Source organism: Ruditapes philippinarum, unplaced genomic scaffold (assembly GCF_026571515.1).
Source record: "Ruditapes philippinarum isolate M1 unplaced genomic scaffold, ASM2657151v2 ctg502_1_1_1_1, whole genome shotgun sequence".
NCBI classification, from domain to species: Eukaryota; Metazoa; Mollusca; class Bivalvia; order Venerida; family Veneridae; genus Ruditapes; species Ruditapes philippinarum.
Genome location: NW_026852806.1, coordinates 194150 through 251813, shown reverse-complemented (window position 1 = coordinate 251813; position 57664 = coordinate 194150). Strand labels below are relative to the sequence as shown.

The following is a 57664-nucleotide window of genomic DNA, read 5'->3' as shown; positions in this document are numbered from 1 at the left end:
ACGGCAAGATATAAAAATATGGAGTACAAATATCATGATTTAGAAAAAGTCACAATCTTCAGAACTCAAATAAAATGTATATACACGTCATAAGGTAATATCATACTAAAATCAGATCTAGAAAATATATACAGTATTTAGTATTCATGATGCGAAAAGATTTACTAGCATCAACAAAATACAAACAAAGAAAACAGAAATGAATAATATGTAATATAAGTTCTACCCTGAAGCATTCAATTAACACAATATGTCTAAATCTGACTTTAAGGAACTTAACGGGAATATTGCAATTTTTTACAAAGTTTAAGTAGGCAATATTACTCCCAGGGGCAGACAACTCAAATAACTAGAATAGTGACCCAAAAATTGTTGTTGTTTTTTTTAAAATTTGTTTCAATAATGATTCTTTTAAATCGTGCAATGTTTTTTAAAAAAATTCACGGCTGGTGGTGACAGATTCTACCCATGTGACCAGTGCAGACCATTATCAGCAGGCTAAGGGTTGATACTGATGAATAAACTTGTTTCTGCTCATTAATTCTGCTAACAATTTTATATTTTCATTGTTACTCAATACAGAATTGCATTTTGAATACTAATGAAAAAAATTCTCTTTACAAAAACAAGTAACAAGTACTCCAATTTCACCTTATTGTATAGCAACAGAAGACAGATAAAAGTTTTACAAAAAATTCAATGACTAGAGTCATTAACGGAAACTCTGTAACATTTCATTTATAATTTTAACATTTCATTTAAAACTTTAACATTTCATTCATCACTTTAACATACATTTAAAACTTTAACATACATGTACATTTATTTCATCCATACAAATGTCATCATTTTGATAACATACTATAAATTCTCAATATTTAATCAATTCTTTTTCTAAATTGTCAACAAAATTAAAATCAAATATATATAAAACAAAGTCAAATTCAACAATCATTAATTTACCCTTCACCCCAATATATTAAATAACTATTTCTACACTTATTCAGATATCTATCACATAAAAATGACAGAAATATAAAAGAAACACCATGCCCTTCTTCATTATAAAGTAATTTTCTATTTTCTTCATACAAACTTAAATAATGAAGAAGCAAATAAAAATAAACACTCTGAGATCATATTTACGAGAATAATAAATTTTTTTCCCCAAAAAATTTCAATTTACGTCATCTTCAATACTTTAACAACAAAAACTAGAAGAGAAAAAATCACATAAACTGATCAAGTTTTTCATATACATTTTGTATTTCACAATGAAAGTACATTATTACTGAGATGTTAACAATAGGAATGAGAAGCCTCAGATGTTTAAGGCGTCAAAATTAATTGCTTTGAAAATTATGCTGACATGTTTGCTGACAAAATCAACATGTTTTTCAAACAAACACACACAAAACAAGAGCCAATGTGACTACTGTAAAATCATTATTATTCGTGGGGCACGAATTTTCGTGGTTTTCGTGGGTAGGTCAATCCACGAATTTAAGATCCGACGAACATTTATCCCAACAAATACTTCTTACCCTGTCTCTGTTCTGTATATTACATATGCGTCGGATCTTTTCCGGCCGATATTTCGTGAAATGGATGTAAATACAGACAGATAATCAGGTTAGTGACAAATTAAATCCGTTTGCAATATTTAAGAAACTTGAAAGAAAACTCGATTATATGTCCTCAATTTACTGTCACAAATGTCGCATATACATACTTGATCGTTGTACACATAATCTACTAGGACTTGATTGTGTTAACAAGAATACTTGACATAATCGAGTAAATATGGGAACACAGGCAATGCAATAATTAGCGCTATTAAAAATTGTCAGTTTAAAAATAGTCTTTGATATTAATTGCATTAGGTTACTGAATTTTATTCTATTTTTAACAGGAAAACGAGAATCCACGAATTTAAGAACCCACGAAAAGGCCTGTTTTGATAAAACCACGAAATTTCATGCCAAACAAATATAAGTGAATTCGCAGTATTTAAGGCTGAAAAACTAAATAATGAATATTTAGTAGATTTAATAGGTAAAAACAGTTTGAATGTACATCTAATGAATACAGGAAAATAAGCAGTATAAAAAACATTCACCTTAAGCTTTAATTGACATTAGAAATACAATATTTAAATAATATTGATAATAATAACAAGAGCTGTCACAGGAGACAGGGAAGCTCGACTAATAAAATACTGGACGCAGTAAGGAAGACAAAACTATGAAAGAAAAATCAATTATGTATGATTATGTATTAAATTATAGTAAAAAAATAACATTTGTTAACATAAATTTCAAGTTCAAGGGGGAATAATTCTGCAAATAGTCACACTAGAGTTATGAACCCCTTATCACACAACATGAGTGTAATAACAAGAAATATATATTTGAAGTTGATACCTTAACTAGAACTCCGCAAGTCGGATGTGTCGCCTTGTGAACAATGTAGTTTAGGAGAAATGGCCAGGACAAAAATGAAATATGAAAAAGAACAAAGGGCAATAACTAAAAAAATAATAAGTGCAGAGCAGCAGTTTCTGTGCACTGCACTTCTTATCAATAAGATCTATCATTCTATGACGTTTCAAGTCCATAGCTTTCATACTTGAGGAGAAATGACCAGGACAAAAATAGTAAGAAAATCAACAAAGGGCAATAACTCAAAAAAAAAAGAAATGCAGAGTATCAGTTCTTATGCACTGCACTTTCTCTTAATGAGATCTATCATGCTATGAAGTTTCAAGTCCATAACTTTTATACTTTCGGAGAAATGGCCTGGACAAAAATTAAGTATGAAAATTAACAAAGGGCCATAACTCAAAAAATAAGAAATGCAGAGTACTGATTCTTGTGCACTGCACTTCTTCTTAATAAGATCTATCATCCTATGAAGTTTCAAGTCCATAGCTTTTATACTTAAGGAGAAATGGCCCAGACAAAATTAAAGTATGAAAATAAACAAAGGGCAATAACTCAAAAAATAAGAAATGCAGAGTACCTGTTCTTGTGCACTGCACTTCTTCTTAATGAGACCTATCATCCTATGAAGTTTCAAGTCCATGGCTTTTATACATTAGGAGAAATGGCCCGGACAAAAATAAAGTATGAAAATTAACAAAGGGCAATAACTCAAAAATTAGGAAGTGCAGAGTACCGGTTCTTATGCACTGCACTTCTTCTTAATGAGATCTATCATCCTATGAAGTTTCAAGTCCATAGCTTTTTTAGCTGAAGAGAAAAGGCCCGGACAAAATTAAAGTATGAAAGTTAACAAAGGGCAATAACTCAAAAAATAAGAACTGCAGAGTACTGTCCTTGTGCACTGCACTTCGGGTTATTGAAAGAAGCATGCATACCAAGTTTGAAGTCAATCAGACTTATAGTGACTGAGTTATGCTCCGGACAAGCTTTAGGGGACGCCGACAACGCCGCCGCCGACACTGACGCCGCCGACAAAAGTAACCCCTATATGTCACCTTTTCAAGGCGACACAAAAAGTAAAAAAGTTATTTCTTAAAGGAAATCCCAAGTTCAATGAGAGATAAATTTGAAAATATTGCTTCAAGAGTTATGAACATTGTCACATAAAATGTAATTGATGATAAGGAATAAGTATTTGAAGTTTTGAGGTAGATACCTTTACAACTAAAGAAGTTCGAGTAAAAAGTAACATTTTTCAAGTAAAGAAATCTAAGTTTATGGGGAGATAATTTTTGCAATATTGGTGCTAGAGTTATGACCTTTGTCACATAAGATGTGGTTGATGATAAGGAACATATATTTGAAGTATGAAGTTGATCCCTTAAGAAATAAAGAAGTAACAGTAAAAAATTGTATTTTTTAAGTTCAAGAGGAGATAAATCTGAAAATATTGGTGCTAGAGTTATGAACCTTGTCACATAAGATGTGGTTGAAGATATGGAACATATATTTGAAGTTTGAAGTTGATACCTTAAGAAATGAAAAAGTTATAATGAAAAATATTTTACTGCACCAAAACTTTAATCCTAAATCTGGACGTGGACGCGGACACCGGGGCAAGTAGGACAGCTCCATATACTTTGTATAGTCAAGCTAAAAAAACAATAAGGAAAGGATTGCAAGCATTATTAAATAAATATAATTGGCAGCAGTAGTAAAAACAAAAAACAAATATTATAAATGTATAGAAAATACTATAAAAATGTTCATATACCGGTAAATATTTAAGAATATTTCTATGGTAAAAATACATTAAATATAATTCCTCCTCCATTTTTATCAACATCTTTCCACAATCCAATGTCAACCATTATATCCATCCAACTCTCAGTCTTCTCCCTCACCCTCGATTTCTGACCCTCGCAAAACTTGCCCTCAGCAACACTCGACCCTAATTATCAAATCATTTTGTGCTCCTCCGTTGGATTATGTTCTATTTCATAATCAAGGTGGACAAATGCCCGTTCCACTAACTTGAACTTTTCTAACTTCTGTTGCAGAGATTCACCAATATTGTGCGCTTCTTTCAACGACATCTCCTCTGGAAGAACAATGTCAACCTCCACAAGGAAGTTGTTACCGAAATGGAACGCTCTCACTGTGTCTATGTATATAATTTCATGATGATGATTTAAACAAATCCACGTTATCATGCTAAGAAAATTCGGATCTGCCGTGTGACCCGTCAGAAGCTTGATCTGATCTGTAAACAAAAACAAGGATAATAAATACAAGTATAAACTTGCTGGCCGTCTGGGTTCAAATGCCATCATGAACAAGCTGCTGTTCCCTTTAGCAAGAAACTTTACTCTCATTGCTAAATAATGACTGGTTTAAGAGTGGGCCTGTAAGCTTATAGCTTTATACACAAATGAAACTAAAATAAATTCTGTACAAACTAAATATCAACCCTTCCCCCAATGAATCTGTGTAACAAACTTGTCCTTTCTCAAATTGGAACAACCCAGTAGTAAAACCCTGCTTAATTTATTTAAATGGACTTGTCCAACTTTCATTTTTGGAACTGTCCAATATCAATTTCGGGGATATCATGGTAATTTGAATGTTCAACATTCAATCTGAAATTAAGGCCTAGTAATAAGGAAAGGTGTCAACCTCCAACCTAGGGACTGTGGGTTTGAACCCTCCTGCAAGAACTACCATGTTTTTTTCATGGTTAATCTCTTACCAGTAAATGTCCGAATTTGTTCCAGGAAGTAGACTAAAGTGTGGTTCAATATAGCAACCAGATTTCTTCACAATTGAATGCATATTACATTATTATCTTAATCTAAAATCAATATAGTAATAAATAGAAAATATTGAATGAGTGTAAGTTCAATACTGAATTTATTGAACAAGTAGAATAAAACTATATTATGTGAGCCTACATGAATACTTTATTCTATATCACATACCAAAATGAAGACTGTTTAAAGTGAAAAAGAATCTTTTTTTCATTAATGCGCAGTATAATGCTATCATTTAGCACATCTTTACACTATGTTTGCATCACGTGAATGACGTCACATCAAAATATATGCACGGCCCTGCAATAACATTTTTACAGGGTCACAAAAGTGGCATGGGTGTGTGATAAATATGCTTCCCTCAATCATTATATAATGTAGATAAATTATTACCATAACCAGTTCTCCACCAGTTGACCAATATATATACACTAATTAGGATAGCACCGATTGGATCAATGTACTTCACATCTTCTGTATCAACTTCACTGATAAACTCTTTTGATCCTGAAACAATAAAATGACTTATTATTTACACTATACAGGAAAGGAAATTTTGTCAAGTACATGCATATTATACACAGTTATACATATACAGTTTTATGCACAAGGCATGCCCACCGACTTTTGATTTTTACGCTGAACAATTGGGTTACTAAAATCAATCTGTCTTTTTCGATGCCAAATTATATTAGGTACCAGATTACACCAACGTAAAGTAAGCAGAAGTGAACACTGACACCAATGTGAAGATAATATAAACAACAAGGTAAAGTGAACATTTACATCTAGGTGAAGTAAATATCTACAAGCTGGTGAACAATGTATAGCAAATTGTCCTTGATAGGACTCAAGCTTAGAACCCCTTGAAACAGAAGTGTGTGTGTTTTTATATTTGTTAGGTTTAACAGGGATGCTTTCAAGAAGTGTTATCAAATATTGTTTGGGTACTTAGGCTTAACAACACGATTTTCTCATTATCCGGTGCTGGAAACTCTCAGGTACTTATTATTTCAGGTATTTGTAGACAGGCACCTGAGGAGAATCAAAGACCTTCTGCAAGCAAGCTCGGCCATAAATCAAGTCATATACGGACTTTACAGCTAAACTGAAGGGTAATATTTAGTCCCCAATTTTATGCATTATGTTCATTAATTTAAATTATTTCCACACTCTCGTAACTAGGACACATGATCATAATTCCGCTTTACTGAGAGTGACAAGACATCTTATATATTTCAGGTATGATCTAACAGTTATAAATTCTCTAAATTTAAATATCAGTTCAGATAAAGGGAGATTAATCAATAAATGTTTCCTACTAAAAATGACAGCATAATCTCCCTTTTGCCAACTTTAACTTTTGCATCACAATGGAACTTGAAAATTATTTCTTTGAAATCATATTCCTTACAAATGATACAAGCATAAATGTTTTGAAATACCATTGTCTCTTTAAATCTTCTAAATATTTGAGGTTTCTAAACTTAATCTGTAATTGGTTGAACTGTGTTAAAGCAACAGATTTCAAACACTCCGTATAATTATAATATTTCAGATTTTAATTACTATATTGTGAGTATAATTAATATTTGAGATTATCTCTCTTAAGAACTGTGACTCCTCCCGCAACAATAGTAACACCTTCTTTAACAATTATGACCCCTCCTTCAATAACTGTTAACTCCTCCTTTTTTACACAAGCATGAAGCACAACAATGTTTCACTAACAATTCAATCAATTAGCAATAAAAGAGTAAGGTGCATAACAAAATTAATGAAATTTTAAGTTAAATGAAATAAAATGGTTACCTAGGTAACCACAGACTATGGCTACAATGTTTGATAAGACATCATTCCTGTGGTCTTGAGCCAGCGCCTGCACTGAACTACTGTGTTTACCCCAACAATAACACAACATAAACAATATAAACTTTGACACTGAAATACAGAAAAAATATATATATGCACATTGTTACATACATAAAGGTTATGATTTTTTATATATAGAGTTTTAAAGTGACATCAACACTGTACAGATCACATGGCGACTTTTAAGTTTTACTAGTGGCTGCGGTTGCCTCTCTTTGGATTATTACAGGCATGAGCAGGTGATAAGTAGAACCACCGATATTCCATAACCTAGTTGGATATCAGTTTAATACTGTGAGTTATTATCATTCATTACAAGACCTCTAGTATGTCACCAGAACATCTGTGAAAATTACATTTGCTTATTCAGAATTCAGGGCAGTCTGACAAGACTTGGTACTGCTGGCAGTTACTTTGATTACTAGCTTATGGTACAGATATTCTTGTAGCTATTGTTAGTCACGTTTATTTATTTATTTTTAAGCACTAAAGAAAACAAGGTGTACACTACTATCAGTTAAAAGCTAAGCCAAACTGCACACCAATACAGTCTACACCATTTCAACACTGCTGGTTACTTAATCTTAGCTTTGGGATTTATTAGATTTTAACAGTGAGCAGCAAACTTTGGTAACAGTTTGCATGTAGTCGTTAAAATATAACAACATCATAACAATGCATGCACCAAATAACAGGTGCTCTCTATTTCTGTTGAATGAGTATTTATAAAATTGCATTTTTTTTTTAAATTTAACACACATTTTGTGCTTATGCTAGCTAATATTCGAACCTGTGTATGCTTAATCTTAGCTTTTTAGTACTAAAGTATGATACTGAAATTTTACCTTTCACAGTGAATAGTTTCAAAGTTACAGCAGAACAAACTGATTTCACAATTTTAGCAATTTAAAGATTATAGCTACGAAACCAATAGTACTTACCAATAGTACTAACTGCAATGAGAATAACGGGTAGCTGTACTGACGGAAGATTTCCTTTCCCCGATGAATACCCGACAATAATCTGTACAGATTCAACGATCAGTTGAAATGACGCCAGAGACATGATGACAGACAGTATAACAATAGCGATAGGTTCCAGTCTTGATCTCCCTGAAATTATATACATGTATACGTATAAATATTAGTCATGTACTCAATACAGGACACCTCAGTGACCTCAAAAGCCCTGGCAGCAAGTGAAATAGCTGACTACTGTAGAATTTACTGCCACACTCCTTTGCCAAACAAAGATAAAAACACAAATGCTATAAAATTTTAATAATTCTCAGCTTAACTGCCAACCTCTACAAAATTTTCAAAGAATATTTTAAAGTTGAAAAAGAGCACATTACGATGTGAAAAATGATGAAGTTCTTGGTTTTTTTAAACTTACGAAATTCAAACTTATCTTTCTCTTGGTTATCACTGTCATAAATTACAATCAATGTTTCTAAATATTTAACAAACTTACAATAATTAAATGAAATATAAAACTGTGGTTGACTTATTCTAAACTAGTTTGCTATGGATGTCATTGAAATAATTTACTTTTCATCTAGACTTACAAAACTGTTACTTTATCATTATGATTTTGACCTTATGACATTTAACCTTGAACCTGCTGTATTTATGCAATAGATTTGTCCTGCTTGGACTTTGGAACAGTCTATTTAAACATTAAGGGATTTCAATATCCAAATACAAAGATTGAATTGCCAACAAACCATATGAAGCCAGTCAGATTGCATAGAAACAATGTATGTAAGATGGCCTGGCTCTTCAATGTTGGCAAAGGCTAATCACATTTAGTTCCAGCAAGTAAAGGTTTCAAGCTGCATGCCTTTTTTGGTAATTTACATGGGTTGTAAAATTAATGCTGTTTGCAGTGTGTGAAAATTATTTTCTTTGTTCACTTCACAATATTTTTCTTTTTAATTAAATACATTTTCAAAGTTTTCATGAAAGTTAGCATGAATCTGGAGGCATGCTGCTTTAAGACATTTGTTATGAGATATCTACATATCAAAACTATAAAATTATAGCGGTCACTAGAAAGTGAAAAATTCACTACTTCATGTACACACTGTAGAAAAAAAAAACAACACTAAGGTAAAATAATCTTTAACTTCTAATAATCTAAATAAACATTCAAGAATATAAGAAATCTATTTGAAACACATGCTTTAAAAGCAATATTTTAATAATATCATTTGTGTTTAAGTATTTTTTTAAAAAATTTATAAATCTGCAAAATTATGCATTATTAAATACTAGAACTTTGTTCTGTTATTTGATCTGTCTGACTGTAGCTAAAGGAACAGTGATAATTGAAAACAAAACCTGTTTACTTTGTATTCAAAACATATAAACTAAAATATTCATTAGAGTTAGTAAGCTGACCAAATAACTTCCTTGCATCAGAGAAGTTGGGAGTCCCGGGCAGAATTCCTACCCCTAGCAATCAGAATTCCTACCCCCAGCAGTCAGAATTCCTAACCCCAGCGGGCAGAATTCCTACCCCCAGCAGTCAGAATCAAGCAATTCAATGTCAGTAACCTAAACCATTCCCCTAAGTAACTTTCCTAATATCAGAAAATGTGGTTTGTAAATTAATCTCCAACACATTCTACAATACCAGCTGAGGAAGGAATAAATGCACACTTGTTTAATAGTTTATACATAAAGCCCTTAAAACTTTGCCCCATTCCAATCAAACAGGAAATCAAAACACAAAGGCAATATTAATATTATCCATACACAGATATACATGTATTAAAATTGAAAATGAAAGAGAAACAAATAAAGAAAAAAACCTAAGTAAAAGGAAATAACTCTTAATAGATAAAGCAAAAAATAACTAAATAAAGGGAAATAACTCTTACAGAATATCCATGCAAGTTTTTCAAAAATTCATAAATTTGTTATTATTGAATATTGATTTAACTTAAAGATTTTTTTTTAATATTGATATTACCTACACAGAAAACAATATCTTAAATATGAGAAGAACAATATTGACATGAAACTTAATGCAATATTAATCAGTTAACCAAATACAGTTTTCATTATAGGTAAAACTGTATTATGGAAGTTTACATATCCCATAAAATGTAATTGAAGCTACATAAATGATTAAGGCAGAAACAAACATCTCATAAGCAATTCCATAAACATATCTATCCCATAATATTTATACCAAAAGCTTACTATCAAATGACACATTAATTAATGCCCAAAGCTTTTCTAGTTTTTATACAAGATAACAACACATAGTTCCCAGGCCACTAGCGCTATCTCCCAGTTACACATAGTCTAGGTAGGAACATTATCAGGCAAACTGCTTTACAGACAAAACAAACACGTATCATAGTTTGGAGACTTTTCTTTTGAAAATGTGTCAGAATTAAATCGTATACACATACATGCACAGTGTGTTAACTGGAGAGCAGGTATTAGTTATTCGCACTCAAGAGCATGCTCGTTGTTTGGCTCATTTTTTCTGGGGGTTACTTATTGTTACGCAAGGGAAAGGGATAACAATAGAAAGTCTTATTCAGATGCTTGTTCATTGGTTACTTTTTATTTAGGTTTCACAATATGATAACAGGGAACGTGTTTTTATTTTTGCCTGGGATACAAAAGAGAAAGATCATCAAAACATTTGGCAATCTGATTTATACTCAGGGGCTACACCCCCTCATACAAATTAGATAGCCTTGTGTTTCCATGCTCTTTAACATGCATCTGAAATCAAGAGTCTTTTATGATACTCCCTAACTAAACAAGAGCCGGTTGAACCGGGTGATGCTCCCCGAATAGGTTTTGGACAAAGGAAGGTATACCTCTTGTAGTGTCAGAGTTATGTCACAGACAAAGTTCAAAGTGTAAAAACAACCCAAATGTTGTGCACGACACATTGTCTCAATATGGTGATCATTTCTGTGAAATAGTTGTAAAATCAGACTTCAAATAAGGAAGTTATGGGCTAGACACGATTTTGCTGCAAGGTCATGCTGTGACCTTGACCTTCAAGGTAGCACCCCAAATGTTGCATGTGACACGTCGATTCAATATGGTGATCATCCCTGTGAAATAGTTGTTAAATCCGACTTCAAGGAACGAAGTTACTGGCCGAACGCGATTTTGCTGCAAGGTCATGCTGTGACCTTGACCTTCAAGATAGCAACCCAAATGTTGCGCGCGACACATCATCTCAATATTGTGATCATTTCTGTAAAATATTTTTAAAATCTGACTTCAAATAACAAAGTTATGGGCCGGACAAGATTTTGCTGCAAGGTCATGCTGTGACCTTGACCTTCAAGGTAGCGACCCAAATGTTGCGTGCGACACGAAGTCTTAATATGGTGATTATTTCTGTGAAATAGTTTTAAAATCTGACTTCAAATAATGAAGTTTTGGGCTGGACAGGATTTTGCTGCAAGGTCATGCTGTGACCTTGACCTTCAAGGTAGCGACCCAAATGTTGGGTGCAACACGTCGTCTCAATATGGTGATCATCAACCCAAATGTTGCGCGCGACACATCACCTCAATATTGTGATCATTTCTGTGAAATAGTTTTAAAATCCGACTTCAAATAAAGAAGTTATGGACCGGACACTATTTTGATGCAAGGTCATGCTGTGACCTTGACCTTCAAGGTAGCGACCCAAATGTTGCGCGCGACACGTCGTCTCAATATGGTGATCATTTCTGTGAAATAGTTTTAAAATCCGACTTCAAATAACTAAGTTATGGGCCGGACACGAATTGGGACAGACGGACGGACAACCAGACGACTATATGCTCCCCCGAAATTTTTCGGGGAGCATAAAAATAGAAAGACTATGATGCTAATATTCCTAACTTCCTTATTTTAAAGTTCCTAATTTCCTATTTTTTAGATGCTCATGGTCACAATGAGTTGCCTAGACAAATCTTAGCCCAACAAATTATGCACCAGGACTTCTTATGATGGTCGCCGTTTGTAGAGACAGGCATCTATGAAATATCACTATGTAAAATTAGCCGGTCTCTTAGTGGAAATATTGAGACTTAGTTAATTTATACAGTTTGACCAGGGTTGATTGTGAAATGGTAAAACCTACTATATGTACTTTATTTCTCTTAAAAGTACTTTTAATAAGATAATCATGTGACAGTATAATATTTTTTCATATGAATACGCCTACATTTCTTGCTTATGATGAAACAGGAACCAGTAATTTTAAATTATCATAAACAGCATCCAGTAATTTTAATTCACTGTAAAGAGGAAACAGTAATTCTAATTTATCATAAACAAGAACCAGTAACTTGAATTATCTTGTTAATAAAAGTCAGGAAAACAAAAATTTCTAAAAGCAGTTTGCCTGAGAAATAAACATATTATAACACCATGCATGTATTACCCCCTGGATACTGGTATATATTTCTGTTCTTCATGGCCCGTGATGTCCACCAGATTATAATACCAGAAAACAGGTCAACGGCAGAATCCACCAAACTTGAAATTATTGACACTGAACTGGATAACCCGACGGCGACAGCTTTCGCTATGAGTAGGATCTGTAAACATTTAATTATGTTCATTTTCAGGAAAAATTTACCCTTGAAAAACTGTATAAACTAGTCTAAGGAAAGGGAGGTAGAAATGATGCAAAAAAGTTTTGTTCCCGCAAATGTTACCTTCAGGATAATGGTAAATGTTGCGACTCTTCATGGCGTGTGACGTCCACCAAATTATCACACCGGACATAAGATCTACGACAGAATCTACCAGACTTGATATAATTGATAGTGACCCAGATAAAGCTACTGCTATAGCTTTTATAATCAATAAAACCTGAAATTGAAATTAGTTATGATGGACGTGTTAGTCAACAGGTTATTACAGGTCAAAAGATTAAATGACATATACATAAGGATGTGATACGTAAAAAAGCAAGTGTCCAAGGTTTTCTGCATAAAAATCATATATTAACTTGACGGATGAGGTTCAACTAATCTTTCTCATGTTGAAATATCAGTCGACATTATTTCTGTCCAAATTTGAAATTAGATTCACATGTTATCAAAATGACAATAATCTGTCTGAAAAATGTTTTCACATTCATTTATTGGACAGCAATAGTAATGGTACTGCATGCAAATAAGTAAGATTATTGTCTTATTTTATTTAGATATTAAGTTTAGGAAATGGACGGGTAGATGTGTTAGAAAATGATGTCAATTGGCAAATAAAGAGTTGTATTTGTCTTTTTTGAGGCAATCAATTTTTTTTCTGCTTAATAACAAAACTTAACAGACATGGTCAGACATTGGGAAAAATAGAAAAGCCTCTTGAAATGTAATAATAAATGTTACGTCATATTTGTTATCTGAAACAAGCAAAATAAATAAGAACAATTGTACAAAATTAACAAAAACAGATGGTGTATGATGGTGTAAGAATTGTTCATTGTTAAAGGAAACATAACTTTAAAAGTGTTCACGAGAACAGTGATTAATCTAGAAATCAATGACAATGGGTTTTTGGATTCACATGTTTCAAAACAATGAGTCATATAGCCAAACTTAAGTGTCATAACAGGAAAACAATGAGTCATTTAAAAAAACAACAAGAGCTGTTGGTAGGACAGCAATGCTTAACTATTCTTAGTGCTTGATAGTAAAAAAGCCTTGATAGTGTAAAATTTTCTTTGTAAACAAAAGGGATTTTTTTTTCTTTAAATCCATATTACAGTTATAGGCCTTGGAGAGCGTCCTATTATGCTCTCAAGGAAGAGTATAAAATTTAAATTTGTTTCAAAGCCCTATGTCAATGGACTTAAATCTTTGAAAATATTTGAGGTAAAACTTTATCGTAAATTCTATGTCGAAAAAGGGGCATAATTCTGTCAAAGCGCTTGATAGAGTTACCTCCTCCTGTCTACAGGTTGGGGTCAAAATGGTGAACAAGTGTGCAAAGTTTCAAGTCCATATGTCAATGGACTATGAAAATATTTGAGGTATTACAAAACTTTAATGTAAATTCTTAGTCAAAAAAGGGGCATAATTCTGTCAAAATGCCTGATACAGTTACCTCCTCCTGTCTACAGGTTAGGGTCATAAAGGTGAACAAGTGTGCAAAGTTTCAAAGCCATTTGTCAATGGACTTTGAAAAAAAATTGAGGTTTTACAAAAACTCTAATGTAAATTCTAAGTCGAAAAAGGGGCATAATTCTGTCAAAATGCTTGATACAGCTACCTCTTCCAGTCTACAGGTTAGGGTCATAATGGTGAACAAGTGTGCAAAGTTTCAAAGCCATTTGTCAATGGACTTTGAAAAAAAATTGAGGTTTTACAAAAACTCTAATGTAAATTCTAAGTCGAAAAAGGGGCATAATTCTGTCAAAATGCTTGATACAGTTACCTATTCCAGTCTACAGGTTAGGGTCATAATGGTGAACAAGTGTGCAAAGTTTCAAAGCCATTTGTCAATGGACTTTGAAAAAAAATTGAGGTTTTACAAAAACTCTAATGTAAATTCTAAGTCGAAAAAGGGGCATAATTCTGTCAAAATGCTTGATACAGTTACCTCTTCCAGTCTACAGGTTAGGGTCATAATGGTGAACAAGTGTGCAAAGTTCAAATGAAATAAGTTTGCTTTGTATTATCACACTTATGTGATACCTTCATTTTATTACAAACAAAAGTATTTGATTACTCATCTAAATATTTCATATTTGCATAGGTTTTGTTATCCAAATATTTTCCAAATTTGTTAATAAAACACAAAATAGCTAGGTCTTTGCAATTTTAAAATGAAACAATAGAAAGTAATCATAATTGCGCACGTAAAAATAATGTTATCCGGTCAATCTCTGGAGAAAAAGTTAACCATTCTTATTGTTGTAAAAGATTAAGAAATAATTGTGACTTAATCACTTACCTTTTAAAGTAATTTGCCCCAGGTCTGATTATGGCTACTACAGCCTTTAAGGCGTGTAAAATTTGAGTTATTTGTTTCTAAAGGTAATGATTTTCTTGCAGTTATCCTGACTGAGAACATTACTAAATGGTCAGAGGCTGAGCCATTCTTAAACTACTCTTCCCCCACCATTACTCACTGGGACATTCCTATAACTACAATTACCACCACTATCACAAAACGTAAGTCCCCAAGACACTCAGCATCATTGGTAACATTATTTAATCTGAGAGCGAGCTTCCCATATAAAAGTTGTAGGAGGCTTATCAGAAGACAAGTATGACTGTATGAATACTTATCAGTTCTTACCACCACTACTCCACCACTAGTCCCTAACCACCATACATTTGCTACAGTTACCCTTAAAAATATGGACAAAAAGTCCTTTTGGTATTTACAGACCGATGAGTTGGCTTCATGGATAGTGTTGGGATCACTAATGTTAATTTTAAGCCACCCGTAATAGTTCACTTGTCCTAATAGACTTGTTTTAAAACAAGCCACACTTTTAAATGCTAACAATTTTCTCAGCCTAAGCATATAACCTATTTGCCAAAAACTTTAAACATTCACCAGGTTCTCAATTGCATTTCAGCTGATGCTTGTGGGATTTGAAAATGAAAGCGTTACAGTTGCGTTTGCCAAATTACCGGATAGGATAGCCTTGGTCAACCTAGGTTCAAAGTCAAATGAGATCATGGCATGATACGCTCATAACCTTATTGTTTTGCAGTGGAATCCATAAAAACCCTAAAATCAAACAGAATGTCTCCTAAGGAATCTCTAACTCAGTCAACCCTAATTTTCTTACAAGTCACTGATTTACATTACCTTACCTAGATGTTTTGTTATTGTTGCTGTTCCTGGATGGCGACATATAATATTAACAAGATTTAACCATTTCTCCCTGAACAACACCTGCCATAAGCCATTCAAAATGCATAATCAAATGCCACATGATAACAAATCAAAAGACAAAAAAACTCAAAAAGGGACCCCTACTGTGCACGCCATTCGCCATGTTTTTGTCGTGTTAGCTTTATATAGAATTAAACTACTTTCTTTATGTGCAAACCTTGAATGTGTGGGGACTTCTAATGGGTAAACAATATATGGAATATTTCTCTTAAGAGAACAAACATTAGCTCTTTTGTTCAGGAATGAGGTTTTTTCACGATTTGTTTTTTCGAAAACCTGGCTGAACGGCGATTTCTAGCATTTTTGGAAATGCTAATAATTAAATTTATTTGAATCTGCCCGCTAATCGTTTTTATTTTTAAGACCGACATAGCCTTTGTCACATTCTTGAGCAGTAAACAAAAATCAGAAAACAACATATTGAAAGACTAAACGACTTATCAAAGCCAATGCTTCAGACTGTGATGTGTACATATAAACAAAAGGGCATTCAATTCATGAGTATAATTTGAAATATACATATGAAACCATATTGAGAGCTTTATTACATTACACAGTAAAGTTCTTTCAAAGCTTCAGTATCAAATTCATTTAGTAGATTCTTAAATATGATATTAGTTTAATAATAAAATATAGTTTTACCTCACATGATAATAATAATCATGCTTTGCGAAATAAAAATATATATGACCTTTATGACCTTGTTTTGGGGTGATTTTTTACGCGTTTACCTTATATATTACTAGAAATTTGTAATTAATTAACTTAATAATTGTATAAACTTAACGAATATTGAATAATCATTTGATTTTGACAAGAATAATTAATTGCATCAAATTGTATCTTAGTTTTAATGACCTATTTTAGTATTTTTAAGCGGCCATTTTGAATTGACCTTTTGAAGGTCAAGGTCAATTTTATTTTCTTGGTATCCACCCTCATCGTCTTCAGCATACCCGTATTAGGTTAAAACACTCTATATATTACTTGTACTATAAAATGCCTCTAGCATTCATATTTCCTTAAAATCAGTCCTGTCTATTTCACCGAGTGAGCACCAAAAGGTATATTTCACGAGTGGCGCAGCCACGAGTGAAATATGAACTTTTGGTGTTCACAAGGTGAAATATATTTCGATCTTACACTAAACTAAACAAATTTTCTTTTTATTATATGCAAAGAAACGTTTTAAAAAGACATTAAACCTAATACTGAATGAAAAGCGCGCCAAATAATAATTCAACGTGACGTCATTTTCACGTCATTAAGTTGGTACCAATTTCTGTGCACGCTGGTATTTCACTGAAACAACGTAAGGGGCTTAAATTCAAAACAGTGAAATTATCAAAGTGGTAATTTCACTGTTTCAAACAGTGAAATTACCAGTTTTAAATCACTGATATATTTCTATAAACCACCGAAAAGCATGTAATAAATCATAAAATTGTGAAAAAAATGACATATTACTTGGCATTTTGCGACATTTTGAAAGATTATAATTCTGATCTGTGTAAAGCTTCAAGTAACATGCCCAAAAACCATTTAACTTGAATAAACTATTTCTGTGTTATTGCAATTGGCGTAAATTAAGTTTTACCGGAAGGTAAACAATGTATTTGAAAGACAAAGTCCCTATATTTTGTAAAATCCCTTTTGAGGTTGTGATTTTTTCTGCCGCTTTGTGAAAAAAAAGTGCAATTTTGAATTGTGAAGGGGCCTTATACCTGTCCCTGTTATAGAAGGAAAAATAGCCCTGACATATACAAGTAGACCTACAACTTCATACATCAATTAAGTATAAACATTTACACGGACAAGGTCATTGCAGCAGCTCCTGGTGACTTGAATTTCATTTATCTCAATACAGAATGTCAGGTCCCTTGAAATTCTAGATATTGGCAGTCAACTGTTTCTATTTGCCTTGTATCGATCTCTATTTGTATAAAATTTTATTTTGTGTCAGAGTCTGTATTGGTTTCATTACTCTCTCTATTTTTAGGGACATAATTAAATGGGACAAGCAACTAGAGATTAGCTCTGGGTTATCTTTTCGTATAATCAGACGCACACACCGCCATTTTGTCATCTTGCTCACTGTGTAAGCGTATTTTTTGACTATGGTAAACAGTGCAAATAAGACAAAGTTTAGCTAATCGGCGTGGGATTTAAACAATTCTATAGTTCTCCTCACAATGTTATAAATATCAATCAATGAATTTATATTTTTATAAAAACAACATGAATATATATGCTTAGCAATTGACTGATTGCTAATTGGATGACAACATAAGACTGTTTACCAAGTCCTGTTATGTTGTCCCAGATATTTTAAATCAAGATCAAGTACACTGGTAACAACAAACTTTACAGTAATATACAAAATATAAGCACGTATTTCATTCTCACCAGATTGACAGCGAATGAAGCTTTAGCAAGATTGCTTGATCTTTTCTGCATCTGTATATTTTGTTCCTCTTCATCTTCTGCACACATCTGATCCAGCTGAATATCTTCAAACGCCTTTATCAACTGATCTTGTTCCTTGTAGTATGATCTAAAATTACAACTTTGTCCTTAAAACTTAGTAAAAATTCAATGTCTTAGCATTGTTTGTGTCTGATATAACATGCATTTCTGATATAATCCCTTCAACGAATTGAATATGTTTTTTGATTGAAAGATCCAAATATGCGTTTTGTGACTAAAAGTTACAAATTAGTATTTGTATTTTTCAAATATATCATACTTCTAAAGATAAAGTGCCTCAATAAACTAGGTTTATTTTAACCTGAACATCTATGATAACAAATTATTTAATGTGTTTTTAACATTAAACATTGCCTGATAAACAATGCTTACAGTGCATAAAGAAATGCAATTGTAAAGAATGTAATAGAAAACTTAGGGGGAAAAAAAAGAGATAAATAAATGAAGTTGCACATATTATTATTCACACATTGTGAATATGAACATTTGATATGACAAAACAAACAAATTTTTATTAATAGACTTTCAAAAACATTTTAAGCAATGGCAGTGTGGTTGAAGTAACGGCTCCTACTGCATGTTATTGCCTCACATAACTATGAATACAAATCTAACCAAGAACATAACATTGAAATATATTCATAGACGCTATACATCTTGTTTGCAGAAGGTTGGAACTTCAGTTATAATACCATAACCAATAAAAGCTGAAAAATTCTCAAATTAGAGTAGCAAACTTAAAACTATGCAAGAAAAAATGTTCTTTACCATAATTGATCAACTATAATGTTAAATTAACACCCTAAATCAATATGAATTACCTTATCCTCCTTGACAGTTTCTTATCTGCCTTAGATTTTCCTCGTCTTTTGTCACTAAACACTTTCACTGGTGTCTTCCAATTCTCAGAGTCCTCGGAATTGTGACCTGTAAAAGTCAATACATACAATAAATGTATTTTTACCTGTTATCTTTCTAAATTTTTAAATGGACTTGTCCAGCTTCTATTTTTGGTACTGTCCATTACCAATTTTGGGGATATCAAGATGAACTTAGTTAGCCAGCCAACAGCACAGGGCCCTCAGCCTGGATATAGACTGTGTGAGCAAAGAGGTTTTATTTTAAATATAAAAATACAAGAGCACCGCATACAGTATTAAAGTCTGTCTGTTAAAAAGGGGCAAATCTCAAAAAATATTGCTTTCAGAATTATGCCCCTTGTCTAATAACTTCATTTTGCCATTAAAAGGAAATATTCCCAAGTTTTATGTTATTACCTTTAAAATGTTTGAATAAAGGGGTAAATTAAAGTTTTTGCATGACGGCAACGGCTTTTAGCTAAAAACTGGTTAGGAAACTGAATAACCAGTAAGTATTAGACAAAGTGCTGATTTAAAAAAAAATATACTCTAAACATTACAATGTACCTTAGCTTTCTATGACAAGATATGACATTCTATATGTACATGTTGTATTTCACTTGTTTTCTTTTATTGCATGCTATCTGATCGTGTACAGTACTGTCCTAACTTTATAACCTGACTTCTATTGTAATCATTGTTGAGCACAACAAAATACGAACAAAATGTCATATCTTGTTATGAGAAAACAAAGTGAATGTTGAAAATATAAGAATTTTATTACTATGGTCGGATAAACGTTTAACACAGTTATTAGGTCGCAGTTTATGGTTAACGTTTATGATTGATCACTTTTGCTAAATGTAACACCCCTAGATATAACAAACAGTCCTTATAGTCTATGTAGGTGTAGACATTTGTTAATGAGAAGTTAACTAGTATTACAAATATACTTACCAGAAACTAGGGCACTATTCACAGGAACAACTTCTGTTATCCTAACATGTGAATGCTCCCTACTGCGCAGGTTACATAACGAGAATTCACGGCGACCAATCAGAAAGTTCTCATTGTGCGCCAAATCCTAAAATAGATTTGAATGTTTTACAGAAAATGCTAATTTAAATGGGATGTTAAAATACTCATAGACGTTTTCTAGGTTCAGGAAATATTTTCATTGTACTGAAATTACTATATACGAGTACACAAGATTTCTGAAGATGTGAAAAAAATACACAAACAACACTCTTTAAAAATTTTGTTCCTTTAAAAATCAGTCTTAAAATTTTGGCGGTCTTAATTCTGGGGTAGCCTGAAGAAGTATTTCTACTGTATAGGTATAAGAAACTGCATTAATTTGCTTATAAATAAAATTTAACATTGGCTGGAGATAATAATTCTGGTGACATTGGTCATAAACAAAATATGTCAATAACCATGTACATGTATACTGTTATACATGTACTCATTATTTAGCAAACAGACATTTTGCAATAATAGATTCTGCCAATATAACTCATAAAATACCGGGTAATCCCCTTTACTTTTGTCGACATTTCACTTATACTTTTGCAAATTTTGACAATATTTTACTTTTTCTCCTTGCCTATAAATCTGTAAACACATTTTCATCAATTTACCTATACATTAATACTCTCATTATCATCAATTTACCTATAAATTCGTAAACGCGTTATCATCAATTAACCTATAAATTCCTAAAAAACATTTTCATCATTTTATTAATAAATTCATAAACACATTTTCACCAATTTACCTATAAATTCATAAACACATTTTTATTGATTTACTTATAAATTCATTAACACATTTTCACCAATATACCTATTAATTCATAAACACATTTTCATCAATTAACTTATAAATTCATAAAAAATAAGATATGTTTGTAAAACATGTATGCCCCCCTATCGGCAGCCAATTAGTCATGTGATCAGGTTATTATGCATGACTTTTGACCCAATGAACAAACAATTAATAAAGGTTTTCAGTTATCTAGTATCTACTGGCCATGACTAGTCTCAAGGTAATAATAATTGTGACCCCATAGGTTGTGTGAAGCAATTTAAGTTATTATAAATCTTACCAAATAATATATGCATAAATTTTATGAATCATGTAGGCCTCATTAATGACAGCCAAGTTGTTATATTACATAAGACCTTCAAATGTGTATACCAAAAGCATTTTTAGTTTAATATAAAAATATCAACCAAGGCAACTTGAGTTGTTGAGTTATTGGTCAGAAACCGTCATTAAGTACAAGGTCAATATGACATTGACCCCAAAATCAATAGGGGTCATCTACTGGTCATGACCAATCATCATACCAAGTTTGAAGTTCCTAGGCCTAAGCATTCTTTAGTTATTGATCGGAAACCATTTTTACCAACAAGGTCAATGTTACCTTGACCTTGGACCCCTTGACCCCAAAATCAATAGGGGTCATCTGCTGGCCATGACTAATCATCATACCAAGTTTGAAGTTTCTAGGCCTAAGCGTTCTTAAGTTATTGATTGGAAACCGTTTTTACCTACAAGGTCAATGTGACCTTGACCTTTGACACTTTGACCCAAAAATCAATAGGAGTCATCTGCTGGTCATGACAAATCATCATACCAAGTTTAAAGTTTCTAGGCCTAAGCGTTCTTTAGTTATTGATCGGAAACTGTTTTTACCTACAAGGTCAATGTGACCTTGACCTTTGACCCCTTGACCTGAAAATCAATAGGGGGTCATCTGCTGGTCATGACCAATCACCATACCAAGTTTGAAGTTCCTAGGCCGAAGCGTTCTTTAGTTATTGATCAGAAACCGTTTTTACTTACAAGGTCAATGTGACCTTGACCTTTGACCCTTTAATCCCAAAATCAATAGGGGTCATCTGCTGGTCATGACCAATCACCATACCAAGTTTGAAGTTCCTAGGCCTAAGCGTTCTTTAGTAATTGAACAGAAACTTTTTTACTGACAAGGTCAATATGACCTTGACCTTTGACCCCTTGACCCAAAATTCAATAGGGGTCATCTGCTGGTCACGACCAATCATCATACAAAGTTTGAAGTTCCTAGGCCTAAGCGTTTTTAGTTAATTGATCGGAAACCGTTTTTACCTACAAGATTAATGTGACCTTGACCTTTGACCCCTTGACCCCAAAATCAAAAGGGGTCATCTGCTGGTCATGACCAATCACCATACCAAGTTTGAAGTTCCTAGGCCTAAGGGTTCTTAAGTTATTGATCGGAAACCGTTTTTACCTACAAGGTCAATGTGACCTTGACCTTTGACCCCTTAACCCCAAAATCAATATGGGTCATCTCCTGGTCATGACCAATCACCATACCAAGTTTGAAGTTCCTAGGCCTAAGGGTCCTTTACTTATTGATCAGAAACAGTTTTTACCTAAGAGGTCAATGTGACATTGACCTCTGACTCATTGACCCCAAAATCAATAGGGGTCATCTACTGGTCAAGACCAATCACCATACCAAGTTTGAAGTTCCTAGGCCAAAGCATTCTTTAGTTATCACTCGGAAACCATTTGGTCTACGGACAGACGGACCGACAGACCAACGGACCGACAAGTGCAAAGCAATATACCCCCTCTTCTTCGAAGTGGGGGCATAACAATTCATCAATTTACCAGTAAATTCATACACACATTTCATAAATTTACATGTACTTAAAAATTCATACAAATTATATTTTCATCAATTAAGCTATAAATTCACATAAACATTTTCATCAATATACCTTTAAATTCATACACAACTTTTCACAAATCAACCTAAAAATTCATAAACACATTTTAATCAATTCATCTGTAAATCATTATCAACATAATTCATTAACTAACCTGAAAATTCTTGCCTACATTACTCATTGACTGACTTTTCCGTACACTACTCTGTCTCTCGTACAGTGGCATTTTACTGTCATCCTGGCAATGTTCAAATGAATATTTCTTCTTCACAACATTATCTCCTGGTGCTAATCTACCATTTTTAGTGGCACTTGAACTTTCCATATTTGTTGAGCAAGCTTCGGTATCCATGGCTTGAACACAATTCAACTTAAGTAAAAAGTCTGGTTAATGTAATGCAATCTACTTCAGAAAATGACATCAGCTTCATGTAAAATCTTCAACTTCATGAAAATGACAGTTTCATGTAAATAAGAATTCTACTTCATCCGATGACTTCAGCTTCATGTAAAACTTCAACTTCAGGAGAATATTGCTACTTCATGTAGAAAGTCAGTTTCATGTAAAAACTTTCAAACTTCATGAATTCTTTAACCCTTTCCCCCATGAGCATATTGTGAAAAATGGCCATTTTCACTGAAAAGCCTCCTGTTACATGTTCAAACTGCTATGAGACTATGAAAAATGCTTCAATACTAATCAAACTTGGCACAAATGTTGACTGGACCATTGCCTTTGTAACGACATGCTCAGTCTTAAATTTCCTGTTACCATGGCAACGAGGGGACATCTCAAAATTGGCAAAAATCACTTTTTTGCCTCCATTTTTTCCATCAAAATTTATTTCAAAGCGCTGCAACTTCTCAAGGGATTGAGATAGAGTCAAAGGCTTTTCAGCGTTGGTTACACGTTACCTTATGATCAACCTGGGGTCATTTTATGCCTCTCACAAGTCCAAAATTTTCTTGGCGATGAGGGGGACTCCGCCCCCCTTCAAACCCCCCAAACAGAAGGGGGCACATCCCCCTTCTGGCAACCCCCTGATGTAATATTTGGATGGGGGACGGCGCCGAAAAAATGGTCACTTTTTTTAACAACATTTCTCAAACGAAAGACAGTGTTTGGGGCCTAAATAGGGCATTTTTTCACTGTTTGAGGCCTCAAAAAGGGGGGGGGGCAAAAAGCCGTCGAAACACGCTTATATAAGGGAAAAGGTTAACAAAAAATGATGAAAAACCTTGGAATCACCCAAAATCTAGTTTTTCCATGTTAACATGTGGTCTTTTACCTAATTTTGGTGAAAAATTGTTGTTTTGTAACATTTATAATTTTTTTAGTTAACCCTTTCCCCCATGAGCATATTGTGAAAAATGGCCATTTTCACTGAAAAGCCTCCTGTTACAAGTTCAAACTGCTATGAAACTATGAAAAATGCTTCAATACTAATCAAACTTGGCACAAATGTTGACTGGACCATTGCCTTTGTAACGACATGCTCAGTCTTAAATTTCCTGTTACCATGGCAACGAGGGGACATCTCAAAATTGCCAAAAATCACTTTTTTGCCTCGATTTTTTCCATCAAAATTTATTTCAAAGTGATGCAACTTCTCAAGGGATTGAGATAGAGTCAAAGGCTTTTCAGCGTTGGTTACACGTTACCTTATGATCAACCTGGGGTCATTTTAAGCCTCTCACAAGTCCAAAATTTTCTTGGCGATGAGGGGGACTCCGCCCCCCTTCAAACCCCCCAAACAGAAGGGGGCACATCCCCCTTCTGGCAACCCCCTGATGTAATATTTGGATGGGGGACGGCGCCGAAAAAATGGTCACTTTTTTTAACAACATTTCTCAAACGAGAGACAGTGTTTGGGGCCTTAATAGGGCATTTTTTTCACTGTTTGAGGCCTCAAAAAGGGGGGGGGGCAAAAAGCCGTCGAAACACGCTTATATAAGGGAAAAGGTTAACAAAAAATGATGAAAAACCTTGGAATCACCCAAAATCTAGTTTTTCCATGTTAACATGTGGTCTTTTACCTAATTTTGGTGAAAAATTGTTGTTTTGTAACATTTATAATTTTTTTAGTTAACCCTTTCCCCCATGAGCATATTGTGAAAAATGGCCATTTTCACTGAAAAGCCTCCTGTTACAAGTTCAAACTGCTATGAAACTATGAAAAATGCTTCAATACTAATCAAACTTGGCACAAATGTTGACTGGACCATTGCCTTTGTAACGACATGCTCAGTCTTAAATTTCCTGTTACCATGGCAACGAGGGGACATCTCAAAATTGGCAAAAATCACTTTTTTGCCTCCATTTTTTCCATCAAAATTTATTTCAAAGCGCTGCAACTTCTCAAGGGATTGAGATAGAGTCAAAGGCTTTTCAGCGTTGGTTACACGTTACCTTATGATCAACCTGGGGTCATTTTAAGCCTCTCACAAGTCCAAAATTTTCTTGGCGATGAGGGGGACTCCGCCCCCCTTCAAACCCCCCAAACAGAAGGGGGCACATCCCCCTTCTGGCAACCCCCTGATGTAATATTTGGATGGGGGACGGCGCCGAAAAAATGGTCACTTTTTTTAACAACATTTCTCAAACAAAAGACAGTGTTTGGGGCCTAAATAGGGCATTTTTTCACTGTTTGAGGCCTCAAAAAGGGGGGGGGGGCAAAAAGCCGTCGAAACACGCTTATATAAGGGAAAAGGTTAACAAAAAATGATGAAAAACCTTGGAATCACCCAAAATCTAGATTTTCCATGTTAACATGTGGTCTTTTACCTAATTTTGGTGAAAAATTGTTGTTTTGTAACATTTATAATTTTTTTAGTTAACCCTTTCCCCCATGAGCATATTGTGAAAAATGGCCATTTTCACTGAAAAGCCTCCTGTTACATGTTCAAACTGCTATGAGACTATGAAAAATGCTTCAATACTAATCAAACTTGGCACAAATGTTGACTGGACCATTGCCTTTGTAACGACATGCTCAGTCTTAAATTTCCTGTTACCATGGCAACGAGGGGACATCTCAAAATTGGCAAAAATCACTTTTTTGCCTCCATTTTTTCCATCAAAATTTATTTCAAAGCGCTGCAACTTCTCAAGGGATTGAGATAGAGTCAAAGGCTTTTCAGCGTTGGTTACACGTTACCTTATGATCAACCTGGGGTCATTTTATGCCTCTCACAAGTCCAAAATTTTCTTGGCGATGAGGGGGACTCCGCCCCCCTTCAAACCCCCCAAACAGAAGGGGGCACATCCCCCTTCTGGCAACCCCCTGATGTAATATTTGGATGGGGGACGGCGCCGAAAAAATGGTCACTTTTTTTAACAACATTTCTCAAACAAAAGACAGTGTTTGGGGCCTAAATAGGGCATTTTTTCACTGTTTGAGGCCTCAAAAAGGGGGGGGGGGGCAAAAAGCCGTCGAAACACGCTTATATAAGGGAAAAGGTTAACTCTGAAAGTAGACAATATTAATCAAAAATATAGTACATGATTTTTCACATCCCTTATCTTTTAGGATGTCTAACCAAACACTACATGTATAGTGTTTTAAATTTTGCATAACTTTAAATTTATAAGTGGAGATACAATTGCATCACTTCAGATCTGTAGCTGGAGATTCAATTCACTGACTAAAACCACTTAAAATCTGTGTTATCTATTCAAAATATATATTGTAAAACACTACTTTACATATTTTACTTCACCTACAGGCCTTCCATGTTGAAATATGCAAAATAAAATAAACAAGCAATTACCATAGTATTGCAAGCAATCCATAAGTCCCCTACCGGTAAGAGCCCAAGCAACATTCTGAAGGGCCATTGGCCATTCACTTATGTTCCTATTTAAATAAATTTGTTGAAAAAGTTCTTTAAAAGTGATCACAGGAAACAGTTCTTATGTACAGACAGACAGACGGACTGAAGGACACTCTAAAGTTATTTTTTAAACATCCCTGTTATCAAAATATAACATTTTTAAAATCCTATCATGATTGAAGAAGTTGGAGTAAAAATTACCAATTTCTCAAAAAAAAGTCTAAGTTCAAAAGGGGCATACTTCTGGCAGTATTGAACACTCACAAATGTTGAGTGATAATAAGAAACATTTATATGAAGTTTGAAGTAGATACATTCAGAAAAAGAAGTTATTAAAAAAAACAATGTTTTTTTCATAAAAATTTTATGTTCAAGGGAGGTAATTCTGATAAATTTTGTGCTAGAGTTGTAAACCTTGTCACATATGATGTGGTTGATGACAAGCAACTTATATTTAAAGTTTGAAGAAAATACCTTAAGAAATAAAGTATTTATAGTGAAAAAACTTAAAAACTAGAATCAGAAATCTTGAAATTCAGTCTATTTGTTGCCATAGCAACCAGAATTTTCAACATAGGAAGTTAAGAAAAGGATGTGCATAATTTCCATACTGCCATCTACCCATATGTCAAGTTTCATAAAAATATTTTCAGTACTTTTTGCGTTATCACTGGATCCAGGTTATGTGTAAAATTTGCCATATTTTCAGTCTATTTGTTGCCATAGCAACCAGAATTTTCAACATAGGAAGAAAGGAAAAAGACGTGCATAATCTCCATACTGCCATCTATCCATATATCAAGTTTCATAAAAATATTTTCAGTACTTTTTGCGTTATCACGGGATCCAGGTTATGTGTAAAATTTGCCATATTTTCAGTCTATTTGTTGCCATAGCAACCAGAATTTTCAACATAAGAAGAAAAGAAAAAGACGTGCATAATCTCCATACTGCCATCTATCCATATATCAAGTTTCACTAAAATATTTTCAGTACTTTTTGCGTAATCGCGGGATCCAGTTTTGTGGACGGACGGACTGACGGACGGACTGACGGACAGACAGACGGACGGAGGGTAAACCTAAAGTCCCCTCCGGTAAACCGGTAGGGGACTAATAAGTTTGTCTATATCACAGTAATGTGTTAAGTTTCCATGCTTAGTAAGGAAATTATGTTTATACAACCTTGTCATATTATTACGATGTGGTATTTTAAAGTAAATCCTATAAGGAATGAAGAAGTTGGAGTGTAAATACCAGTTTCTCTAAAAAAATCTAAGTTCAAAGGGGACATAATTCTGGAAATAGTCTTGCTAGAGTATTTAACCTTCTCAAAAAAGTCGAGTGATAATAAGAAACATATATATGAAGTTTGAAGTAGATACATTAGGAAATAAAGAAGTTATTTAAAAAAGACAACATTTTTTCCCCTAAAAAATCTAAGTTCAAGGGAGGTAATACTGATATTTTTTGTGCTAGAGTTATAAACCTTGTCACATATGATGTGGTTGATGACCAGAAACTTATATTTAAAGTTTGAAGTAAACACCTTAAGAAATAAAGAACATATAGTGAAAAAGAAGTTATTTAAAAAAGACAACATTTTTTCCCCTAAAAAATCTAAGTTCAAGGGAGGTAATACTGATATTTTTTGTGCTAGAGTTATAAACCTTGTCACATATGATGTGGTTGATGACCAGAAACTTATATTTAAAGTTTGAAGTAAACACCTTAAGAAATAAAGAACATATAGTGAAAAAGCTGAAAAATTTAAATCAGAAATCTTGAAATTCAGGCTATTTGTTGCCATAGCAACCAGAATTTTCAACATAGGAAGAAAAGAAAAAGATGTGCATAATCTCCAGACTGCCATCTACCCATATTTCAAGTTTCATAAAAATATTTTCAGTACTTTTTGAGTTATCACGGGATCCAGTTTATGTGTTAAATTTGCCATATTTTCAGACTATTTGTTGCCATAGCAACCAGAATTTTCAACATAGGAAGAAAAAAAAAAGACGTGCATAATCTCCATACTGCCATCTATCCATATATCAAGTTTCATAAAAATATTTTCAGTACTTTTTGCGTTATCGCGGGATCCAGTTTTGTGGACGGACGGACTGACAGACTGACAGACAGACGGACAGACAGACAGACGGACAGACGGACGGAGGGTAAACCGGAGGGGACTAAAAAAATTTATGACATACACTGTACTTTATGACTAAAATACAGTTACTGTATAAACATGATAATATCTTGTTAAGTTTAATGCTATGGTTGGTTTCAAAATCAAATGAATGTACTTTAATGTATAATAATCCACTTTAAAGTTCCTATAATACAGTTTCTCCCTGTACACAGTGACATATAGCAATAAGAGCTTCGATGAGGCGGGGCAACATACACCCTATGGAAAATTTAAAAGAAGGAATAACTGAGTGACAGAAATATACTTTCAAGATAGATAGAGCAAATTTATTGTTGTTAATTGAAAATAATTTTTTTTTGTCAAATGTGAAAGAAAAATAAACAGTCTAATATTTTTTTGAGATAATAGCAATAGAAGATAAAGAACTTACTTGTTTACATATAAAGGGATATAACTTTGTTAATTATTAACTGATGCAGAGAAAAGAAATTTTAACCTGTGTTTTGACATAACATACATGCATGCCAAATTATATAAACACAATCAGTGGAAAACCTTCATAATATATTTTGTAGTGGTCATCCACTGGCCAAGACCAATGCTCCTTTAAAGTTAGGAGGCTGAGGGCCCCATGGGTTGTCTAGTTACATGTATTGGTCAGAAACTGTTTTTGACATTCAAAGTCAATGTGACCTCTGATCTCTTGACCCCAAAATCAATAAGGGCCATCAATTGGCCAAGACCAAAGTACCTTTTAAGTTTGAGGGCCAAATGATTCTTGAGTTATTAGTGTGACCTTAACGGCTTAACCTTGACCCTAAAATCAAAAAGGGTCATCTTCCCAAGACAAATGCACCTATGAAGAGTTAGGGTAATGGGCCTAATATGTGTTCTAAAGTTATTGACAGGAAACAATATGAGACAGATGGAAATGTGACCAAAATGGGATAAGGTGCTATTTCTTTTGTTATTTTCTTTTGTTTAATAGAAGACCATTGGCCCCTTATTATATTGTTAGGAAATGAACTTAATTGTTCTGTTTTGTTCTGTTTAGCCCCCTATCCCTTTTTGATTGTAGGGACAGTCCACTGACAGAGTGAGACCAACCAACATCATGCTGCAAAACAATATGCCCCCTCTTCTTTGTAGCGGGGCATACAGATGGTGGTTTAAGGGGGCATAACAATGGTGTGTTTATAAGCATGAACTGAACAAAGAATATAAAAAGAACTGTCAGAAAGGAAACTGTTTTGGCATACAAGGTCATAGCTACCTTGAACTTTGACTCTCAACCTAAACAACAATAGCAGTCATTTACAGCAAAAGACAAATGCACCTATGGAGTTTGAAAGACAGGGGCCCCATGGGTTGTCGAGTTATTGGTTGGAAACTGGTTTGGCATACAAGGTCAATGTGACCTTGATCTTTTAGCCTGCATCCCAAATTCAAAAGAGGTGATCTATTGCCAATCTGAGGGCCAAGGGCTCATGTTGTTGTCCAGTTATTGGTCGGAAAGGTAAAAGGATATTATGTTGTTTTATGAATTTAAAATGCATTTTTTGACTATTTATTTATATTTGTCCAAAGATAATAGAAAAAAAGTACATGTATGATATGTACATAATCAAATCGTTGGTTCATTTTGGCCCATAGAACATGCCGAGGGGGTGGGTGTGGCGAAACATCACAATTTTGTGTAACTTATTGCAGAGTTGCAGTAATTGAAAAATAGACAAATTCCTTAGAAAGACATAGTTAAAACATTTGATCAGTAGAATGAACAATTACTAGATTTGTGCATGTTGCCTAGATCTGTTTTCTGCACAAAATGACCTGTGCATTTGCAAAGTAGATTTAGCAAAAAGAATACCGATATGGATATGCACCATGTGTAAGTTGTGTTCACTTTATGCGTAGTTAATAAATATGTTATCTATGCATATTTATCAATTTGTAATTTAATCTACATGTATGGATTTTTCGTTTTGTAATTAAATAATAGTTGTTATAATTTGATATGGAGGGTAACTCACATTAATTCACTATAAAATGGTTAAATTATCCCTTAGCAGGATTTTTTTCCAGGATTGTGGCCATTTTTTTTTTGGAACATGACCCATATCCATGAAATTTGGATTTTCAGAAATTGGGAAAAAATGCATGATTTAAATTTTGCAGAGATTAAATGAATGCAAAGAATCACTGTCCAGGATGACATCTTCATACACTTAAGCACCATAACAGTGAAGAAGCCCTTATTTTCAAAGATTTTACATTTTGTTATTCAATATTTTTATTTTGTACATTTTGTTAATTTCAATCAGGAATTTTTTCCTTTGGATTGGGAAAATAATATAATACTATTTTCAATTGGGAATATGACCGAATTTCTGCTATAAAATAAGCCAAAAAAGAATCCCTGCTTAGTGTGTACAAGATTTATACATTTCAAAATAGGGGATGACAATCAGGGAGAAAACGTCAGAGGAGGAAATTGTTAGGACTACAGAACCCACGGTCCACATCTCAAACTATGGTCTGTCCTTCAACCTACGATCAACTTTTGATACAGCTCATTCTGTCCCCTAATCACCCACCCCATTGTCCCAAGATTTTTTTGCAAGTTTGTTAAACGTTCAGGGCAGCTTCCACTAAGTTCCAAAATTGGGAAGTCAGACACTGTAAAATCTCTGATATTGGAAGTCACGTTATATAGGCAAAGAAGGAAAAGTATTAGATTCTGGAAGTCACAAGCCAAAATCAAGGATTAAATGACTCCCAAACTTCCCTTAATAGAAGCCCTGAACGTTAATATGTTAAATCAAGTTACTTGTCAAGGTGCATCCTACCAAAAAAATAGGCCTTAATAAATTAGTCGAGTGAGATGAGAGGGGGGGGGGGTTCAGTTTCAATGATGAGGGGGGGGGTCAGTTTCAATTCTCGACACATTTTGCTGTTGCTGATTTAAAGAATTTTACCATGTTTGTTGGCACTTCAATCATCCGTTATTATTTATGAAAATTATGTTGTGAATTTACAACTCTATTCCATGAAAGATTTAGTGTTAAAGATCTACACTACAGTGTTTTATTTTATTACTTGTTGTTGTTGTTGTTGTTGTTTGTTCGAAAACTAAAACTATTCCAAATACAATTCAACGCTATTGTTATCGTCTCAACATTTTGCAGACTATAGAAAGAGATTTTTTTCTTACTTTAAAAAAAAATCTTATTTTTTTACACATTCTTTGAAGAAAATCCAGTATCATCAAGAGGAAGTGCTAAAATGTGAGCTACTTTAGTCTTATCAAAAACACGTCTGCTCGATTCTCATGAGATAGATCTACGGTGATAAGCTGTCGTGTACATTGTAGGCCTACTAAAAGTCATTTATTATAATATAGATCACAAGATGAAAATTGCGGATCGAGGAAAAGGCATAGAATGTCGCAAATATATGTACAAGTTAATTCATTATGAATTTCAATACAACTTCGTACTTGAAAAGACCACGGCTTCAAATCAATTCCGCAAAGTATCTTCCGAAATAGTTCTAATTCCGCGTTATCAAAGGGAACATATCTAACTGAATATTTTCAAATTTAGGCTAGTATTAGTTTGATTAAATATGCGGGACATGTCCAATTGTTAGAACTTTTTTTTTACTGGACATCACAATGGCAAAATTACACAGTGTTACTGTAACCTTTGGCCGAATAGGTTCAAAATCTATTAGCCAAGTTTAAATAACTTAGCATTAGTCCTTCTCAAGCGATAGTATGACTGTGACCTTAACTTTTGACTAAATTACAATAAGCGTAAAATAATCATGGGACATCTGCTAGACATGCAGTCATTAACAAAACGTCCTCTACTTACAGGCCGGACATTATGTAAGTTTTCAAGGCCATGTGAACCTTAATTGATCTTTATAACATTTTGACCTCAAACTTAATAGGTGCCGTCTACTAGTAACGACTAACATCAACACTAAATAAGTAAGACTTTAGGTCAAAGGTTTCTATAGTTACTGGTCGAATAAGCTTTTCACATATTGACCTCAAGGTCAAGGTCAATATGGGTCATTCAACCTCTACACCACATCTACAGACTGTGGTTCAAAGCGTACAAAACCACAACTTATTTCTTTTCAAGTTATTTATCAGATAAGGCAGATGTGATGGACAAGACGGACCTATACGTACGAATGAAGTTCGGACGACCGAACTATCCCCATTACACTTTGCACCCACTTTTAAAGTGGATGCTAAATTTCAGACAAGGGGTCACAGTTCTAATTAATACGTTAACTTCCGTGTTACAGGTACAAAAATATAGTGCAGATATCGTCTTTTTGCTGTCTAATTCGCAATCAAAATGTTCATTTAGTGCAATACATGATGACGTCAATTAAAGCTTTGACTAAAGGAGAGCACTGCGCTTTAGGTGCAAAAGCCTAAAACATAAAATATGAAATTTATACCTAGGTCCCATAAAACGGAAAAATATGCTATAGAAGTCACTATACTTTTTGCGCCATTCTTATCCTGATTTGAGTTTATTTAAGCGTCGTAACGCTTTTTTCATTTTGGGCTATTTTGCACAATTTGAAGGATTATTCAGGAAAACGGCATAAGCGAATGAACTGAAAATTTTCACACACTTTATTGATCAAGCCCTACATCAAATGGGACACAAATTTCTTTAAAATGTATACATGTCCTTTCATAAAAAAACACCTTTAAGGCATTTACATAAACCATGAGCACGTACATTTCCGACAATCAATATAAATTTCGGAAAGTGACGAATTTTGGCGGATTTATCCGATTCTTGATGGACGCAATTACCGTAATACACACAAGGAAGTGCCTTCTTGTATATCTCTGTGAAAGGTTATTAATAAGCGAGTTCATTCCTATTTATATATATGAAGTTAGTTGAATAACTAGTACAAAGTAGTGCTCTAGTTAATTTTATCATAAAAAGAGCGTTTAGAGGAGTTTCTAAACAGAACTAGCTTGCACGTCAGTACTTAACGTAGGTATTTATTTGGCTTCATTTCCTTTGATTTTTCTTTTTATATGGATAAGCTAGATTTATGTTTTGCTTGCCTAAAGCTAAATGTTCATTTACGTGACTTGTTTAGCAAAAAAGACGTATGTAAATGCCGTTACTATGAAATGACGTCATTTCGTCGGCGCAATATAACACATGTATACCATATGACCCAGTGTGCCCATACCACATGACTTTGACGTCATTATTTGGTAGAACGTCAAGATGGAATAGTAGACAAATTGCTCGATTGAAACCTTTAAACTCACATAAGTTTTTATTTATTTCTTTATCGAATATTACCAAATAATGGTAATGATTTTTTTGATTGGCCCGAAAACGGGTAAAATTATATGTTCACCTAGCGTAAGAAAATACTGGGAAAATATAGATTTCCCGTTTTCAGATAAAAATGAGCAGTGCTATGAACTTATGCTTTAGAACTTTTCCCTTAGCCCTGCTTTATTTAGTCATATTTGATAAGATGTTCACGTGAGATCGAGTTGTTCAGTTATTATTTCTGTCTGCTGATTACCAAAACTGACGTCAAAATCACGTGGCATGGGCACACTGATGACCGTCAAGAACGTGTACGGGTGTGTAGAAGCTATTTTATATGAAATTCTAATAAAGCTCACTACTTTAAATAAGGTTACTTCATTAAAAAAAATCTTTATTTTTTTGGAAACATCATTTATCATACTTGATCTTATTTATTGATAACGAATGCACGTGAAATTTTTATTTCATATTTTGATATGGGACGCAAATTGTAAATGTCATTTTTTCCCTCTGTGAATGATACGGATTGATTATATCCATGTGTTCTATTGAAACCACGTGCACAGTGCTCATAAAGTAAAAAGGAAACAAAATAAATAAATAAATGAAAATAATAATACATAATCACTAGAGCGGACGCAATGGTCCATGGTGGCATAGTGCTAGTGGACTTAAAATCCAGATATCGCTAAATCGACCGCCGCTTCTCCAACTCAAATCAGATGAGACATTAAAGAAGCATGCCTCCAGATTCCTGCTTATATTTATGACAATTTTATAAAAAATACCCTGTCATTTTATATTTTAAAGTAAACTATTGTGAAGGGAAAAAATTATTTACACATTTGCATTTGCAATCTACGTAAATTACAAAAAGGAGGTCAAAATATGAGGAAAATATGCCTTTACTGCGTTAGTTTGGCTCACCTGCTTTAAAGCTCCGTATCTCCAGATGAGCCTACTAAGAATAAATATCGAAGTGATAATTTTCGTGTTATGTGCGATCAATATTTCAATTGCGTAACTCACGCAGAAAGGGCTATTTTTGCATATTTTGACCTTTTTTTGTAACTGACTGTGATTTTAACCGCTGTTTGCAATAAGTAAATTACTTCCTTTGTTCATTTCACAATATTTCACTTTTAAATAAATTTTCGAAATTTTCTTCTAAAACTAGCATAAATCTGGAGGCATGCTGCTTTAAAGTAATGTTAGAGTAATTTCTGTATCAAACACACTATTCTTCCCTAATATAATTACTTACAGTGACCTGAATCGAGTTGCCGATGAGTACTATCGTTATAAATGTATATCACGGAATCAGTAATTTAACCAGTTTTGTCCATTCAGCTTGTTCCAACATGGGTTCTTTACTTCTAATCCTGATGGCCTTAGTCGGGTCAGTATCGGGACAGTCTTCGTCCCCACTGACCGTAGTTCGAACCTGGACAGGAGGTTGTGCGGGAACTTTCACTGTGCATGCGGACAACGCTGTCGATGGCTGGACTTGCACACTCAGTTTTGCCACGCCTGTAGATAAATTAGATGTAAGTGATCTTTCATACGATAACGTAAATGTCCCAGGCTACATTTTTAAGTGCGCCATCAAGGTAAAACAATCCCGTGCTTTCTTATTTTCACAGATTCTATGTTTAAAGCAAGACCATAGCCTCTGTAACAGCATGCTCAATCGTAAATTTCCTGTTACCATGGCAACGGTGGGACGTCTCAAAATTGCCAAAAAATCACTATTTTGCATTCTTTTTTTCTTCATCAAAACTTCAACTTCTCAACGAATTGAGATAGAGTAAAAGGCTTTTCAGCATCGGTTACTAGTTACCCTAAGATCGATCTGAGGCCATTTTTAGCCTGTCACATGTCCAACTTTTCTTGTCGATGAGGGGGACGGCCGCCCCCCTTCAAACCCTCCACACCCCCTTTCTGGCGACGAAGAAGTGGTCACTTTTTTAACAACATTTCTCAACCGGGGCCTAATTAGACCATGTTTTCACTGTTTGAGGCCTCAAAAAAAAGGGGGGGGGCAAAAAAGCCGACAAAACACGCTTAAATGAGGGAAAAGGTTAAAGAAAATCCTTGTGTTGGCGGAAATGGTTAACTTGTCTGTACCCTAAGTACAGAACCAAGACAATACAATCAGACCAGTTTCCATATTTTTCTTTGCTCATATTTCCAGAAGTTTAAAAATTAAAGCCCTACTACAAACGCTTTTAATTTGTAATACAAACATAAAGAAAATTCACTACTCGCACAAGTGTATAAAATAATATATTGTAAAATCAACATATGCAGTAAAACCTGTGTTAAAGACCACCTCCTTCGTGAATATAGACCATTAGTTAACAAACCTCCTTTGATTATATAGAACAAAGTAACCGCCAAATAAAGATCACTTGTCTTTAAAGGTCATTTTCACCCTCTTCCTTAGACGACCTATGTTCACAGGTTTGACTTAATTGAAAATATTTGTACATGGCGTAAATATTTATTATGAATTTATAATACAGCAAGCATCATTTTTATAGAAAATAGTGAAAATAGTGAGATTTCTTCATAAATTGACAGCAGTCGTGTATATAAAACTATATTAACGTCACTATTATCCAATGAAAAGGGGTGTTACAAACGTGCAGCATTAGAAATACGCAATAGGAATCCTATGTAAAATTTGTACTCATGTATATCTGGTCAGATTTGGAAAGCTACGATATCCTCCGGTAGTGGCTCGGACTTTACTGTCACTAACATGCCATGGGATAAAGTTATACAAGCAGGGAAAGATCTTCTTGTAGAGTATAATGGTGTGTTGAGTGGAGACAAAGGTTGCGATGGTACTTATACATGTACTGGTAGGTGTCTTCAAAATCATTTTCATAGAATTTATGAAAAATTATAAAATTTGTGGTGTAAACTTGTAAATAATCATGAATCGGTGTGATTTGCCACGAAGATGTTTTATTTAAAGTTGACGTTACGTTATAATAAAGCCATTTAGATTTGAGGGACATCTGTAGAAAATTTAAGTCATCCTATTTTCAATTTATTTAACTATAATTATTTATAACATCTTATTTCACATTGTTAGCAAATTCAATGGATTTTATAAGTTTATTTCCGATTAATTTTAAAATGCTTCAAACATAAGTAAATCTGTATATACTTGTACGTGGTTCCGTTCTGATACTGCTTTTAATAGAGTGTTACTAAATCGGCACAAACACTCAAAAAATGTGTTCTCACAAAAAGATATACGATCCTCATGCCGACTTGCAGACTTTCATTTAATATATGTTTAATGGAAATTATTTCAATTTGTATTTTATAATTCTTTGTCGTAACTACTATGTGTGCGCCAAATAAATTGGAACATTTTTACAGCAACATGTATTAGTCACACATAATTTACATGGAACCACAATTTTCAGAATGTAAGTCCCTTTGATACTCAAATGCAAATCGTGAAAACTGATCTTGGAAAATTTCATCTACGAGATGGAAATATGGCGGATGCAGATTTTAATAGAGTGACGGTAGATGTCAACTTATCTCTGTGTAAAATGACTTTGAAAATGAAAATGAAAACAGTCTGCATTGTATCTATTGTTACGGTTAGGGAGGGAGACGGGAGTGTTCTTCCAGATAAAGTGTACATGCATTATTAAAATTCAATGTTACCTTTAACAGGTGGCTCTGCCGGAACAGGTTCACCAGGAAGCGCAACGTCTGCACCAGGAAGCGCAACGTCTGCCCCAGCAAGCGGTACGTCTGCTCCAGGAGGCGGATCTAGTAACACTGTTACTTCCGGTGGAACTTCTTCAGGAGGAAGTGCAACATCAGCGCCATCATCCGGCGGTGTAACCGAATCACATCAATGTTCCGGATGTGGTGAATATATTTCTGGTCTAATTAAATTGATGACATTTTTTGGCAAGCGTAAATTCCTCTCCTACTTCATGCTTTGTGAACCCGCCTATATGAAGACTATAGAAAATGTAACTTTTCTTGGCAACTATTATTTTACTAAAAATAAAATTAGAAAGATGCAAATATTCTGTTTGTGTTTAATTCTGTATTTGGTAACGTTTTCTTTTCTTTTCAATTATTTTCAGGGTCTTCCATGAAATACAATTATAAAGATGCTTTGAAGTTGTCAATCCTTTTCTTTGACACCCAGCGTTCCGGATATCTTCCGGCAAATAACCCGATACCTTGGCGCGGAGACTCGAACGTCCATGACGCAGACGACGGTCACGATCTAAGTGGTGGCTGGTACGACGGTATGTTTATATGTCTTTCTTTGGCTGTACATCTTTCATATCTGGAAACCACTGAACATCGGAAATACCGTTGGCTCTATTGCTTCGCTCACGTAGCAGAGTGGTGAAACGTTCGCTGGCTTCAAACCTTTCACCACTTGACGCTTTCTTCTAAATTCCGTCTGTTCTGTTATATATGAAGACTGTTCCTCTCGTGAAAATCGTGCGTAGAAAAAAGCACAAGAACTATTTGTCGTCTCTCTAGACCGTTGTTTTAATTTATTGCATTCCTGTATATGTGACTTAAACACACCAGCGACCAGTAACAACCATATTTATAGCTTATGTAAATACATGTACATGTAAAAATGAATGTAATTGTATATATAATTGTGGACTTATCGAACGTTCCTATGTTTTTTTCAATTTCAAGTTCAATATTAAACATGTATAATTAGTATATATCAATTTTCAGCTGGTGATCATGTCAAATTTAATTTACCAATGGCCTGGTCTACGACAGTTTTGCTATGGGGTATGTTGGAGTTTAAAGAAGGTTACTCCTCGGCTGGACAGAAGGACATGGCATGTGACATGATCCGAACACCTTTAGATTATTTCCTGAAATGTTGGATACCCGACCAGCAAAGAAACTATGTTCAGGTTCGCGTTTCAATATAAAACCAATCAAGCAAGCTGCTAGTTTTTTTCTTAATTTGTACATAGTAAAAATGATCAAAAGATTTTGATTTAAATGGTTAACGGTCCGACACTTTGCTTTTTTTTTTACCAAAGTTAAATGTCTTGACTGGAAAATACGAAATATACATTTTGAATGCAATCAGGTCTAATATACATGTATTACTAAAATAATTGTTATAAATGTAAAACTATATATGTTTACAGCTGAAATATCTGCCTCTATTCCATCGTACATTTTCGCTTCGATTGAAAATTATCGAACCGCCCCAATGAATATTGTTAAGATAAAAACAAACAAACAAACAGATAGCTATTTAGCAGCCTTTGCAAGTCACTGAAACTAATAAAGCCGTAGCATTGTGTTTTTGACGGCTGTTGTCTGTTTGGCTAAACACCATAAAATGACTTTGTCTTTGAAAATAAAGGATGCTGCCATAGGCTATTTGAGAGCTTTTTTTACATTAATTTTTTTTTTAAATTACAGTATGTAAAAGGGGCATATAAAAGCCTCTTCCCATTGATTTTTTTTGGCGATAATTTTCCCAAAATCAAGAGACTAAGGCCTCTTCCCCCAAAAAGAAGGAAAAACCCTTTATTGGGTTTATACATGTATTAATCATAGTTACTAGTATTATGTTTGACTCTTTAGATGAAAATTGGCAAAAGTCTGGGGTTGTCATAGTTATTTCATCATTTATATTAACTATTTAAAGGATCACCTAATTATCTGATTGAAATCAAATGCCTGTACAATTCATTTGTATGACATTAACTTTATTAAGGTGGGAGATGGACATCAGGACCACGCCTACTGGGGCCGACCAGAAACGATGAGCCAATGGCGTGTAGGTTGGAGAACAGATTCCGGTTGTCACGGAAGTGACGTAGCTGGTGAAATGGTTGCCGCAATGGCTTCTGGTTCCATGGTTTTCAAAGATATTTGCCAAGGTAATGTTTGACCTGAAACTAGATTAAACTTCAAATCAGCTATATTATGTTTACAAAATACATGAATTGGTATTAGTTGGAAGAAATGTTTTTCATCCATGAATTTAAACCAGCTTTATTGAACGCTGTAGCCTACCTGCATGAAACTGATGTCTCATCAATTTTTACAACATTTATCATTTCAGATACCAGTTATGCTGGTAAACTTTTGGAGGCGGCCAAAGGTCTATACAATTTCGCAAAGACCAATCGTGGAAAATACTCAGACTGTGTAACGGTTGCCAAAGACTTTTATGGGTACACTTTGATTTTTAGTTCATAACACATTTGGACAGAATTGTTGTACCTTTTAAGCAAGGGTAATTGTGATAGGAATTTTGATATATATGAAATTAATATATATGTTATACACCAAATGTTAATTCAAAGAGCTTTAACATTTTTATTTTGATCGCGCATATCGACGTCATTTAATTACATGCAAGTAAGTATAGATGGCATGCATGGCTAGTCACGTTTAAAATGAAGAAAATTATCACTCTTTGACCAATCCATTAAATTTGGACTGCGTCCCAATATTAGGTTACAGCATGATACTTCTCCAAGTGCCTAACTCTATATTTGCAAACGGAAGCGGAAATTTAAATATAGAGCTTTCGATTTTAAAATAGCGTGGGTTATGAAAATTAAAATACAACGTAGCCTCGTTTTGAAATGCGTTATTTGAACACCAGAAGAAAAACAAAGTGATAACGAAATAGAAATCTGAGTCGGACAAGAAATTTCGAAGGACCGATGGACGCATTAAGTTTTGGGTAATTCCACATTTTCACTCACAAGCTGTTTAAATATTCACCAGGTCTAACAGTGAGGTGGATGATATGGCTGTAGCTGCAAGCTGGATGTACAAGGCTACAGCAGACACCGGTTATCTCAATGATGCTAAAGGATTTTACCACGGTGGTACACCGTGGACGTTTAACTGGGATGATGCCAATGTCGAGGCTGCAGTATGTAGAAAAGCCTTGAACCTTAAAATATAAAAATTCCCCTTGGAAAAGACATCATTCAGTGTGATTTATCATAGCTGACTAATACACCATTATTGTCTTTCAATAGTTCCATTGATACAAAATAGGGGCTGAATTAAGGTCTGCCCTTTAATGTCTGTCCTGCTTTGAATGGTAAGATCATAAAAACCTAACTCTTTAATAACACTGTTCATTTTTCATTCAGGAAATACTACGTAAATATTGACTTTCATTAAAAATACTAAAACGCATTTTGAAGGGTCAGTAGACTCAGTAAATTAGTTAAAAATATGATATTTCGAAAGATATCTATTTTTTCAAGAATGTATAAAATTATATAACACGTTACTATAAAATGTGCATTTTTCGGGCTGCTCTAAAATTATATACATTGCTTGGTCAGTTATTGCTCTATCAAGTCACTGGAGATGACACATACAAGAATGACGTAGAGGCTCTTGTCCGTTCGTTCATGCCTGGAGGAGATGTCGCTCAGACACCATGTGGCCTCGCCTGGAGGGACAAGTGGGGACCAAACAGACATGCTGGTAGGTCATTGAGTATTAATGAGTTAAAAAAATGTCAGGAAATGTAAGGAAATGAATCAAGCACTAAAATATGATACCAGAGTGAAAAATCAAAAGTAAAACTGTGTACTAATGTTGTGCATCAGTTCTTTAAGCTTATTGCCTTTTATGTTTATATGTAATCATTTTATATATCTTATCATAGTAACTTGTTTATTCGCCTGTGTGTTTGGTTTTAACGCCGATTATTACACAATTTTGGTCATGTCTACCGGATAACTAACTAGCTGTTACCAAGTGATCGACTACGTTTAGAGACAAATGACCATATATTGGACTCAATGTCCTATATATACATTGTATGCGCTGTGTATAACGATAACAATAACAACACATTGAAGTACACTAAAACGTTACTTAGGGGATTAAAAGAATACAAGAACATTATATAAAACTCTTGCAACAAGTAGTTAAAAACTTATAGTTTTGCATTTATTATATTTCTTAACGTTACATAAAATCAGAAGGAGTCAGTCTGTATTGTATCCTAGGTAACATGGCGTTCATAGCAACAATGGCGGCTAAGTTCGGAATAAATTCAGACGAGTACAAGAAATGGGCCATGTCTCAAATTAACTATCTCCTCGGTGATAACAAATTACATATCAGTTATGAGATAGGTTTCGGAAGTTATTACCCAAAACGTCCGCATCACAGAGGAAGGTATGGTCCCGTTTCTTACGATTATCACAACCTTTAAAGACCGACCCTCTGTGTAGCAATGACCTCTTTACAACAGTAGTATCGGTTATTTTCAAAATAAACCTTCGCAATAAAGCAAGCCTCACTACAGCTCTTAACAGAAGTTCAAACCTTTGTTTGAAAAGAGTGTTGCCCTACACAGTTTGTATTGCACATTTAATTGCATTGTTACATTTTAATTATTATTGTTAAAACTTAAAACAATCATTTTAATCGTAACCAATTCAAATTTATGTACTGGGCAGCCCCTTTAATTCTTTGGATTTGGAACTGAACACAATAACTTCAAAGCATTTTACCACAAAAATACCATTTATTTAATAAAATGACATAATTATGTGTCCTGTGGTTTATTTCGACAAATAACGTATGTTAAGTTTGCATTTGAAGATTCATCTATTATTGAATAGTTCAAGCCTACATGTGCACAATTAGGAAAAAAGAAAATTATACTCGTACACATCATTTATGAATTTGTGTCTATTTTACCCTACATATAAACATGTATAAACATGTCCACTATTTTTTTCTATGTGTATCAAAAAAAAACACACCATAAATTATATTACAATGTATTTCTTTATTTTGCAACTCCGAAGGCCAGCCATTGTACATTGTCTTTGTGTATGCGTATATTAAATGATTTTAACTATTGCAGCTCATGCGCAACAAATGGTTGGTGTGCTAAAGGCGGGGCGGACAACCCGAACGTCCTATTGGGCGGTCTTGTGGGCGGGCCAGACCAAGGAGATAACTACAATGACGACAGAAACGACTTTGTGAAAAATGAGGTAGCATGTGATTACAATGCTGGTTTCCAGTCAGCTCTAGCAGGTACATTCTATATTATATTTTATACAAAACCGTTTGCCGGTAGGAATTAGAGTTTATTGAATTCTTACTGTAAACATTAAAAAAGAAGGTTGCATTTTTAATTGACATAGACGTACATGTATATCGTTTATATGAGAAAAAATTCAACTCATTTTCTTATGTATGAAATTTACTTTGCATGAATTACGTATATTTATTAATATGTGTCCATTTATTAATAATGCTTAAATCTGAAGTAAATTTTCTGTTTTGTTCTGTTCTTGTATAAAATGAGTCATTTTTCCAAGAAGTACTATACACATGTACACACATTTCCGTGGACAGCCCCTCTTTTATCAAATGTCATGGAATTATGTACATATGTACTTAGTTTTGACTATTTTCTACAAGAACATGACAACTCAACTACCTCTGATAATGGTGAATTTCAAATTTCAATAAATAGTAATACATGTATCTTCGACCAGATTTATAAAAGCAAACATTCGTCACTGAACTGGACCTCTGGAACTCGCAAGCTCGAGTGTCATACCCGTGCATGCAGCTCGTCCCATCTGCCGGTATTTTATCAGAGAACCGGAGAAACCGTTTACCACAAAGTATTTTGATATAAATTTTACCCTTTTTTATTTTCAGGTTTGTCCTACTATTCTTCAATCAACGAGCTTCCACCAGCGCCCGCTGCCAAATGTTGATCTTGAATGTTACCTTCATAATTATATTGCTATAAAACTTTTGTTTCTTGTTCACTTGATCTTTGGATGCTTGTTCATTTGATTAACACTTGCAAGCTTAATTTTATTCTCTCAGTTTTGAAATTTTACCAGTTCAATTCGGAAAATCATAAAGTTCAATTTGGAAAATCAGAACAACAATGGAGTATTTGAAACATTGTCTATGTAAAGTAACAATAGGCCTACAGGAAATGCAGAATTTTGAGATATCTTGGCCAGTTTAAAAAAAACACAATCATAAAACATTACCTTCCCTTACATATCAGGAACACCCCCAACAATAGCATTTATATAGAATCCGTTTCGGTTGACTGTGACAAAATATGAATTTGATTAACTATATAATTATATATATTGAAACATTGGGAGGACTGGGATTTAAAGAGTACAAAACGTTCAAAACATTATAAAAGACTGTATTCAAAAAACAAAATGTACAAATAGCAATTATAATACACCACAAAAACTTCGTTTTCAAACTTTTGATTTAATTTTTCATTTAATGCTGGTTATTTCTGAGTACCATCATACTTTATGATGCACATATTTTGGCTAATAAAGAAATAAATATCGCAATACTCTAACGTTATACATATAATAATTTTTTTATATTTTATGTATTTTAGATTATGTATATTTATTTTGTATAAGAGTATGTAAATCATATAAGATATGTAATTGATATATATATATTGATCTATGTACGAGCTATTTTGTTATGGTTACGAATTTAAGTTAAGAATTTATTCTGAATAATGTAATGATTAATTATTTTGTAATTCTTTGATGATAATAATAATGTACATTTGTACATGTATTTACTTCTTTAAATAATGAATTATTCTACAACTAACTAATTATTACACCGGTTAGTTTAAAAAATCAAGAATTTATCCGCATGTGAGGTCAGCATCACGTGACAACAATATACATGTCTCTAATTAATTATTAATAATATCATTTACTTTTAAAAGATTCAGTGAGTATCGCTATTTGTTAAAGGGAGATAATTTGCCTCACTACAAATTGTACTTTTTCAACAGTTTTAAAACATAACACTGAAGTTTTGAAATAATGTAGAATCTGCACGAAATTTCCGTGAGAGAATTTTTTATGACATAACACTTGTGACGTCATCAGGTAATGCTGAATCGGTAAAATGGTGCGAACATTGACGGGAAATTTAAGCAAAGAGAGCTGCCTCTTCTAAGTACTTTTTCCTTGTTGTTAACCTGCAAAAGAAATGAGATTGAGCTTACAAACCATATGTACTATTTAAAAAAGGCTCTATATTGTCAATATATAATAGACACATTCGGTTGTTTAGTATCCAAAGTTCGAAAATATTTTCTTTGAAAAATTGTACATGAAAACAGCACTATTTTTTGAAATGGTAGCAAAGAATATCATAATATTACATATATATGACACTAATGCAACTTTGCTAGCCATATAAACAACACAAAACACTCTACACTCTTGAAATATTTAAATCTCTAGCATAACTCTTGCAAACGTTGTTGGGTTTTAAGTTGCACTAACACTGTAATGCTCATATACTGAGAAGACCTCACACGCCCCTCTGAGCATTATTCAGGCATGTGCCGACCCCTGAGTAGAACCACCGACGTTCCGAAAACTAGCTTGATAGCTTCCTCCGGGATTCGAGCATACAACGGTGAGGGGATAATTAAAGGGATAAATTTTGCAGTCTCGTTAAAACCAGAGCATTGTTTCTACATGCCTATTCAAATAAAGGAGATTGATTTAGCCACCATGTTGTTCCGTGACGTTTCGTACAATTGAGATGAGCCATAGCTAGAAACACTTACATCGAAATATAATTGAGCCGCGTCATGACAAAACCAACATAGTGGGTTTGCGACCAGCATGGATCCAGACCAGCCTGCGCATCCGCGCAGTCTGATGAGGATCCATGCTGTTCGCTTACAAACCGTATAACAAGTAGAGACAATGATAGCGAACAGCATGGATCCTGATCAGACTGTGTGGATGCGCAGGCATGTCTGGATCCATGCTGGTCATAAACCCACTATGTTTGTTTTGTCATGACGCGGCTCAATTATATGACCCACGGTGTGACTGATAAAAATAACTACATGACGTGAACGTGACAACAAGCATATATAAAATCACTGTAAGCTAACTACGTCAAAATATGTGACAAGATGACCAAAGCTAGCGTGACAAGTGTGATAATAAGATAATTCTGAATGCAAAATGATATCATAACATCCGTCATAAAGCGAGCGTGACGTAACAAAATAAAACGAATAGCAATACGTGACAAATAAACATAAACAAGAAAATAAAAACTCGTGTGATATTTACTAAATCAACGAAGATCGCATGTATCCATATTTATGTCAATGTAAATTGCAGCTTTCCGCGGATAGTTTTCAAACATTTTCTAAGTATAATTAAGAACTATAAATACTCGAAATAAGAAAATAATAATAATGTAAGTATTGTTCAAGAGATTTCATAAAAACATGGAATTTTCAGTCTAATCTTCTCTTTTGTCAACTTAATTTATGTAAAATTATATAAATTCTAAAATTGAAACTTTAAAATGTTTCACGCAGTAACATGAGCATTTAGACTTTCTGAAGCTGATTTAACTTGTGTTCATCAAATTCCTTCGCCCAGGTAAAAAGGGAGCCTTTTTTAAATATAAGATTTTTTATTTGCTTTCAAATGTAAATCACTTACTTTTGAACCGGAGAAAATATTTGAATAAAACCGCTTCAATAGTTTTAATAAAGTATAAATTATTTTAGTGTTCTTTATATTGCAATCTGAATATTCAATCTAAGACTGGAATAGAATTACAGTGCAACTTCTGTAAAGAGGTCCTCTGAACAAAAATAACCTCTCTACAACAACAACAACAGCGTAAGAATTTACATTGAATATAACCCCTCTATAGCCACACCTCTCATTTACAACCCAACTCTTTGTCTCCCAAAAGCAGTTTGCTCTGTAGAGGTTGATATCTAGTAAAATATTTTTAAACAAGTTTAAAAATTCAAAGGGAATTAAATTTCGGATTATTAACGATTTGGATACATGCGTATCAACTCAATCATGATAGTGAAATTTGATGGATATTCTGTGAAACCGGAATTAAACAAAATATTTTAGAATCAACATTATGGAAAAAATAAAAAATATGAATTTCAAAAAAAAAAAATAAATAAATAAATACATTGCATAGACCGAAATTCTTTATCATTTGCCCCTTAAGTTATAATTTTATCACCAGAATATCCATCGTATGCAAAAACTAAAAATATTCATTTACTAACGAATGTAAAAATGTGAATGAATCTAAAAATCTTTCTTTTAGCAACAACATTACTTACACATGACCATATCTCCGTGGCTGCCATGTTAAAAATTCAAAGAAACAGTTGCTATTAAATATGATACATGTATGTAACAGTAGAGGTCAATGAATATACCGAATAAAATAGTATACAGTATACATATACGTTGTATTAGCGGTGCTTCTTAATAAATTTAAAACAGTCTTCGGTGTTTTTTCCTCCATTTTTTAAGAAAATGGGAGACATTGTGGATTCAGCCCAATTATTCTTAAAGGAGCTCCACTGAGGTCCTAACGCCTAAAAATATAGAATTCAAAATCTAACATACTTAAACTGGAAAAATCTACTGGAAATCGACTGTGTGTACAATTCTTAGCTGGTTTTAAGCAACAACACTTTTCATTTTTGGATCAATTTTCACTATATATAAAATGATCATTCTGGAAAAACGGAGAGAGGGAATGAGCTAAAAATGTGCACACAGATAACTGGTCCAAATATAGATCAATTGGAATAAATATTTCCAGTACTATCAATTAAAAAAAACAACCTCATCGGAGTCCCTTTAATATCAGTTTGCAATTTCTGTCAAAGAGACCAGATTAACTTGTAGTCAATCGTCATGATTGTGTTCATCCATATGGTCCTTAGTTGACAGCGCCAAAAATCTGTAAAACTTCAGGTTATTCATATAGTTCCTGAAGCATACTAGCGGAGTCCAGAGTAAGGACAACATACCCAATCAATCAGGATTTTCAAGAGACATCTTATGCTTTTTATGGGGTGCAATGCAATGGTTATAAAACTTACGTGTTTATGAGTGGATCAACCCTGGTTCTGAGGAGAGTTCTGTCGGTATATTCGCTATAAGCCGGCCACTGAGTTTGCCGTTTTAACATTTCCGCAGCACGTGCTTCGCGCTGTTGTTCATACTCGGCACGTGTTTTTGGACGTATGTCTTGCAAAACCGTTGTTCTGTTAAGTGGAACACTAGATCCGAACCATGTCTGTGAATCTGAAACGAAATTTGCATGTACATGTATGTCACTATGTTTCTGATTTGATTTAGGTACTCAACCATAGCCTTACCCTGCTGGAACTAAAAGTGGTTAACCTTTGCCAACACCGTATAGAGCCAAGTCATCCTGTACATCCATGCCGCCTAACCAGGCTCTATACTGTTGGCTGACTAACTGAATATTTCATCCTGATATTCCTTAGATTTATAATGGATAATTCCAAAACTTGAAGCTTGACAAGTTCATTTAAGATGTTCAACAGGTTGTGGGTAAAATATTCAACAGGAATTATAAGCTTAGAGATATTTCAATAGCATCTTTATCAATGATAAAAAAATGTTTAAAAAAAAAACACGTCGAAACGGACTTGAATATTGATAAAGAAATGAAATGTACAACAAAAAAATATATACGGAATACATACTGATCAGTTCACAAATGAGTATCAAAACAAGTGCAATACTGACACACTAGAATAATATTTTTGAAAGACCAACACTTTCATTTTCGTATTCATTTTATGTGAAAACTCTAATTAACCGGTATAAGTTGTATTTCAACTCTTTTTTTTTAAATTTCTTTAACAACTGATACAAAAATAAGCAGTGCCTCACTTGGATTCCGTTGGGCATAATAGCCTTCTGTAGGTCTTCCGTAATCCATCCAAACATCTCCGGGTAGGTTGGTCGGATGTCTTCGGTACACTTCCGGTTTCGTGAATCTCTTTGAGTCTTCTGCTTTGTTGAAATGTTGAACAGTTCTTGATCCTGCATACAATAAACGGGTTCAAAAGTAATAATTTTAATTACAATTCCTAAACTTACTTAAACAATGCTAGAAGTTTATTTTCAAATAACATAAGGCTACATGACCCGGTATATATAACATCGCTGTTTGCTGCTGTACAGCTTTCGTACATTAATATTCTATTCTTTCTTTCTCCTTTCTAGCAAATACTGTGTATGAACGTAGATTATAAAAGACTCGTAAAGCTTTATTCACAAATATTCTATCATACGCCACTTTCCAAATAATGCTATTTAAATGTCATCTTTCGGAATGCGAGAGGCGATATTTGTAGGCATTTGAATACTAGAATTGGAGGGGCTTTCTGCTGATTAAGATGTCTTACGATTCCTGTAAGTAAATTATGATTTATTTTAAATGTTTTTTGACGATGGACTTAAAGATTTGTACACATCATACATATAGTACACTTTGTGCATGGACAGGGTATTTGCAACCACAAATTTAAGGTCCCGCGTTTCAGCAGAGGCTTAAAATACTATTTATAATTAGTCGCCGGTAATTTTCTCAAGTCAATGCATTAATTTTCCTCAATTTGATATGTGACCAGTGTACAACTTATCAACAGTCACGTGTACACTACATACCGACTTTGTCAGGTCCCCATCTCTCAGCACCACCTAATCTCGCTGTGTTGTATTCCTGAGGTGGGTCACGTTGCCATTGTGTATCTATCCAGCAGAATGGGTGAGTGGTGGGTGGTCCTCGCAGTAGATGCTGGTTTGTATTGGTGGCATAGCGATCACGGTACCAGCCCTTGTCTGGGTAAGATCTCTCTGGCCGACTTGTCATGAAAAATGCTCCAGGATCCTTGAATGAGGGGTAATTATTTCAAATTAAATTCAACCGTTTAATATTTTAAACATATCTTTCGTGTTTGTAAATTATCTTGCATCCAATGGTGTCTAAAACATTCCATAATCAATGATTTTTTTCCGACTAATTGAAATAATACTGAGTTATAATACCAAGTTTTATAATACAATGTCAATGGAAAATATTCGCCATCTTGCTTACATGATAATACAGTTGTAAGTGTAAGATTAAATGCAAATTTAATTCGTGGTCTGTAAGAAGACGGAGTGCAATCACAACAAGTGACTCCAAAAGAGTTCCCCGGTCGTACACAATTCTTTTAAATTCTAGTACATGAAACAAATTAGCGTGTTTTTATGTTTCCATGGGCTAAACTGCTCTTCAAACTTGGGAAAATTTTACAAACTTCATAAAAATTGTGTCTGAGTACTAACCACAAAATTAGGTTCATTAAAGAAATGTATGATCTATCATCATGTTCTAAAACCTTACAAACCTTGGGAATATTTTTCTTCTGTATTTCTGTAAGAGTTGTGTAAGGATCCCGTGGAGTCCTTGGCTTTTTTGTTATCATATCCATACCAAGGTCTGGTCGTGACGTCATCTGAAATCCCGGAAATTATTCCCCCAAAAGGGTTAAATTGAAACCGGCCCCCCCGACAAAACCAACATTTTTTTTAAAAAGGGGTTTTTTTGCGAAAAGCATGGCCAAAAGCGCAGGGCTGGTCTGGATCCATGCTGGTCGCAAACCCATTATGTTGGTTTTCTCGTGACACGGCTCAATTATATTTGCGAAACTACGAGTTTTATATAAAATAAGTATACAAAAAGAACCATGTAAGCTTCTAATGGTCAAAACCTCGTGGAGTGCATGTTATACTACCTAAACCAAAAATGACCTCATAGGTAAGTCGGAGCTTAACTCAAAGGTAAAAGTCAAAACGTATTAAAATGATCAAAATTGACTAACTTCGTAAAGTGTCAGCATATTCAAACATGTATATTTAAAGGGACTTGGAAATGTTGCATTGTTTTTAAATACGAATTTATATAATGTATGTTTTACGATTTTTGTTTAAAGCAGCATGCTTCCAGATTCACGTTAATTTTTATGACCTTTTTAAAAAATAAAACGTATCAAAAATTAAATATTGTCAATTGAACAAAGAAAGAAATTTAGAATGAACACATGGAATTTACCCAAAATACCAAAATATGGGTCAGAATATGCAAAATAGGCCCTTAATGCGTTAGTCATGCAGTAGAAATAAATACTGCAAAAGTCAGTCATTCATTGCATATAACATATATAAATCATTTACTGGATTGTGAATATGTTTACTTTTCTTAAAATAGTAGCACATTTTTATCAAGGCTGATTTTCTTGATTTTTTTGTCTCATCTTGAGGCATGCGGCTTTTTGCAGGTCTCATATCTATTACATCAATTTATTTGTTATAGCCTTACACAAAGTCGTGTTGTTTACTCAATATATAGTGTACACAATCGTGACACCCTGGTTCAAACGAGGTCATGCATGACCCTAACCTTGGAGAAGCTTCATTGAAATAAAACCCCGTAACGGTTTATTGAAATTAATCAAAGTTTGTACTGAATAAAACTAATATATAATCAAAGGATACTTAGAAACAAGAATTATGACTTATGCATAGTCTTAGCATGAAGCTTTCTATGCTAATACTTACATGAAGTGGATATTTTCTACAGTGATAAATCGTATTCTTTAACAATAACTTCGCTGTTTACTGTATATGCTGATGAAATCGTAAAATGGTCCGTTTCAACTTAAAGACTAACAAGAAAATCACTGTAACAATGTAACATCTCAACTTAAGATGTAAAGCAATGAGAACATGTAGATTTTCTACATTATGTGTACGTTTTTTTCTTCTTCTGAATTATTGATACCATTTGATTGACTTAGTTGTCACGGATATATTTTGAATTGTGATATAATCGTGGGTGCAATTTGACTTATAGCATACAGTAAAGTTATGTGTACAATTTGACTTCCAAGTGTGTGTAGACAAGCATGGTTTAGATCTTCATAATTATGCCATCTGCAAAGACTTTTGCATATAGATCTACATGTATATGACACCTGACACAGCTAACTTTCTACAAGTCGAGACTTCAGTTTGAGGAATTTAATTAATCTTAGTCCTTCGACAAATTTAATAGGCATCTCACCCGATGGTACACTGATTGTAACACTTAATTCTACAGTACTGTAGGGATATTTCAGTAAAACTGAAATCTTCAATTATTATGTAGGCCTATCTAGGAATAAAGCTCATAACTATTTTAAAAATCAATCTTTATTTCAGCGAGATACATTGTAAGTTCAGGAAACGAAAAATATTGGTCGTTACACTATGTAGATCTATAACCATGGTTTAAACACGTTTCAGTTAAGTGATCAAACTTCACTAATTAGCATTGGCTTTACTGTACTGTACTGTAACGAATTTAATGATAAGATGGTTTGGCTACAAGTAAACATTATTAAGAAATAGTTTATCATCTATTTAAGTAACAAAGACATATTTCTCAGTTGTTAAATGAAATTGATCGGTTTTAAGTAACGTTAAAAACTTTACCTTTGTTGTTTATTCTTTCCAAGAGAAACCGGAAACCCAAACCTCTTGTTACTAAAACTATTAAAATGCCCCCTTAGCAACAGATAAAAATCTTAAAATTAACGACTAAATATCATGGATTTAGGACCAAACTTATCAAAATAAATAATCTATATATTGTATGGATAGCATTTTAGTTTTAATATAAAATATTCAATATTGATTTAGAAATTTACATTCGCTGCAGAATGATTTTAACAGTCGGAAATTAATGAACTTCCTGGTTTTTTGAAGGTTCCCGCAAAAATCTGATTATTTCGGAAAAAATTTGAGTTATACTAAATCTCGTAAGTGTTTGAATTGTGACCATTTTTTGAATCTACAGATATCGTGCTTCATTAGTTTCCCTCCCTGTTACAAATTTTTTTTTCGCCTAATGATTGCCTTCAATCGTATTTTGAAAAATATTTTTTCTGCAATTTCCATGTTCACGTGAGTGGGTGGGGTACAAAAATTAAAAAAAGGGCCATTTAAATTTGATTTAAAAGAAACCTATGCATTATGAAAATGAGTCCTCTTTTTAAGATTTGGGGTTTTAATCTACTACCCATTTTTGGATAATCTAATAATAGAAAAAAGGCAAAGCCTCAAAAAGCGAGCTCGATTTTCCTTTACCGTAAGCATAGTTTAAAAAATGAATCGTTTCATTTTTATTTTAACATTTTCCATTTTAAAATTGTCATTCGGTATTTTATACACTGCTTCGGTTTATTCTGGTTCCCCCTTTCTATTATGGTTCCTATAATATGAAATTAGGCAAAGCCTATGAACGGGGAAGTCGTTAAAAATTTCCTTTCATTCTTTCCGTTTTAAAGGTGTCATTCGGTATTACATGCACTGCTTCCATTTTCACTCGGAACACTCGACGAGTATTATTAATCCGAGAAGTTGAGATTTGTTCCGTTATCGGAATATCCCGCCTATTATCATTGAGTTACATTGTAAATGGCGGCGCCCGACCTGAGAATTGACACTGAAAATTTCATTGATAGGTATAGAATTCTATATATTTTTTAATTGTTTTTTTATTTGATTTTCTTTTAAATATACACGTGTAGTCTATAGCCGGGCAAGCCAAAGCCCGGACCCGCTTTGCGGGCCCGGGCTTTGACTTCCCCGTATAAGTGCACAGGACACCAGTCTACGCTTCCATTTTCAATCAGAGTACATCGGCTTTTATCGTTATCTTGTAATTCGAAAAGATGCGATGTGTCCAATTCGGTACTTCGGACGAAAGTTTTCAAAACCATCATTTAGCAGGTACTCGTGTTACCGTATAGCTCGCTTTGCCAGCAGGCCCTTCAGGCCAGCTCGTCTAGCTCGCTATGATCTACGTAATTGAAGTATTGTGATATGAAGTATTGAGATATCTGGGCCAGGATGGAGGCAAAGAGGTACGGCTCATTGAATGTTCACAAAATATGTTTTTGATGGTAGAAAACATTTATACTAAGTCAGCAGAGATCCGCCGAGGACGCGATTTTGCGCCATTGGCGCTAAAAAAATGAGAATGGCGCAGGAAAATCGGCAGCAAAGGGCCATGGGCGCATCTAAAATCTGTGCCAGACTTATAAAGTTATTTAGTCATCCAGTCAAAACTGGTACCAACAGCAACATGTTACCCATGCTCCTGTAATTACGCATATTCTTGAGTTTATCCATTCCCCTATAGCTTTTGTCCATGTTATCTACTTACCGCATTTCTTCTCATAATCCCTTTCCCATACAGATACTCATTTCTACTACCGTAAATTTAATCCAATAAAACAAACAAATTATACAACTACTTAATATTTAAAATGATTATCGGTAACTGAAAAAAAAGTGTTGCTATTTTAAGAAATGCTGTAAGTTACAGTATAATCTGACAGGTGTTCAACTTGATCACCCCTAAGGTCACTCAAGTTCACGCAAGTTTTGGCTGATGAAGTGTAAAAAAAAAGATGTATGTTTCGTCATCAGAATATTTGACAGGGTGATTAACCAATCAGAGAAACATTGTGCATGACTTTTTTCATGATCAAAAGGTCTGTCGGCAAATGTCTTTGATGTATGCTGTCTACACAGAGGCATACAAGGGGAAATAAAATTCGTCAATATACAGTGGTAAAGGACATTTGGTGCAAAGTAGGAACTGTTAAATGGATAATGCACAATATAACACATTACAAGTAAGAACCAGCAATTATGTGAATAAATTTGCATATCAAATTTTTGAGCAGCCATTTAAAAAATATTTTGCCTGCAATTGATATTAGTTAAAAAGTTACCATGCAGGCATAATTTTTAATTATTGGTTAAGTACTGAATTATATGTGAACCACTTGTCATAAAATATGATTTAAGTTTTATTACAAGGGAAATTCAATTATCTACAAACTTTTTATCAGTTATTTTGGTCAACGTTTACTTATTTTCCCAAGGCCCATACTTTGGTAAAAATGGCCCATCATTTTCAGACCAAGTGGGCCCAGGGCCCAGTACTTTCAAATTCTTGGCAAATCTCTGAGTCAGAAATTAATTCTTTGTTCTGGCTTCCATAACTTTATATGTCGCTTTTATTTTGACGTTGTGCTACTGTAAAGTTGTGGATCAACCCTAAGTCCCTATTTGCAAAGGCTACCAGAATTTTGGCAGTTTGTTTGCAGTACATAAAAACCAATAGATTAAAATCACACTTATTAATCAAATTTGAATCAAATAAAAATACCATTTGATAGACAAATCAATTTTTAATCAATTCATGTTTTTTCTTTAAATGAAACTTAAATGACATGGTGTACCCAACTATTTGTTAGGGAAATATGTACAGATTGTTTACCAATTACTTATTAAATTGTATTTATAATGACCAGGAGGGATATGCATTTTGAATTTTTTTCGAGTAAGCTATGATGCCATAAGCTAAATGAAATCATTTGACCCTTGAGTTTCTGTTTAACCCAGTCTAAGAATATCAGAAATAAATGGTAATCAAGTGATATCACTTTGCATTATTTTCTGCAGATTTAAGTAAATTTAAAAAACCTGGCCACAACTTTTGTTAGAATTTTCGGGCTAGTTAAAATTGGTTAGGACTATATGATATTTTGTTTGACAAAGCCCAAATGTCTTTGACCATAAAAAGTTTTTCGTACAGACTGCAGATATGGAGTCTGCTTGCCTTTTAAATGAAATCTGGCTGGACTTCAAGTTTTGGGAATTCTAGCATCTATTTTTAGTATCGGACCATACACTATTTTTAGTTCTGTACAATTCTAAATAAATACAAAAGGAACAATTCATGAATCATCACTCAAAACAATATGAATCCAAAATGTTTTTGGTACAACATCTATTATTGAATAAAAACACCGTTATTCATTATTGCAAAGCCATGTTTTCAATTAAAAATAGCATATTGGTCACAGGTCATGCAAAGGTATCCGAACCTAAATTCTCGCGAGTCATGTGATGATTAGACAGCAATGGCGGCAAATTTTATGAAATGTAAACACACTGATAAACTTTGAGGCATTATTTCATCAATCTATCCTTTTTTGCTCACCTAAGCTTGCTCATGGTGAGCTTTTAGGATCGTTGAATGTTCGTCGTCCATCCACACTTGTTCGTTAACACTCTAGCGGTCACATTTTTGCCTCAATCATCATCGAACTTGGTCAGGATGCTTTTCTAGGTGATAGCTTTGATGAGTTTGAACATGGGTCATCCCGGATGAAAAACTAGGTCACCGACACTAAAAATAGAAAAACAATGTTAACAATCTAGCAGTCACATTTTTACCTCAATCATCATCAAACTTGGTCAGGATTCTTATCTAGGTGATAGCTTGGATAAGTTCGAACATGGGTCATCCCGGATGAAAAAGTAGGTTACCGGAGCTAAAAATAGAAAAACCTTGTTAACACCCTAGCGGTCACATTTTTGCCTCAATCATCATCAAACTTGGTCAGGATGCTTGTCTAGGTGATAGCTTGAATGAGTTTGAACATGGGTCATCTCGGATGAAAAACTAGGTCACAGGAGCTAAAAATAGAAAAACCTTGGTAACACTCTAGTGGTCACATTTTTGACTCAAGTGTCATCAGACTTGGTCAGGATGCTTGTCTAGGTAATTGCTCAGATGAGTTCCAACATGGGTCATCTCCGATGAAAAACTAGGTCACAGGAGCTAAAAATAAAAAAATCTTGTTAACACTCTAGTGGCTACTGTTTTGATCCAAATATCCTGTAAATTGGTCTGAAAATTTGTTTTGATGATTTCTATGTCAAGTTGGCTCACCTGGTGTTAAAAACTAGGTCACACTACTCAAATATGGAAAAACTTGGTCAACATTCTAGTGGTCACAGGATGCTTGTTAAGGTCATTGCTCGGATGTTTTTTAACATGGGTCATCTCGGATGAAAAACTAGGTCACAGGAGCTAAAAATAGTAAAATCTTCACACTCTAGTGGCTACTGTTTTGATCCAAATATCCTGTAAATTGGTCTGAAAGTTTGTTTTGATGATTTCTAGGTCAAGTTCGAACATGGGTCATCTCGGATGAAAAACTAGGTCACACTGCCCAAATATGGAAAAACCTTGTTAACACTCTCGTGGTCACATTTTTGACACAATTATCATCAAACTTGGTCAGGATGCTTTTCTACTTGGTCAGGATGCTTTTCTAGGTAATTGCTCGGATGAGTTCGAACATGGGTTATATCGCATGAAAAACTAGGTCACTGGAGCTAAAAATAGAAAAATCTTGTTAACACTCTATCGGCTACTGTTTTGATCC

At 34.0% G+C, this 57664-nt stretch overlaps 3 protein-coding genes across 5 annotated transcripts; 1 reads left to right on the top strand and 2 right to left on the bottom strand.

The window, feature by feature from the left end:
* Window positions 1-2734: 2734 nt before the first annotated feature.
* LOC132724821 (uncharacterized) lies at window positions 2735-32193 on the bottom strand. Of its 2 annotated transcripts, none has more exons than XM_060709783.1 (10): window positions 32059-32193; window positions 23247-23689; window positions 20325-20451; window positions 19329-19434; window positions 18427-18574; window positions 12819-12975; window positions 8068-8238; window positions 7067-7195; window positions 5648-5761; window positions 2735-4707 (listed from the first exon to the last, which is right to left on the bottom strand). In XM_060709783.1, exons 2-10 carry the CDS (start codon window positions 23442-23444, stop codon window positions 4403-4405), a joined length of 1455 nt encoding a protein of 484 aa, XP_060565766.1. In that variant the 5' UTR covers window positions 23445-23689; window positions 32059-32193; the 3' UTR covers window positions 2735-4402. The 2 variants fall into 2 exon arrangements, with proteins under 2 accessions (XP_060565766.1, XP_060565759.1); XM_060709776.1 differs by lacking the exon at window positions 12819-12975 and adding an exon at window positions 12542-12698.
* A 3576-nt stretch (window positions 32194-35769) lies between these two features.
* LOC132724805 (endoglucanase E-4-like) lies at window positions 35770-44233 on the top strand. Its single transcript, XM_060709770.1, has 12 exons — window positions 35770-35966; window positions 37130-37286; window positions 38122-38322; window positions 38547-38714; window positions 39169-39356; window positions 40178-40343; window positions 40529-40640; window positions 41203-41353; window positions 41778-41922; window positions 42453-42624; window positions 43322-43497; window positions 44134-44233. The coding sequence occupies exons 1-12, from the start codon at window positions 35781-35783 to the stop codon at window positions 44190-44192; spliced, it is 1881 nt and encodes a 626-aa protein (XP_060565753.1). The 5' UTR covers window positions 35770-35780; the 3' UTR covers window positions 44193-44233.
* Window positions 44234-44631: 398 nt separating this feature from the next.
* LOC132724791 (uncharacterized) lies at window positions 44632-52991 on the bottom strand. Of its 2 annotated transcripts, XM_060709762.1 has the most exons (7): window positions 52845-52991; window positions 50720-50827; window positions 49995-50217; window positions 49215-49367; window positions 48392-48596; window positions 47618-47637; window positions 44632-45463 (listed from the first exon to the last, which is right to left on the bottom strand). In XM_060709762.1, the coding sequence occupies exons 2-7, from the start codon at window positions 50825-50827 to the stop codon at window positions 45459-45461; spliced, it is 714 nt and encodes a 237-aa protein (XP_060565745.1). In that variant the 5' UTR covers window positions 52845-52991; the 3' UTR covers window positions 44632-45458. The 2 variants fall into 2 exon arrangements, with proteins under 2 accessions (XP_060565745.1, XP_060565741.1); XM_060709758.1 differs by lacking the exon at window positions 47618-47637.
* Between the last annotated feature and the right edge of the window lie 4673 nt (window positions 52992-57664).

Excerpts from the sequence above, each read along its gene's own strand:
- LOC132724821 (XM_060709783.1), bottom strand. The coding sequence starts at position 23,444 with ATGGATACCGAAGCTTGCTCAACAAATATGGAAAGTTCAAGTGCCACT. Across the intron at positions 19,435-20,324 it reads GAATAGTGCCCTAGTTTCTG|GTCACAATTCCGAGGACTCT; the intron begins GTAAGTATATTT and ends TGACTTTTACAG. Across the intron at positions 8,239-12,818 it reads CATTTACCATTATCCTGAAG|GGAGATCAAGACTGGAACCT; the intron begins GTAACATTTGCG and ends ATATAATTTCAG.
- LOC132724805 (XM_060709770.1), top strand. The coding sequence starts at position 35,781 with ATGGGTTCTTTACTTCTAATCCTGATGGCCTTAGTCGGGTCAGTATCG. Across the intron at positions 41,354-41,777 it reads ATGCCAATGTCGAGGCTGCA|TTATTGCTCTATCAAGTCAC; the intron begins GTATGTAGAAAA and ends TTGCTTGGTCAG. Across the intron at positions 41,923-42,452 it reads GGGACCAAACAGACATGCTG|GTAACATGGCGTTCATAGCA; the intron begins GTAGGTCATTGA and ends ATTGTATCCTAG.
- LOC132724791 (XM_060709758.1), bottom strand. The coding sequence starts at position 50,827 with ATGACGTCACGACCAGACCTTGGTATGGATATGATAACAAAAAAGCCA. Across the intron at positions 48,597-49,214 it reads TTATGCCCAACGGAATCCAA|ATTCACAGACATGGTTCGGA; the intron begins GTGAGGCACTGC and ends ATTTCGTTTCAG. Across the intron at positions 45,464-48,391 it reads GTTGATCCACTCATAAACAC|GTTAACAACAAGGAAAAAGT; the intron begins GTAAGTTTTATA and ends TTTCTTTTGCAG.